Genomic DNA, 72,089 nt, shown 5'->3' with positions numbered 1-72,089 from the left:
TTGTTTCATGTCAATATGGGTAGTATGCTTCCTTTCACTTCTTGAATTACTCTTGAATGTGGCAAATGATACTGATGGAGAATGTGTATTGCCACTCTACAGAAGTTGCATCCATAAACCTGTCTTTTAAAAGCAAGGGCCAGAACTTGCCATCCAGAACTACAGTGTCAAATTGCCATCCAGATATGTGCAAAGCCTACAGTGTCAAAGGACAAAATACATCATAGTCTTTCTTCCACCAGTTGAATGTCTGTGGTGTGCGAGTACTGATTATTCAAAAGAAACACAATAACAATTACTCTTGTCTGTGAGAATGTGGTAGCATTTCTAACCTTCTTCATCATCTTCGTCCTCCTCATCTTCTTCGTCTTCCTCATCGTCTTCGTCTTCCTCACCTTCTTCATCTTCTAAACATATTGGAAGAACATTGTATTTCAAATCTGGACAAGATCCATCCAAAACACCATGCGTTTAAATCAAGGAACTGAATTGGCCTTGGTTATATTTACTAGTATACAGTGTGTTATGACAACAATCTTTATATCTTGTCTTTCACTAGTTGACTTTTTGTGGCATGTGGGAACTGGAGGAAAAGGGAATGAACCAGGTGAATATGGAAGTAGGAAGTAGTTTTGCTAACCGTCTTCATTTTCTTCATCTTCGTCTTCCTCACGTTTTCTGCGTTCTTCATCTTCATCTAAAACAATCATACACAATTGTATTGCATCTCTCAAGAAACTATATTCAAAACATCATACGTTTCCATGAAAAGAGTGAACGGGACTTCATGGCACTGCATGCGTTCAGTCTTGTTTCATGTCAATATGGGTAGTATGCTTCCTTTCACTTCTTGAATTACTCTTGAATGTGGCAAATGATACTGATGGAGAATGTGTATTGCCACTCTACAGAAGTTGCATCCATAAACCTGTCTTTTAAAGCAAGGGCCAGAACTTGCCATCCAGATATGTGCAAGCCTACAGTGTCAAAGGACAAAATACATCATAGTCTTTCTTCCACCAGTTGAATGTCTGTGGTGTGCGAGTACTGATTATTCAAAAGAAACACAATAACAATTACTCTTGTCTGTGAGAATGTGGTAGCATTTCTAACCTTCTTCATCATCTTCGTCCTCCTCATCTTCTTCGTCTTCCTCATCGTCTTCGTCTTCCTCACCTTCTTCATCTTCTAAACATATTGGAAGAACATTGTATTTCAAATCTGGACAAGATCCATCCAAAACACCATGCGTTTAAATCAAGGAACTGAATTGGCCTTGGTTATATTTACTAGTATACAGTGTGTTATGACAACAATCTTTATATCTTGTCTTTCACTAGTTGACTTTTTGTGGCATGTGGGAACTGGAGGAAAAGGGAATGAACCAGGTGAATATGGAAGTAGGAAGTAGTTTTGCTCACCGTCTTCATTTTCTTCATCTTCGTCTTCCTCACGTTTTCTGCGTTCTTCATCTTCATCTAAAACAATCATACACAATTGTATTGCATCTCTCAAGAAACTATATTCAAAACATCATACGTTTCCATGAAAAGAGTGAACGGGACTTCATGGCACTGCATGCGTTCAGTCTTGTTTCATGTCAATATGGGTAGTATGCTTCCTTTCACTTCTTGAATTACTCTTGAATGTGGCAAATGATACTGATGGAGAATGTGTATTGCCACTCTACAGAAGCTGCATCCATAAACCTGTCTTTTAAAGCAAGGGCCAGAACTTGCCATCCAGATATGTGCAAGCCTACAGTGTCAAAGGACAAAATACATCATAGTCTTTCTTCCACCAGTTGAATGTCTGTGGTGTGCGAGTACTGATTATTCAAAAGAAACACAATAACAATTACTCTTGTCTGTGAGAATGTGGTAGCATTTCTAACCTTCTTCATCATCTTCGTCCTCCTCATCTTCTTCGTCTTCCTCATCGTCTTCGTCTTCCTCACCTTCTTCATCTTCTAAACATATTGGAAGAACATTGTATTTCAAATCTGGACAAGATCCATCCAAAACACCATGCGTTTAAATCAAGGAACTGAATTGGCCTTGGTTATATTTACTAGTATACAGTGTGTTATGACAACAATCTTTATATCTTGTCTTTCACTAGTTGACTTTTTGTGGCATGTGGGAACTGGAGGAAAAGGGAATGAACCAGGTGAATATGGAAGTAGGAAGTAGTTTTGCTCACCGTCTTCATTTTCTTCATCTTCGTCTTCCTCACGTTTTCTGCGTTCTTCATCTTCATCTAGAACAATCATACACAATTGTATTGCATCTCTCAAGAAACTATATTCAAAACATCATACGTTTCCATGAAAAGAGTGAACGGGACTTCATGGCACTGCATGCGTTCAGTCTTGTTTCATGTCAATATGGGTAGTATGCTTCCTTTCACTTCTTGAATTACTCTTGAATGTGGCAAATGATACTGATGGAGAATGTGTATTGCCACTCTACAGAAGTTGCATCCATAAACCTGTCTTTTAAAGCAAGGGCCAGAACTTGCCATCCAGATATGTGCAAGCCTACAGAAATTGCCATCCAGATATGTGCAAGCCTACAGTGTCAAAGGACAAAATACATCATAGTCTTTTTTCCACCAGTTGAATGTCTGTGGTGTGAGAGTACTGATTATTCAAAAGAAACACAATAACAATTACTCTTGTCTGTGAGAATGTGGTAGCATTTCTAACCTTCTTCATCATCTTCGTCCTCCTCATCTTCTTCGTCTTCCTCATCGTCTTCGTCTTCCTCACCTTCTTCATCTTCTAAACATATTGGAAGAACATTGTATTTCAAATCTGGACAAGATCCATCCAAAACACCATGCGTTTAAATGAAGGAACTGAATTGGCCTTGGTTATATTTACTAGTATACAGTGTGTTATGACAACAATCTTTATATCTTGTCTTTCACTAGTTGACTTTTTGTGGCATGTGGGAACTGGAGGAAAGGGAATGAACCAGGTGAATATGGAAGTAGGAAGTAGTTTTGCTCACCGTCTTCATTTTCTTCATCTTCGTCTTCCTCACGTTTTCTGCGTTCTTCATCTTCATCTAGAACAATCATACACAATTGTATTGCATCTCTCAAGAAACTATATTCAAAACATCATACGTTTCCATGAAAAGAGTGAACGGGACTTCATGGCACTGCATGCGTTCAGTCTTGTTTCATGTCAATATGGGTAGTATGCTTCCTTTCACTTCTTGAATTACTCTTGAATGTGGCAAATGATACTGATGGAGAATGTGTATTGCCACTCTACAGAAGTTGCATCCATAAACCTGTCTTTTAAAGCAAGGGCCAGAACTTGCCATCCAGATATGTGCAAGCCTACAGTGTCAAAGGACAAAATACATCATAGTCTTTCTTTTTTTCCACCAGTTGAATGTCTGTGGTGTGAGAGTACTGATTATTCAAAAGAAACACAATAACAATTACTCTTGTCTGTGAGAATGTGGTAGCATTTCTAACCTTCTTCATCATCTTCGTCCTCCTCATCTTCTTCGTCTTCCTCATCGTCTTCGTCTTCCTCACCTTCTTCATCTTCTAAACATATTGGAAGAACATTGTATTTCAAATCTGGACAAGATCCATCCAAAACACCATGCGTTTAAATCAAGGAACTGAATTGGCCTTGGTTATATTTACTAGTATACAGTGTGTTATGACAACAATCTTTATATCTTGTCTTTCACTAGTTGACTTTTTGTGGCATGTGGGAACTGGAGGAAAAGGGAATGAACCAGGTGAATATGGAAGTAGGAAGTAGTTTTGCTCACCGTCTTCATTTTCTTCATCTTCGTCTTCCTCACGTTTTCTGCGTTCTTCATCTTCATCTAGAACAATCATACACAATTGTATTGCATCTCTCAAGAAACTATATTCAAAACATCATACGTTTCCATGAAAAGAGTGAACGGGACTTCATGGCACTGCATGCGTTCAGTCTTGTTTCATGTCAATATGGGTAGTATGCTTCCTTTCACTTCTTGAATTACTCTTGAATGTGGCAAATGATACTGATGGAGAATGTGTATTGCCACTCTACAGAAGCTGCATCCATAAACCTGTCTTTTAAAAAGCAAGGGCCAGAACTTGCCATCCAGATATGTGCAAGCCTACAGTGTCAAAGGACAAAATACATCATAGTCTTTCTTCCACCAGTTGAATGTCTGTGGTGTGCGAGTACTGATTATTCAAAAGAAACACAATAACAATTACTCTTGTCTGTGAGAATGTGGTAGCATTTCTAACCTTCTTCATCATCTTCGTCCTCCTCATCTTCTTCGTCTTCCTCATCGTCTTCGTCTTCCTCTTACTTCTTCATCTTCTAAACATATTGGAAGAACATTGTATTTCAAATCTGGACAAGATCCATCCAAAACACCATGCGTTTAAATCAAGGAACTGAATTGGCCTTGGTTATATTTACTAGTATACAGTGTGTTATGACAACAATCTTTATATCTTGTCTTTCACTAGTTGACTTTTTGTGGCATGTGGGAACTGGAGGAAAAGGGAATGAACCAGGTGAATATGGAAGTAGGAAGTAGTTTTGCTCACCGTCTTCATTTTCTTCATCTTCGTCTTCCTCACGTTTTCTGCGTTCTTCATCTTCATCTAGAACAATCATACACAATTGTATTGCATCTCTCAAGAAACTATATTCAAAACATCATACGTTTCCATGAAAAGAGTGAACGGGACTTCATGGCACTGCATGCGTTCAGTCTTGTTTCATGTCAATATGGGTAGTATGCTTCCTTTCACTTCTTGAATTACTCTTGAATGTGGCAAATGATACTGATGGAGAATGTGTATTGCCACTCTACAGAAGTTGCATCCATAAACCTGTCTTTTAAAGCAAGGGCCAGAACTTGCCATCCAGATATGTGCAAGCCTACAGTGTCAAAGGACAAAATACATCATAGTCTTTCTTCCACCAGTTGAATGTCTGTGGTGTGCGAGTACTGATTATTCAAAAGAAACACAATAACAATTACTCTTGTCTGTGAGAATGTGGTAGCATTTCTAACCTTCTTCATCATCTTCGTCCTCCTCATCTTCTTCGTCTTCCTCATCGTCTTCGTCTTCCTCACCTTCTTCATCTTCTAAACATATTGGAAGAACATTGTATTTCAAATCTGGACAAGATCCATCCAAAACACCATGCGTTTAAATCAAGGAACTGAATTGGCCTTGGTTATATTTACTAGTATACAGTGTGTTATGACAACAATCTTTATATCTTGTCTTTCACTAGTTGACTTTTTGTGGCATGTGGGAACTGGAGGAAAAGGGAATGAACCAGGTGAATATGGAAGTAGGAAGTAGTTTTGCTCACCGTCTTCATTTTCTTCATCTTCGTCTTCCTCACGTTTTCTGCGTTCTTCATCTTCATCTAGAACAATCATACACAATTGTATTGCATCTCTCAAGAAACTATATTCAAAACATCATACGTTTCCATGAATAGAGTGAACGGGACTTCATGGCACTGCATGCGTTCAGTCTTGTTTCATGTCAATATGGGTAGTATGCTTCCTTTCACTTCTTGAATTACTCTTGAATGTGGCAAATGATACTGATGGAGAATGTGTATTGCCACTCTACAGAAGCTGCATCCATAAACCTGTCTTTTAAAGCAAGGGCCAGAACTTGCCATCCAGATATGTGCAAGCCTACAGTGTCAAAGGACAAAATACATCATAGTCTTTCTTCCACCAGTTGAATGTCTGTGGTGTGCGAGTACTGATTATTCAAAAGAAACACAATAACAATTACTCTTGTCTGTGAGAATGTGGTAGCATTTCTAACCTTCTTCATCATCTTCGTCCTCCTCATCTTCTTCGTCTTCCTCATCGTCTTCGTCTTCCTCACCTTCTTCATCTTCTAAACATATTGGAAGAACATTGTATTTCAAATCTGGACAAGATCCATCCAAAACACCATGCGTTTAAATCAAGGAACTGAATTGGCCTTGGTTATATTTACTAGTATACAGTGTGTTATGACAACAATCTTTATATCTTGTCTTTCACTAGTTGACTTTTGTGGCATGTGGGAACTGGAGGAAAAGGGAATGAACCAGGTGAATATGGAAGTAGGAAGTAGTTTTGCTAACCGTCTTCATTTTCTTCATCTTCGTCTTCCTCACGTTTTCTGCGTTCTTCATCTTCATCTAGAACAATCATACACAATTGTATTGCATCTCTCAAGAAACTATATTCAAAACATCATACGTTTCCATGAAAAGAGTGAACGGGACTTCATGGCACTGCATGCGTTCAGTCTTGTTTCATGTCAATATGGGTAGTATGCTTCCTTTCACTTCTTGAATTACTCTTGAATGTGGCAAATGATACTGATGGAGAATGTGTATTGCCACTCTACAGAAGTTGCATCCATAAACCTGTCTTTTAAACCAAGGGCCAGAACTTGCCATCCAGATATGTGCAAGCCTACAGTGTCAAAGGACAAAATACATCATAATCTTTCTTCCACCAGTTGATTGTCTGTGGTGTGCGAGTACTGATTATTCAAAGAAACACAATAACAATTACTCTTGTCTGTGAGAATGTGGTAGCATTTCTAACCTTCTTCATCATCTTCGTCCTCCTCATCTTCTTCGTCTTCCTCATCGTCTTCGTCTTCCTCACCTTCTTCATCTTCTAAACATATTGGAAGAACATTGTATTTCAAATCTGGACAAGATCCATCCAAAACACCATGCGTTTAAATGAAGGAACTGAATTGGCCTTGGTTATATTTACTAGTATACAGTGTGTTATGACAACAATCTTTATATCTTGGCTTTCACTAGTTGACTTTTTGTGACATGTGGGAACTGGAGGAAAAGGAATGAACCAGGTGAATATGGAAGTAGGAAGTAGTTTTGCTCACCGTCTTCATTTTCTTCATCTTCGTCTTCCTCACGTTTTCTGCGTTCTTCATCTTCATCTAGAACAATCATACACAATTGTATTGCATCTCTCAAGAAACTATATTCAAAACATCATACGTTTCCATGAAAAGAGTGAACGGGACTTCATGGCACTGCATGCGTTCAGTCTTGTTTCATGTCAATATGGGTAGTATGCTTCCTTTCACTTCTTGAATTACTCTTGAATGTGGCAAATGATACTGATGGAGAATGTGTATTGCCACTCTACAGAAGTTGCATCCATAAACCTGTCTTTTAAAGCAAGGGCCAGAACTTGCCATCCAGATATGTGCAAGCCTACAGTGTCAAAGGACAAAATACATCATAATCTTTCTTCCACCAGTTGATTGTCTGTGGTGTGCGAGTACTGATTATTCAAAAGAAACACAATAACAATTACTCTTGTCTGTGAGAATGTGGTAGCATTTCTAACCTTCTTCATCATCTTCGTCCTCCTCATCTTCTTCGTCTTCCTCATCGTCTTCGTCTTCCTCACCTTCTTCATCTTCTAAACATATTGGAAGAACATTGTATTTCAAATCTGGACAAGATCCATCCAAAACACCATGCGTTTAAATCAAGGAACTGAATTGGCCTTGGTTATATTTACTAGTATACAGTGTGTTATGACAACAATCTTTATATCTTGTCTTTCACTAGTTGACTTTTTGTGACATGTGGGAACTGGAGGAAAAGGGAATGAACCAGGTGAATATGGAAGTAGGAAGTAGTTTTGCTCACCGTCTTCATTTTCTTCATCTTCGTCTTCCTCACGTTTTCTGCGTTCTTCATCTTCATCTAGAACAATCATACACAATTGTATTGCATCTCTCAAGAAACTATATTCAAAACATCATACGTTTCCATGAAAAGAGTGAACGGGACTTCATGGCACTGCATGCGTTCAGTCTTGTTTCATGTCAATATGGGTAGTATGCTTCCTTTCACTTCTTGAATTACTCTTGAATGTGGCAAATGATACTGATGGAGAATGTGTATTGCCACTCTACAGAAGTTGCATCCATAAACCTGTCTTTTAAACCAAGGGCAAGAACTTGCCATCCAGATATGTGCAAGCCTACAGTGTCAAAGGACAAAATACATCATAATCTTTCTTCCACCAGTTGATTGTCTGTGGTGTGCGAGTACTGATTATTCAAAGAAACACAATAACAATTACTCTTGTCTGTGAGAATGTGGTAGCATTTCTAACCTTCTTCATCATCTTCGTCCTCCTCATCTTCTTCGTCTTCCTCATCGTCTTCGTCTTCCTCACCTTCTTCATCTTCTAAACATATTGGAAGAACATTGTATTTCAAATCTGGACAAGATCCATCCAAAACACCATGCGTTTAAATCAAGGAACTGAATTGGCCTTGGTTATATTTACTAGTATACAGTGTGTTATGACAACAATCTTTATATCTTGTCTTTCACTAGTTGACTTTTTGTGACATGTGGGAACTGGAGGAAAAGGGAATGAACCAGGTGAATATGGAAGTAGGAAGTAGTTTTGCTCACCGTCTTCATTTTCTTCATCTTCGTCTTCCTCACGTTTTCTGCGTTCTTCATCTTCATCTAGAACAATCATACACAATTGTATTGCATCTCTCAAGAAACTATATTCAAAACATCATACGTTTCCATGAAAAGAGTGAACGGGACTTCATGGCACTGCATGCGTTCAGTCTTGTTTCATGTCAATATGGGTAGTATGCTTCCTTTCACTTCTTGAATTACTCTTGAATGTGGCAAATGATACTGATGGAGAATGTGTATTGCCACTCTACAGAAGTTGCATCCATAAACCTGTCTTTTAAAACAAGGGCCAGAACTTGCCATCCAGATATGTGCAAGCCTACAGTGTCAAAGGACAAAATACATCATAATCTTTCTTCCACCAGTTGATTGTCTGTGGTGTGCGAGTACTGATTATTCAAAGAAACACAATAACAATTACTCTTGTCTGTGAGAATGTGGTAGCATTTCTAACCTTCTTCATCATCTTCGTCCTCCTCATCTTCTTCGTCTTCCTCATCGTCTTCGTCTTCCTCACCTTCTTCATCTTCTAAACATATTGGAAGAACATTGTATTTCAAATCTGGACAAGATCCATCCAAAACACCATGCGTTTAAATCAAGGAACTGAATTGGCCTTGGTTATATTTACTAGTATACAGTGTGTTATGACAACAATCTTTATATCTTGTCTTTCACTAGTTGACTTTTTGTGGCATGTGGGAACTGGAGGAAAAGGGAATGAACCAGGTGAATATGGAAGTAGGAAGTAGTTTTGCTCACCGTCTTCATTTTCTTCATCTTCGTCTTCCTCACGTTTTCTGCGTTCTTCATCTTCATCTAGAACAATCATACACAATTGTATTGCATCTCTCAAGAAACTATATTCAAAACATCATACGTTTCCATGAAAAGAGTGAACGGGACTTCATGGCACTGCATGCGTTCAGTCTTGTTTCATGTCAATATGGGTAGTATGCTTCCTTTCACTTCTTGAATTACTCTTGAATGTGGCAAATGATACTGATGGAGAATGTGTATTGCCACTCTACAGAAGTTGCATCCATAAACCTGTCTTTTTAAACCAAGGGCCAAGAACTTGCCATCCAGATATGTGCAAGCCTACAGTGTCAAAGGACAAAATACATCATAATCTTTCTTCCACCAGTTGATTGTCTGTGGTGTGCGAGTACTGATTATTCAAAAGAAACACAATAACAATTACTCTTGTCTGTGAGAATGTGGTAGCATTTCTAACCTTCTTCATCATCTTCGTCCTCCTCATCTTCTTCGTCTTCCTCATCGTCTTCGTCTTCCTCACCTTCTTCATCTTCTAAACATATTGGAAGAACATTGTATTTCAAATCTGGACAAGATCCATCCAAAACACCATGCGTTTAAATGAAGGAACTGAATTGGCCTTGGTTATATTTACTAGTATACAGTGTGTTATGACAACAATCTTTATATCTTGTCTTTCACTAGTTGACTTTTTGTGGCATGTGGGAACTGGAGGAAAAGGGAATGAACCAGGTGAATATGGAAGTAGGAAGTAGTTTTGCTCACCGTCTTCATTTTCTTCATCTTCGTCTTCCTCACGTTTTCTGCGTTCTTCATCTTCATCTAGAACAATCATACACAATTGTATTGCATCTCTCAAGAAACTATATTCAAAACATCATACGTTTCCATGAAAAGAGTGAACGGGACTTCATGGCACTGCATGCGTTCAGTCTTGTTTCATGTCAATATGGGTAGTATGCTTCCTTTCACTTCTTGAATTACTCTTGAATGTGGCAAATGATACTGATGGAGAATGTGTATTGCCACTCTACAGAAGTTGCATCCATAAACCTGTCTTTTAAACCAAGGGCCAGAACTTGCCATCCAGATATGTGCAAGCCTACAGTGTCAAAGGACAAAATACATCATAATCTTTCTTCCACCAGTTGATTGTCTGTGGTGTGCGAGTACTGATTATTCAAAAGAAACACAATAACAATTACTCTTGTCTGTGAGAATGTGGTAGCATTTCTAACCTTCTTCATCATCTTCGTCCTCCTCATCTTCTTCGTCTTCCTCATCGTCTTCGTCTTCCTCACCTTCTTCATCTTCTAAACATATTGGAAGAACATTGTATTTCAAATCTGGACAAGATCCATCCAAAACACCATGCGTTTAAATGAAGGAACTGAATTGGCCTTGGTTATATTTACTAGTATACAGTGTGTTATGACAACAATCTTTATATCTTGTCTTTCACTAGTTGACTTTTTGTGGCATGTGGGAACTGGAGGAAAAGGGGAATGAACCAGGTGAATATGGAAGTAGGAAGTAGTTTTGCTCACCGTCTTCATTTTCTTCATCTTCGTCTTCCTCACGTTTTCTGCGTTCTTCATCTTCATCTAGAACAATCATACACAATTGTATTGCATCTCTCAAGAAACTATATTCAAAACATCATACGTTTCCATGAAAAGAGTGAACGGGACTTCATGGCACTGCATGCGTTCAGTCTTGTTTCATGTCAATATGGGTAGTATGCTTCCTTTCACTTCTTGAATTACTCTTGAATGTGGCAAATGATACTGATGGAGAATGTGTATTGCCACTCTACAGAAGTTGCATCCATAAACCTGTCTTTTTAAAGCAAGGGCCAGAACTTGCCATCCAGATATGTGCAAGCCTACAGTGTCAAAGGACAAAATACATCATAATCTTTCTTCCACCAGTTGATTGTCTGTGGTGTGCGAGTACTGATTATTCAAAAGAAACACAATAACAATTACTCTTGTCTGTGAGAATGTGGTAGCATTTCTAACCTTCTTCATCATCTTCGTCCTCCTCATCTTCTTCGTCTTCCTCATCGTCTTCGTCTTCCTCACCTTCTTCATCTTCTAAACATATTGGAAGAACATTGTATTTCAAATCTGGACAAGATCCATCCAAAACACCATGCGTTTAAATCAAGGAACTGAATTGGCCTTGGTTATATTTACTAGTATACAGTGTGTTATGACAACAATCTTTATATCTTGTCTTTCACTAGTTGACTTTTTGTGGCATGTGGGAACTGGAGGAAAAGGGAATGAACCAGGTGAATATGGAAGTAGGAAGTAGTTTTGCTCACCGTCTTCATTTTCTTCATCTTCGTCTTCCTCACGTTTTCTGCGTTCTTCATCTTCATCTAGAACAATCATACACAATTGTATTGCATCTCTCAAGAAACTATATTCAAAACATCATACGTTTCCATGAAAAGAGTGAACGGGACTTCATGGCACTGCATGCGTTCAGTCTTGTTTCATGTCAATATGGGTAGTATGCTTCCTTTCACTTCTTGAATTACTCTTGAATGTGGCAAATGATACTGATGGAGAATGTGTATTGCCACTCTACAGAAGTTGCATCCATAAACCTGTCTTTTAAAGCAAGGGCCAGAACTTGCCATCCAGATATGTGCAAGCCTACAGTGTCAAAGGACAAAATACATCATAATCTTTCTTCCACCAGTTGATTGTCTGTGGTGTGCGAGTACTGATTATTCAAAAGAAACACAATAACAATTACTCTTGTCTGTGAGAATGTGGTAGCATTTCTAACCTTCTTCATCATCTTCGTCCTCCTCATCTTCTTCGTCTTCCTCATCGTCTTCGTCTTCCTCACCTTCTTCATCTTCTAAACATATTGGAAGAACATTGTATTTCAAATCTGGACAAGATCCATCCAAAACACCATGCGTTTAAATGAAGGAACTGAATTGGCCTTGGTTATATTTACTAGTATACAGTGTGTTATGACAACAATCTTTATATCTTGTCTTTCACTAGTTGACTTTTTGTGGCATGTGGGAACTGGAGGAAAAGGGAATGAACCAGGTGAATATGGAAGTAGGAAGTAGTTTTGCTCACCGTCTTCATTTTCTTCATCTTCGTCTTCCTCACGTTTTCTGCGTTCTTCATCTTCATCTAGAACAATCATACACAATTGTATTGCATCTCTCAAGAAACTATATTCAAAACATCATACGTTTCCATGAAAAGAGTGAACGGGACTTCATGGCACTGCATGCGTTCAGTCTTGTTTCATGTCAATATGGGTAGTATGCTTCCTTTCACTTCTTGAATTACTCTTGAATGTGGCAAATGATACTGATGGAGAATGTGTATTGCCACTCTACAGAAGTTGCATCCATAAACCTGTCTTTAAACCAAGGGCCAGAACTTGCCATCCAGATATGTGCAAGCCTACAGTGTCAAAGGACAAAATACATCATAATCTTTCTTCCACCAGTTGATTGTCTGTGGTGTGCGAGTACTGATTATTCAAAAGAAACACAATAACAATTACTCTTGTCTGTGAGAATGTGGTAGCATTTCTAACCTTCTTCATCATCTTCGTCCTCCTCATCTTCTTCGTCTTCCTCATCGTCTTCGTCTTCCTCACCTTCTTCATCTTCTAAACATATTGGAAGAACATTGTATTTCAAATCTGGACAAGATCCATCCAAAACACCATGCGTTTAAATGAAGGAACTGAATTGGCCTTGGTTATATTTACTAGTATACAGTGTGTTATGACAACAATCTTTATATCTTGGCTTTCACTAGTTGACTTTTTGTGACATGTGGGAACTGTAGGAAAAGGGAATGAACCAGGTGAATATGGAAGTAGGAAGTAGTTTTGCTCACCGTCTTCATTTTCTTCATCTTCGTCTTCCTCACGTTTTCTGCGTTCTTCATCTTCATCTAGAACAATCATACACAATTGTATTGCATCTCTCAAGAAACTATATTCAAAACATCATACGTTTCCATGAAAAGAGTGAACGGGACTTCATGGCACTGCATGCGTTCAGTCTTGTTTCATGTCAATATGGGTAGTATGCTTCCTTTCACTTCTTGAATTACTCTTGAATGTGGCAAATGATACTGATGGAGAATGTGTATTGCCACTCTACAGAAGTTGCATCCATAAACCTGTCTTTTAAACCAAGGGCAAGAACTTGCCATCCAGATATGTGCAAGCCTACAGTGTCAAAGGACAAAATACATCATAATCTTTCTTCCACCAGTTGATTGTCTGTGGTGTGCGAGTACTGATTATTCAAAAAGAAACACAATAACAATTACTCTTGTCTGTGAGAATGTGGTAGCATTTCTAACCTTCTTCATCATCTTCGTCCTCCTCATCTTCTTCGTCTTCCTCATCGTCTTCGTCTTCCTCACCTTCTTCATCTTCTAAACATATTGGAAGAACATTGTATTTCAAATCTGGACAAGATCCATCCAAAACACCATGCGTTTAAATGAAGGAACTGAATTGGCCTTGGTTATATTTACTAGTATACAGTGTGTTATGACAACAATCTTTATATCTTGTCTTTCACTAGTTGACTTTTTGTGACATGTGGGAACTGTAGGAAAAGGGAATGAACCAGGTGAATATGGAAGTAGGAAGTAGTTTTGCTCACCGTCTTCATTTTCTTCATCTTCGTCTTCCTCACGTTTTCTGCGTTCTTCATCTTCATCTAGAAACAATCATACACAATTGTATTGCATCTCTCAAGAAACTATATTCAAAACATCATACGTTTCCATGAAAAGAGTGAACGGGACTTCATGGCACTGCATGCGTTCAGTCTTGTTTCATGTCAATATGGGTAGTATGCTTCCTTTCACTTCTTGAATTACTCTTGAATGTGGCAAATGATACTGATGGAGAATGTGTATTGCCACTCTACAGAAGTTGCATCCATAAACCTGTCTTTTAAACCAAGGGCCAGAACTTGCCATCCAGATATGTGCAAGCCTACAGTGTCAAAGGACAAAATACATCATAATCTTTCTTCCACCAGTTGATTGTCTGTGGTGTGCGAGTACTGATTATTCAAAAGAAACACAATAACAATTACTCTTGTCTGTGAGAATGTGGTAGCATTTCTAACCTTCTTCATCATCTTCGTCCTCCTCATCTTCTTCGTCTTCCTCATCGTCTTCGTCTTCCTCACCTTCTTCATCTTCTAAACATATTGGAAGAACATTGTATTTCAAATCTGGACAAGATCCATCCAAAACACCATGCGTTTAAATGAAGGAACTGAATTGGCCTTGGTTATATTTACTAGTATACAGTGTGTTATGACAACAATCTTTATATCTTGTCTTTCACTAGTTGACTTTTGTGGCATGTGGGAACTGGAGGAAAGGGAATGAACCAGGTGAATATGGAAGTAGGAAGTAGTTTTGCTCACCGTCTTCATTTTCTTCATCTTCGTCTTCCTCACGTTTTCTGCGTTCTTCATCTTCATCTAAAACAATCATACACAATTGTATTGCATCTCTCAAGAAACTATATTCAAAACATCATACGTTTCCATGAAAAGAGTGAACGGGACTTCATGGCACTGCATGCGTTCAGTCTTGTTTCATGTCAATATGGGTAGTATGCTTCCTTTCACTTCTTGAATTACTCTTGAATGTGGCAAATGATACTGATGGAGAATGTGTATTGCCACTCTACAGAAGTTGCATCCATAAACCTGTCTTTTAAACCAAGGGCAAGAACTTGCCATCCAGATATGTGCAAGCCTACAGTGTCAAAGGACAAAATACATCATAATCTTTCTTCCACCAGTTGATTGTCTGTGGTGTGCGAGTACTGATTATTCAAAAGAAACACAATAACAATTACTCTTGTCTGTGAGAATGTGGTAGCATTTCTAACCTTCTTCATCATCTTCGTCCTCCTCATCTTCTTCGTCTTCCTCATCGTCTTCGTCTTCCTCACCTTCTTCATCTTCTAAACATATTGGAAGAACATTGTATTTCAAATCTGGACAAGATCCATCCAAAACACCATGCGTTTAAATCAAGGAACTGAATTGGCCTTGGTTATATTTACTAGTATACAGTGTGTTATGACAACAATCTTTATATCTTGTCTTTCACTAGTTGACTTTTTGTGGCATGTGGGAACTGGAGGAAAAACAAATGAACCAGGTTAATATGGAAGTAGGAGGTAGTTTTGCTCACCGTCTTCATTTTCTTCATCTTCGTCTTCCTCACGTTTTCTGCGTTCTTCATCTTCATCTAGAACAATCATACACAATTACATTGCAATTCTGAAGACGTTGTATTCATAACATCATCCGTTTAAATGATGGAAATTGAATTAGGTTATATGGCATCAAAATAGATAATATAGTTTTCTTCACTTATTGAAAAGGGCGTGTTGAATAACATCTAAACAATTTGCATCCATAAGAATGTCTTGCCAGATCCTTCCTACCCTATTTTCGAACCCCCAAAATATGAACAGGTTTTTCAAATTCTGACGTCTCACAAGGAAGTAACTTTTGATCATGCGTTCTTCTGCCATGTATATTCACCATATTGATTTGCTCTTTCTTTGATCATGATTTCTGTTATGGTCATTACATATTACCCATTCTACCATGACTTCAGTAAATACTGGATTGTGATTGGTTAATCAAAGTCATTCAGAGGTATATCATCACGTTATATACTTCTGATTTTCCAACACAGTATGTTCCCTTCTAAATCTCATGGAAATGCAAACAAATGCTTACCAAGCATATTCATACCAAGGATGACCCTGGGATCTAAAAAACAAAACAGCAATATCTAAATTTTACTCGGGTGGAAATATAAAACACAAGGGAATTATGGAGTTTTTTCCATTGCATTTGGTCGTTTTAGTTAAAGGTACAAATAACAGTAACCCCGTGTGTCAGCATTTAGATCCAATATCTGAGCGTATTATTCTGTTGAATGGATCTGCTGCAATGGCAGATCTCAAGAACTTCAGTTTGAAGAGGCCCAATGCACTGGAAAGATTAGTTTAAGATATAAAATAACTGTAACCCATGTACTGAAGCATGGATGTAGCCATCAGCGTAATTGTGGGTGGAAATTATCCGTAGATATTATCAAGGAAAGTAGCTTACCGTCCTCAGATCGTGTTTGTTGCACATGGTCATAACGCAGGGCACTATTTGCAGCTGTATAGCTGCTAGTGGCAAACACTACCAGGAGAATCTGAATCAGCATCGTGTTCGTGTCTGTGTCTGATGGCATAGGTGGATGATGGCAACTTTATATATACCGTGGTGTACACTCCATGGATGACTCCCTTGCAGCAGATGGGTTGTAAAAGCAGCATTATAATTCACGACTGAGTTCGTTAGATTACAAAGATATAAACTAATAAAATTTGAGTTTCTTTTCTAATGCCATTTAAAGTCTTATTGTAGGTATTACTATCAATTCCTCACTTTATCCATAGACGTCATCATGCTATACATTCATAAGAAAACTTGTCTCAATATAATTAACTTCAAACTGACTCAAAACCAGTCGTTGTCAGAGTTTCCTAATCTATATTCAATAGAGGAGTGCACCGATGTGCACTCTCAAATATACATTGCTCTTTCAAGCAGAATATCAAGATTGAAATTATGTACCTGTAATATTAGCTGATATGTTCAAATATGATGACAGTACTATGTTTGCGTAATTTTTAATGCACTAGAATCACATACAACTGATTGGTCATTTGGTGCATACTTAAAGGTAGTTTTCCTTTTAAACATAATATCGTGGCATCCATATTCTAGTCAAAGAAACGAAACAAAAACTTATGAAACTAAAATTTCCAACTGCTCAAATAGTCTATGAGGTGGGATCACCTAATTACCATTACATCTACCCTGTGTCTTACTTGTTTGCTCATTACTTTTCCCCTAAGTTGTAAACTTTGTCCCGGGTTCGAATCCCCACATGGGTACAATGAGTGAAGCCCATTTCTGGTGTCCCCCGCCGTGATATTGCTGGAATATTTGTTAAAAGCGGCGTAAAGCCATACTCAGTCAGTCAGTCAGTGTAAACTTTGTGATTCTTTTCCCTATCGTAATACGGTTTGAATAATGACAAAGCAGTGCATATAGATACGACAGAACATTTTCCATATGTATACGAATCTTTTCCTACAATTTATTCCCTCGAAAGGTAAAAGCACTACAAATGTACATAAGTGCTCCAGTTATCATGTCGGAATAGAATTAATGGGTGAAATATCTATATCTATACTCAGGAAGCTTTCTTATACATGAGTGACATTTGACATCAAAGCGTATTACTTGTCTCCCAAAGGATAAGCACTTGGATATTGTACCATTTTGTATTTTCAATACCTTAGATAAATCTACATCAACACATGACACTCTCTGATATATTTCAGGAAGACGGAGATAGGAATCTACAATGGTTCTAGTAATTAAGTTTATGACATGTTCACTAGATAACATATATGCCTTCTACCCAATTAAATCAGCATTTTTTATACCGGTTTCACAGCTGATGCGTGAATACACAAGACCACCTCTTGCAGCAGTGCCAGACATGTCCAGACCATACACATGGTTTCCTGCATCTATTTGTTCCATCAGACATGAACGCTGAAGAGTACATATGCTGATTCAGCGTCTTCTCTCAGTTCCTGAACCCCAGGCTCAGCAGCCCAGGCACCGAAAAAGATCGAAACATGGCGAGTTGCAGTAAATAAAGCAAAATTGAGAAAAGCAACAACAATATACAAAGTCCAGGATGTTTAAACATTGGTCACCAAAATTATTTGAATGTCCAGGAGAAAGTGGTTAAGGCTATTTCTAGGTAACAGCCAGCTTTTTGTTCATTCCTCTTTAAAATGGGATTTCAAAGCTCGGAAAAGATCCACACAAAGAGATATATATTGCTGAATCTAGGCAATACACCATCTAATCACTGTCTCAAAGAGTGACCATAACCTTTAATGGGTGTGTCTATGCTCTGATATCGTTAACGGGCGTTGGGGTAGCCCAATGGTTAAAGCGTTGGCTCGTCGCGCCGAAGACCCACATGGGTACAATGCATGAAGCCCATTTCTGGTGTCCCCCGCCGTGATGTTGATGGAATATTGCTAAAAGCGGCGTAAAACCAAACTCAGTCAGTCAGTCAGTCAGTCAGTATATCGTTAAACAAACATCAAATTTGTATTAATTGATTTACTGAAATATATGAGACTTGTCGGAACACCTCATCTAGTTTCATATTTTAGTCTTTGACTTAAGATTCAGGGTGACTGAATGAATATTTCAGCAGTTATCTTTCAGCCAAACTACTGCGGCTCCAGTCTGTGGTGTTTGCATTTCACAACTTTTGAGATGTTTGACATTTGCGTTCTACTCAGACTGCAAATTACGTCATTGATTCTTCTTCTGAATCTAGGTTTCAAATATTCAGACTTCAGTAAAACTCAAAATGTTTCATGACACAGTTGTTGAGAACATTTCCAAATTGAACGCATCACTGACAAACATTACATCCGATGCAATTCATGTTTTAACTTGTACCATGTATTCCTGTTCTTTTAGGTGAACATTTGCACCTGATATGATCACTACTGATGGTAAACACATGCTAATATGGTCGGAATCGGACATTGGACATTTTAATAAAAAGCTACGTCCTAATTCTGGATGAGGGTAATGTTGATTACATGAAATGAATCAGAGGATTAGAACTTGGTTGATTTAATTGCAGTACACAGACACAGGCTATCTCATGATATCCATCACTGGTTTACCTGCTTCAGACTTGAACCAGGAACGAATAAGTTCGGTTTCTTTTTTTAACAAATATTAGATGGGTTGAATGCAGTTTCTTTTCAATTGCAGTAATGTTTTCTTTCCATTGTGTAGATGTAGACGGCGATAAAGGAAAATGTTAAGAATGTTTCAAAAGTGAATAGGATTGTATGAAATACAAAGGATCAGATAAAATTGCTCTGTAAAATAAGTGACGAAATATACACTCTTAAAAAAGAAACGCATATGCCATTATTAGAATAATTTATGCGACAAATGTCCAGTCACTTTTGTCCAGAACCCATTTCTATGTGTAGAACAAAGACATTTTGTTCCTGCAATTGTCAGTGGTAGCAAATTAAGACTGAAGCATTAGTAAAATGTAAAGCCTGGTCAGCAACAGCGCGGCGAGATAGATTGTACGTCTTTGTGTAGAAATGAACGTGTTCTTCATTATAGCAGGATCCTTCCGAGATGGTACAGTTTTAGTTTTGAAACTCTTTTTATTTTATTGATGTGTGTCTGCCTGCCCGTCTGTATAACCATTTAAGAGACTCGATACATCAGCAATATTCTACTTATTTTGATGTTAGGACAAAATACAAAGAGGTGTATCACAGCACCAAGGTATAATCACCAGGGCAGTTGTAGCCAACATTGACCAGTAATCAATACGTGCTAATGATCGTGGCGTTTCATGTTTCCCCAGATGTTATCGCTAACCTACATATATAACAGCTCGTGGGTTACAAACAGAAGTTTTATATAATTCCTTCATGGAGAGGGGGGATATGTCATCTTCCTATCACACGGCGGGCGGTTGTATTATGTTCGAAAAGCAAAATTCTTTTGAAAATCTTTGATTCCTAACCCAGGTGACAAGCACACACTCACCCCAAAAAGAAACTTTACATGGAAATGCATTATTAGTTATATCAAACCTAGTGTAACGCAAATACTCATTTTGTTTTGGTACTAAACAATAATACAGGTTTTTTCCACATGAGCACCACGTCTACTGTAAGTAACCGAGTCGCAAAGTCCTACAGGATTTCTAAAACGGAGTGCATGTAACGAAGTATATAAAACTGATGCACATTATAAGTTATTCATCAACATGAAAAAGGTATCTAATATCGTGTGTTATCACCTTTGATCATCCTATATAAGCATTATAGAGGGCTTCTATACTACTTATATACCTCTATACCTATACATTACGGTAAACCTACACGATCCCTTGTATCTATTCATTCTTTTCCTACATTCAGCTGAATGTATAAACCGATCCATCCCATTACCAAAACTGGAGTTCCAGGAGCTCTGCAAAGAAGTCCTGCAAGATTAACATTGGCTGCTTCCCGTCTGGATGACCCAATTCCTCGCTGCCGTTGTTCTGCAATGTGTCAGGCCATTCTATTGGCTGTTTACTGCCGATATGCTTACAGTGATGCAGCTTTGGTTCGTGCAGTGTTCTACATATGCAGTGCTATGTAGCGAAACACGTGATGGTACCAGTGTTTGAACATATGCAGTGCTTGTACGTAGCAAAACACGTGATGGTACCAGTGTTTGAACATATGCAGTGCTTGTACGTAGCAAAACACGTGATGGTACCAGTGTTTGAACATATGCAGTGCTTGTACGTAGTAAAACACGTGATGGTACCAGTGTTTGAAAATATGCAGTGCTTGTACGTTGCAAAACACGTGATGGTACCAGTGTTTGAACATATGCAGTGCTTGTACGTAGCAAAACACGTGATGGTACCAGTGTTTGAACATATGCAGTGCTTGTACGTAGCAAAACACGTGATGGTACCAGTGTTTGAACATATGCAGTGCTATGTAGCGAAACACGTGATGGTACCAGTGTTTGAACATATGCAGTGCTTGTACGTAGCAAAACACGTGATGGTGCCAGTGTTTGAACATATGCAGTGCTTGTACGTAGTAAAACACGTGATGGTACCAGTGTTTGAACATATGCAGTGCTTGCGTAGCAAAACACGTGATGAAACCAGTGTTTGAACATATGCAGTGCTATGTAGCCAACATTGATGGTACCAGTGTTTGAACATATGCAGTGCTTGTACGTAGCAAAACACGTGATGGTACCAGTGTTTGAACATATGCAGTGCTTGTACGTAGCAAAACATGATGGTACCAGTGTTTGAACATATGCAGTGCTTGTACGTAGCAAAACACGTGATGGTACCAGTGTTTGAACATATGCAGTGCTTGTACGTAGCAAAACACGTGATGGTACCAGTGTTTGTGCTTGTACGTAGCAAAACACGTGATGGTACTTAGTGTTTGAACATATGCAGTGCTTGTACGTAGTAAAACACGTGATGGTACCAGTGTTTGAACATATGCAGTGCTATGTAGCAAAACACGTGATGGTGCCAGTGTTTGAACATATGCAGTGCTTGTACGTAGCAAAACACGTGATGGTACCAGTGTTTGAAAATATGCAGTGCTTGTACGTAGCAAAACACGTGATGGTACCAGTGTTTGAACATATGCAGTGCTATGTAGCGAAACATGTGATGGTACCAGTGTTTGAACATATGCAGTGCTTGTACGTAGCAAAACACGTGATGGTACCAGTGTTTGAACATATGCAGTGCTTGTACGTAGCAAAACACGTGATGGTACCAGTGTTTGAACATATGCAGTGCTTGTACGTAGCAAAACACGTGATGGTACCAGTGTTTGAACATATGCAGTGCTTGTACGTAGCAAAACACGTGATGGTACCAGTGTTTGAACATATGCAGTGCTATGTAGCGAAACACGTGATGGTACCAGTGTTTGAACATATGCAGTGCTTGTACGTAGCAAAACACGTGATGGTGCCAGTGTTTGAACATATGCAGTGCTTGTACATAGCAAAACACATGATGGTACCAGTGTTTGAACATATGCAGTGCTTGTACGTAGCAAAACACGTGATATTATCACACTTTGACTGCATTATAGACGTGAAACATTATGCTGTCAATGTGTCTGGAATTAATAAACGAATTTAAAAGGTGAGTTTTCGCTGTCTTGGGTGATCCACGATTTTGGCTTGGAATTGCGGAGGTAGCTGTTTTCGGTGAGTCGTGGCGTATTACATTTGAAATAATGATCCGATTGTGACCATTTATAGCTCATTTTGTAGGGAAATCATCTCGCTTTCGATCCGTAGGCCTCGACGGGGCCTTAAAAATAGTTTACGTGGTTAAATCTAACTTAGATTGAGGAGGGGGTGGTTTCGTCGTTACATCCCTTTCCTTTTATAGTACAAGGGTAGGGTCTATGTACTTATACTTCTTTCTAACGCTGTTTCTAAGCGTGACACGCCCCTGTGGTTTCAATCACAAGCTGTGCGTATGATATTCGTCAAGGGCGCTCCAAGGGACATAACTCCCTGGGGTTCGCTTGAAGCAATGTTCGGCCGGTAGATGTAATGCAATTTAATATTGTAATCTAAATACGTATTTTAAAAAATAAATTATATGGTAGTTTCCATGAGGGATGATGGTATTGCGAGATATGCATTATTTTAGTTTTGAGAAGTGTGGTGTCATATAGTGCCTTTAAGAGCAATTATTTCATGCAATTTCAAAGGTAAAAAGGTGACAATACACACGTCTATAGACAGAGAGTTCATCAACACAACAACAGTCTTTATTGTTGTGTTTCTGTTTACTTGAGTCCACATGATGGCGTCAAAGTCAGTACTTTGTATGGACGCCACTGGCAGCAATTCTCGACACAGACTGGATAAGTCGACGAAGTCGCTCTTGCGGAATTCTTCCCCACTCTTCCTGCAATGCGATGACTAGTTCTGGAAGTGGCCGAGGCGTGTTTGACGTTGTCGAACACGTCGAACGAGTTCATCCCATTGGTGGTCTATCGGGTTTAGATCTGGTGATCGGAAAGGCCATGGCAAGACACTGACGTTAGAATTGGCAAGGTAGCGGACCGTGACGCGTGATATATGTGAAATAGCGTTGTCATCCTGGAACAACTCCCTCTGTCGGTCCATAACCTTAAGCATGTGACGTGCAAGCACTTCGTTTATGTACCGATTTGCTGTCAAATTCCCCTGAACCACACCACCACTAAATCAGATCTTTGTGTGCTGGATATCGCACCACAGATCATGACACACTCTCCACCGAATCTGTCAACCTGTCGAATGCAATAAGGGGCAAAACTTTCATTTCTCCGACGGTAAACACGCTGCCTTCCATCTCGCCGGTGAAGAAGAAATCGTGATTCATCACTGAACCAGACTTGCCTCCAGTTTCTAAGGTTCCAGTTCCGGACTCTAAGACACCATAAAAAGCGATTGCGCCTATGGAGTCTCTGAAAAGAGGGTCGACAACTGGCCTTCTTGGTCAAATCCGCACTTTACGTAATCGATTCCTGACAGTTTGGCCGGAAATTCCTCTCAAACCAGGGATGCGTTATGCAGTCTTCACGTCTTTGGCAAGACGATAACACAAGTGAGGAGCCCGGATGTAGCGGTCCTGGGCTTGGGTGGTAACGCTTGGACGGCTACTTTTCGGGCGATCTTTGGCGGAATTGGTCTGCAGGAAACGATCCCAAAGGCGAGATATGGTGCTCTAATGAACGTTAAAATGTCGGGCAAATGCAGCTTCAAGGCGGCCTATAACGATGCTTCGATTGGCAGCACTTAGTCGTGGCATGATGATTTCCTCTTTTCCAGGCAAAAACGAATGACGATATCAAACACAACGTTTGCCATTTTTTAGTGTTTGATACCGCAGGCTGTTCCGCTTACTTGCACGTGCATGTTGCTTTGCATGTTTTCTTGGTGACGTTTTGGCGAATATTTTTTTTCAAACGCTTCTAAAACGAGGGAAAAACTTAAAATTGCCCCGTTTTGGCGCTGAAACTGTTTACAATCATACAAAGATGGCGTTGTGGAAAGAAACAGTCTATTTGTATTGTTTTTGCTGCAGCTATTGATTCCAATATTCTCAAAATCACCGATGCGTTTCTTTTTTTCGAAGAGTGTATATCCCGTGAGAAATATTCACATGATTTGAATCTTCCACTAGAAGATCTTCTCAAGATGTCGGTAAAGTAAACAATTTTGGTCATGGACTTTTAGATATTTGTAACATTTTATTTTGAATTTATTCATTGTAGTGAGTGAGCGAGTATATATTAGCGTCATATCATATTTCAGCCATATCGTGACGAGAAAAATGTGTATATTAAAATCATTAAATTTAGAACGTAAAAACCTGTTGTCGATGGATTGTCAATAAAAGGGTTGCTAATGATAACCATATTGGTAAGGTGACTTGTAATGACGAAGGTTTAATCGATTATATTATCACTTCAAACAGTTTAAAACGTTTTACCGATTTTCATGTTCAAGACTTTTCTCCCTTGACGTCAGAGGTTCACTGCCCATTATCGTTCACATTGAAAAGCAAGCCTATCCCCGATGTAGTAAAGCAACCTAAACGTATTCACCATGTATAGTTTGGCATGAAATGCATGTGGACCCGGGTTTTTGTAAATATCTCTTCATCCAATGACCCAATCGATCTCAAACTGTGCAAGTGGATGTTTTGTCAGACAACCTAATCACATTGGAAATCACCGATTTTATGCATTTGTATTAAAGAATCTGTCTATGTAACTGTCAACAAAATAAACAGCAGAACGCAGACGGCTTGCAGAGGGAGGGAGCCAATGACCTGTAACAGCGGCAGTGTTGGGTCATAAAGGTCAACGTTCGTCAATGTAGGTCAGCTATGCACGTGACAGGTATGAAGAAATGTCACAGGTCGTGAATAGGGTAAGGTGGGTGCCAACTGTTAACCATCATACGGATTTTGTTTCTCTGAGTTGTTCAACATTAACCACAAAACCCATTAGTGAGAATTATTCTGTAGGTTAAAATCTTTAAATTTGTAATGTTAATGTCATATTTTGTTTAAGCAGTACCTAAGTGGAAATGCATTTAAAGAACACAGAAAGTATATTTACACTAAATCATTAATCGGACCACCTATGGTGAGAACTCAACAACTGTTAAAGCCCCGTTCCCTCGGACACAAGCACACACAATCATGCACACTCATTGAAGAAATGATAGAATGAAGACAAAAGTGTTATGTTTTGATGTCGTTCACATTTCAAATTAAGCAATGCATTTCTTATAGCTTTAAGCACATAGATAGTTAATATTTATATTTTCATGATAATTTTATGTGAAATGAGTGTTTCATGTTACGCTATAAGTCGTTGGAATTAGTCAGTGCTGTCATTGTTAAAAGAAGTTATATTTCTTTGAGCATATCTGGCTGGATACTATTATTATCTGTAAATATAATAACAGAATTAGACTTCATCAAGTTCACTCCATTCTTCCACAGAAGAGTCATCAGTGTCCAGACGAATGACAACTGGATTAACTGTTTGCTCCTTCAAGCCATCTTTGAGCCAGTACTCTTTCTCCACCTTCTTGACATGTTCAACACATGCATGCCAGCGTGCAATGTCAATGTCACATATAGCAGTGTTGACAATGTGCTTGACATCATTCAACTTGAATGATTGATTTTGTCCGGGCCACTGTACATTTAAGGTCTCCCCAGATAAGTTCGATTGGGTTGAGATCACAGTGGTACGGTGGTAATCTCAAGACCTTATGGTCGTGTTGGCGTAGCATGTTGTCAATGTTATATGTGGGTGGAGGTTTGTTAGGTTTAATCAAAGAGTACAACTGTGGTTTAGTGGCCTTAATTGACAATTTTTATTGTTATTTGTTAGCCATTGCTGCATATCTGACTTCTTTGTATTGGAAGTTGGGCACCTATTGTTTGGATCTCGAACACTGTGATAGGGAGCATTGTCCATGACAACAAGACTTTTGTAAGGCAGAGCTGGCAACAATTGTTCCTCAACATACTGTGTGAAAACCGTTGAGTTCATTAATTTTCTGTATGATAGTCCCTACCATCTGTGCTCTTTGACCGAAATACTAGATCACACCCAGGTAGGAATCCACTGTGGGACTGACTGACTGAGTTTAGTTTTACGCCGCTTTTAGCAATATTCCAGCAATATCACGGCGGGGGACACCAGAAATGGGCTTAACACATTGTGCCCATGTGGGGAATCGAACCCGGGTCTTCGGCGTGACGAGCCAACGCTTTAACCACTAGGCTACCCCACCGCCCCTCCACTGTGGGAACCAGCATGAAAAACGATTAAACGCTCACCTTTGCCTGTTGGTATTTTCCTACCATCACTGGGATCAGTGAGTAGCCACTGTCTGGCAGCAGTATGGTTTGCATTGACCAAGGTCTCATCCAGTTATATGGGTTCGAACCCATCTCTCACACATTACAAGTTTCTGGTTTGCTACCTTCTTGAACTTGTATCCAAATTTGAGCAGTAGTTTGCTTAGCATAAACCTAGAAACATTAATGTCGTGATCCTCTGCAAGGATGTGTTTTAACTCTCTTGTGGACAGGTGTTATTTCTAGCAAATAGCCGGCGAATGACATCTCTGATGACACTGATGTCAAAAGAATCTAACTTTGGATGCCTACCATTTTGTACATGGTTTTGTTTATTGGTTGTTGGTTTATTTTTCACAATTTTTAGCACGATGTTCTTTTTCATGCCAAGAGCAAAAGTTGTACGTTTCATGTAATCCGACACCTTATAAATCGGTTTGCTACGTTTACTCTCTTTTTAAAAAAAATTCAACACATTTCTAATTAAACGTTTAGCATCATCTGACTAAGCTTTCATGATGACAGCCAGAAGTAGTCAATGTGAATTATCCAAACGGTCTATCACTGTGCAGTGCACAGGTAACTATCATGAACTGCACGTGCATTTACCTTTATGACCCAACACTGCCGCTGTTACAGGTCATTGGCTCCCTCCCTCTGCGTTCTGTTGTTTATTTTGCTGACAGTTACATAGACAGATTCTTTAATACAAATGCATAAAATCGGTGATTTCCAATGTGATTAGGTTGTCTGACAAAACATCCACTTGCACAGTTTGAGATGATTGGGTCATTGGATGAAGAGATATTTACAAAAAACCGGGTCCACATGCATTTCATGCCAAACTATAGACAATAGCAAAACGGCAAAACCTAAACGTTATAGCCTCGATAAAAAAACCTACTTTTCGCCAAAATGTTGACATAGATAAGGTAAATATATTAACTTACAAATCTTGTCCGTACAGCGGTATCCAACCATGGAGATTAATCGATTATCAACACGCTCTCTGATAGCTTCTCGCACGTGCTGTCACGGGAACACGGAAACATGAAACATTCGGGACACAGAAACACGCGAAATACACACCCCGTTATCGTAAGAACAAGCCATGGCTTAATACTAAATGTAGGAAATTCAGAAAACAATTCATAAAGCAAAAGCTGTTTACAATCACACAAAGGTGTAGTTTTGGAAAGGAACAGTTTATCTGTGTTGTTTTTGATGCAGCTACATGAGTCCTATATTCCCAAATTTACTTATTTCTTTATTTAAAGAATGTGTGTGGTTTTTATTCGCCTGAATAGTTTGTCATGAATAAAGTTCATTTAGTCTTGAGTATTTAGTATTGATACAAACATCATATGTGTCGGTCACTGATTCAACATAATTCTTACCGTGTTTTAACATGTTATGTTGTTCAACTTAAGTGCTTTACATCCATACCCGTGAAGATCCGGGCTAGAACTGATCTTCAGTAACTCATGCTTGTCGTATGAGGCGACTAACGGCATCGGGTGGTCAGGCTCGCCAACTTGGTGGACACCTGTCATCGTGTCCCAATTGCGTAGATCGATGCTCATACTGTTGATCACTGAATTGTCTGGTCCAGACTCGATTATTTACAGACCACCGCCATATAGCTGGAGGAATATTGCTGAGTGCGGCGTAAAAACTAAACTCACTCACTCACCTACATGTGAAGAGTAGTAAACCAAACTGTATATTATAGATATTGCTTTTAAAACAAGAGTACCCTTACGTTAATACAGAAAATAGTGCTTTAAAAACAAAACACCACCAACATTGGCATTTCATAGTGAACCTATCCCTATTCTATTCAATGTCATCATAACCAGGCACAAAAATTAAGTATTTAGAATTACTTGCTTCAGTTTATTCACTTGACTCGAAATATTCGTGTGGGGACGAGCTACTGCATGTACATACACAAGAACCTGTGTGGCGCATGTTAAAGTTAGTTGAGATGTTGTGTCATAGTTGTAATTTCCACCCAGTAACAATACAGCCTCAACTACAAGTCATGAAGTAGTTGGTTGTACTGTATCATACCCTACGTGAATCTACGGTCACAGGCGACGTGATTCGGTTTCACCGTTTAGTTTCACGCCGCTTTTAGCAATATCCCAGCAACATCACGGCGGAGAACATGGGCTTGTGGGGCATGTGGGGAATCGAACCCGAGTCTTCGGCGTGACGAGCAAACGCTTTAACCACTAGGCTACCCCACCTCCCGTTTAACGCTATAAGAGCATAGACACACCCATTAAAGGTTATGGTCACTCTTTGAGACAGTGATTAGATGGTGTATTGTCTAGATTCAGCAATATATATCTCTTTGTGTGGATCTTTTCGGAGCTCCGTGGAACAAACTTGGTGCACAAGGAGGAGGAAGAGCAACAGCGATCGTTTCCTTTGACTGGTCTGTGTTGCTAAATACCCAACACTGGGGTTATAAAACTTCAACGCCCACCAGAACTTTGAAGATGATTTGTTCTGGACCCTGTGGTTAAAAGATGTTTGGGAAAATGTTCGGGAAAACCCACATGGCATGAGTGATGGTTTATATCACTTTTCTGTATTGCTTCCCAGATAATAAGACTCAATTATTCTTGAAGCTGTCTGCCAATTGATGTGGAGGAGCCATTTTGCATGACAGTATTGAAAGAACGTTCCAAGGATACGATAGCTCACGGAGGTGGTAATTTCAACAGCGTCAGGGCGTCGGCCCATTTTCGTAATGAGAGAGAGAGAGAGAGAGAGAGAGAGAGAGAGAGAGAGAGAGAGAGAGAGAGAGAGAGAGAGAGAGAGAGAGAGAGAGAGAGAGAGAGAGAGAGAGAGAGAGAGAGTATATCAAGAGAGAGAGTTGACGAAAAAGTTCGTTGTGAAGTGCAAAGTAATTTCGTAAGATACCATGATAAATTGATTGCATCAGTCGGAAAAAAACAACATGAAACAATTTATTGCGACATTTTTTAATGAACACGCACCTTTATAGGTTTAAAAACAGCACATACTGACCAAAGACAGATTCGCGTCATTTCTATAGTTTGTTCCCAGAAGTACAATGCATTCATACAGTAACCTATTAGCCAAGGCTTACTATCACACATAATTCACAGGTAGTCCACCATTCACCGTTACACGTACGTGGGTTATTCTCCAATACATGAACGGCACCAGACTCGCAGTCAAAGAATTAGTAGAAATAAAAATACACTCGAGAGCAGATCCTCCATCCCCGGTCCGCAATAATTACAGCTGCCTCGTGTCGGGCTTTGCTAACAAACGCGCAGAGTTGACCTACTTATGGCTGTGATAAATGGCTTCACTGGCGTCAGTTCTCATTTGATATATTTACTTACTTCAAATTGTTTGTTACAAAAACCCTGTTTCCGGTTTACAGGACAAATGGTACACTATTACGGAGAGAAGGAAATGGTGCATATCCCACTCACACATTGCCCTTACCTGCTGTTTTCAGGACAAAATCTAATGTTAAGAAAGGCGGTGCCGCAAATGGTACCATGTGGAGGAATCGAACACGTGTGGGTCGAACGCTTCAACAACTGCGCTACTCCATCCCCCACCTGGCCAGTTATGACAAGGGGTTACCCAACAAAACCTTCATACAGTTAGTCACGGTTCAGTGACTGTACGGTCATCTGACCCGTGAAGATCCAGGATATAATTGTTTTTCAGTAACCCATGCTTGTCGTAAGAGACGACTAACGGGATCGGGTGGTTAGGCTTGCTGTCTTGGTTGACTTGACACACGTCATCGTGTCCCAATTGCGTAGATCGATCCTCATGCTGTTGATCACTGAATTGTCTGGTCCAGACTCAATTATTTACAGTCCACCGCCATATAGCTGGAATATTGCTGAGTGCGGCGTAAAACCAAACTTACTCACTGTGCCGCCATCTATCTAGTGGTCGAAATTACTGACGGTTTGTCTGAAGGCCAATTATGTGCTGTCTCTGAAACATGTACACGTGTTCCGGTTCGTCAGCAAGAAACCAGAACGGTGCGGTTGTTCAGCGGTTGAGCTGGTCTGTCGTTCGTGTCGACCGAAATGGGTTCACCGTCACTGACTGGAACAGCCCTCAGCACACGGATCTGGTGAAGTAACAAATCACACATGAGGATCGTCAGAATACAACACAACGTCACAATACAACACGACGTCACAATACAACGTCACAATACAACACGACGTCACAATACAACACGACCGAGGGAACTACCAAGATGCAAACCATAAGTTTCTAGCCATGATGAGAACGTCAACAGCCTTAGATTACGCAATATGCTTGAAACAATATTAACATAGTTATTTATTCTTTGAAACTTCAAAATATTAGTGGATTTCCTCATTTGATACCTCTAAATGTCATTTTAAAATTCTTAATGTCCCGTCAGTTTAGAAAAATATCAAAGTGAAGAGCTTATACATTTCAAATGTAATACCTATTGGTACAAAGTATGCATACGGTACACTGACTTGCAATCCTTTAATTCAACTTTGGCCATGCTCTGACCACAGGCCACTAATGCCAAACTGGAAAGGATTTCGTTCTGGGGCCACTAATACCAAGCAAGCTCTTACCCTCTCCTCTGTGGTCAGAACAGGCAATACCATAAGAACCCATCGGACTGACTCCCGAACAGGGCGGGGTGGTAAGCGACCCCTTGTACGTGTAGTAATCATTGTCTAGCACCAACAGCTCCGTCGGGTCAAGAGTCACTTCCTCAGATTCACCTGAAACAGAATTACATCTCAATACCGACGATGATATCTCTTGTTGAGCTGTCATATAACTTTCACAAAACTGAATAAGATCTGTCTATATCACCTCCATAACTTGTTTTGTGAATACAATAGCATACCATCGCGGTACTGCATAATTACTTTTCAATGATCATCTACAATATGTAGGGAGTGGGATTCATTGTGATAGAGATTGTTACGAATATACATTTGACCCCGGCATCATATTTGCCATGATTATTTAAGAAACTACTCCTTAAGGCGTGCTTGCGCAAATGTCAATTGTTGGACACTGGTGAAATATAAAAAAAGTAATTACTATCTTTGGGTCTCGATTTGATATACAGATACGACGCATCAACATCTCGAGAACTTCATGTTGTATACTTGATTAATACCCGTCTCGATACAATAAAATATTTCACTGTGACTAAATAATGTATATGTGACAAAAATACTGAACGTGATATAACGCCTTTTACGATCTTTCCAATTATACATTAATTCTATGTATGGGCGTCGGATTAGGCCAGTGGGTAAAGAGCCGTAGTCCGAAGAACCGGGTTCGATTTCCCACATGAGTACAATGTGTGAAGCCCATTTCCGGTGTACCCCGCCGTAATATTGCTGGTTGCTAAAGCGGCGTAAAACTAAACTCACTCACTCACGTAAATCTCTGTAAGGATGATGTGTTCACATTCAGATGATACTCAAAAATGTTTACATCCATAACACTGAGCACGTGTAGACGAACCGATTGTGGACCAAGGAAGTATAATACAAGGATAAAAATGCTTAAACAGATCGCCATATGTTCCTCCCAACAACTCATCAAGTACAGCTCAAACCAATGAGTACCTGCTGAAGATTATTAGTGTATATTTCCACCATTGATTGGTGACGTTACCTGGTATAGTGTCAAGTATGTTCTCAGGTGGACATGACAATACACTTACCGACTTTCTAGTCACGATATGGCTGAAATATTGCCGATGTGACTTAAAATCTTAACTCACTTACCGACTTTCAGATGCGCCACTCCATCCACGAATGTGTTGAAGGCGTGGTCCAGCGATTCACTTACAACCTGGAATAAGGTTAAGGAGACCGTTAGTCAACGACGGCGACGCTATTGTTAACATTAACACTGTCACAACCCAGAAGACACTATTGTTAACGTTAACACTGTCACAACCCAGCAGACGCTATGTTAACATTAACACTATCACAACCCAGAAGACACTATTGTTAACATGAACACTATCACAACCCAGAAGACACTATTGTTAACATCAACACTATCACAACCCAGAAGACAGTATTGTTAACATCAACACTGTCACAACCCAGAAGACACTATTGTTAACATTAACCCTGTCACAACCCAGAAGACACTATTGTTAACATCAATACTGTCACAACCCAGAAGACACTATTGTTAATATTAACACTATCACAACCCAGAAGACACTATTGTTAACATTCACACTATCACAACCCAGAAGACACTATTGTTAACATTAACACTATCACAACCCAGAAGACACTATTGTTAACATTAACACTATCACAATCCAGAAGACACTATTGTTAACATTAACACTATCACAACCCAGCTGACACTATTGTTAACATTAACACTATCACAACCCAGAAAACACTATTGTTAACATGAACACTGTCACAACCCAGAGGACACTATTGTTAACATTAACACTATCACAACCCAGCAGACACTATTGTTAACATTAACACTATCACAACCCAGCAGACGCTATTGTTAACATTAACACTATCACAACCCAACATACACTATTGTTAACATGAACACTATCACAACCCAGCAGACGCTATTGTTAACATTAACACTATCACAACCCAGCTGACACTATTGTTAACATTAACACTATCACAACCCAGAAGACACTATTGATAACATTAACACTATCACAACCCAGAAGACACTATTGTTAACATGAACACTATCACAACCCAGAAGACACTATTGTTAACATTAACACTGTCACAACCCAGCTGACACTATTGTAAGCATGAACACTATCACAACCCAGCTGACACTATTGTTAACATGAACACTACCACAACCCAGAAGACACTATTGTTAACATTAACACTACCACAACCAAGCTGACACTATTGTTAACATTAACACTGTCACAACCCAGCTGACACTATTGTTAACATTAACACTGTCACAACCCAGAAGACACTATTGTTAACATGAACACTATCACAACCCAGCTGACACTATTGTTAACATTAACACTATCACAACCCAGCAGACGCTATTGTTAACATTAACACTATCACAACCCAACATACACTATTGTTAACATTAACACTATCACAACCCAGCAGACGCTATTGTTAACATCAACATTGTCACAAACCACAAGACACTATTGTCAACATGAACACTGCCACAACCCAGAAAACACTATTGTTAACATGAACGCTGTCACAACCCAGAAAACACTATTGTTAACATCAACACTGTCACAACCCAGAAGACACTATTGTTAACAATAACACTATCACAACCCAGAAGACACTATTGTTAACATTAACACTATCACAACCCAAAAGACACTTTTGTTAACAATATGACAAAATGACTGAGTCAGTGAAATACTAATATTTACCAAATAAAATTGTAATGAAGTCTTTCTTCAAGCAGTGACTGAACGCCATACATAGCTAGACTTGCTTAAATCATTAAAAAAAAGAAAACAAAACAAACAAAAACCACAAAAAAACCTAACAACTTCATGTAAGGCATCATAGATATTTCACAAACATGGTACAGGACCCTTCCCCTCATTAGCGTATTGCTTCACCACTTGCGAATTAAGCGTTGGCAGATGTAAGGCGTTAGCATTACAGTAAAGGCTGAGCGGAAGGAGAAATAACATGGTTCAGGCACTGTGAGACTATTAAGAAAGGTCACATGCAGTGCAATAATTTTCCAATTATGTACTGCCAAAAAGTATTTTAATTAAAGTAGTGAGCTGAATAGACTTAAGAAATTACGAGTTGGTACGTGTGGCATATTTGGCTGAGCTCTAAGAGAGATAAAGTGCTATTCTATTGGGACAGCTAGGGGCACTTGGGAGGACAAAGAGGCACCTCATCGCCCTTTGTTCACCACTGAACCTTTTAATCCCTCGAAACAAACACTTCACAAGATTTGCCAACACCGCAGACAAGACGTAACTGATCCTGGTAGCAAGAGCGAGTGCAGCTTTTTCCTCTATGCCATTCCTTCTTCATACGTTTCGGAAATATTTACGATGTAATACAATTTTCAACTGCTATAAAAGAATCATTTGCGGTATATATTTACACATTTTCTGGAGTAAACACTAATACTGCTTAACTGCATGACATTACGAAAGTGAATTTTCTGGAGATTAAAGTACTGTGAAAATAAATACTCATTTGAAAGGAACTATGCATATCTAAATTGATATTGCAACCGATACTAGTAAATTAATTCAAAATATTACCATTCATTTTTAAATTCCCAGATACAGCTCCTTTTGGTTCGTACTCGATGCCGCCTAGAGGATAACACACAGCGTCTTCGCTCTGGATGTCAATGGGGGACTGATTAGACCCGTCACAGCAGTGGGTGTCCTTGTCCAGATCGTACCAGTGGAAAGGATCTGGAACACAATATCCGTCATTTCAGTTCAGTTTAAGCGTACTGCAGGAGATTGATTGATTGCTGTTTTACGACAAACATGGTTGCTGAAACCAATTCTAACCCGGTTTTCAAAGGTTACTGTAGGAGAATCTGAGGCGCTACTTGAATGTCTCCGTATTTGTTGAAACCAACGAGCACTGGCAAACCAATCAGGGCGAACTGATTTTCGATGTCAAGATCATTGATTTCAAGGACGCCTAAGAGACGCAGCTGTGTACGGCGTATATATCTGCGTTGTACAACGGCACCCAGGGCCCTTATTCTCGAAACGTTCGTAGCCCTAAAAATTCTTAACTATGATCGAAGCCAGTGTGTTAAGAATGGGCTTAAGAAGATCGTAGGGCTACGAACGTTTCGAGAAGAGCTAGCCAGGTCCTTAAACGTTTTAATCCATTTGAAGAAAGTGATCTTAGCGCTGAGGTAATCGTAACGCCCATACTTTAATACTTGACCTAAGCCAGTTTAAAACCACAATGTGGAAGATTGTGGTCCACCCGTTCCCCCTCAACTCGATAATGCTTTGAAGTTAAGAGATTGGGATCAATGCTTAATTTCAATAATAGGTCTTTGAATGGCATTTAGAAATGGTACACTTAAGGAAGAGAGTTTGTAAGGATGTCCTCTTCTTTACTATGAGGAACACTACGCTTCGGAGTATATTCCTACTCCTTCATCATTCACTCGAGGATTCAAAGCAAAAATATTGTCTGAATAGGTGTGTTTTAAGTTTGTTTCTGGAATGAATCCCTTGATTTTGCAATTTTCAGTTAAGCTGGAAATTCATTCCTCAACACTGGGGCTGACACTGTAAAACAGCTTTCCCCCATTTCAGTGGTGGTTCTGGGGATGGCAAGATCATTCAAAGTACTGCTGGATGGAAGAGTTCTATTTGAAGTTTTATACGAAATTATACTAAGGAGCAGTGGGATCATTCAGGACTGAATATGTAAGAGAAAGCACAGGAAGCTACTGTAGCTCACGCAGGATTGGTGTGATTTCACAGTGCTTCCTGGAACCAGTGATGAGACGAGCAGAGCTGTTCTGTAGACGCTGTAGGAGTTGTTTGAGCTTGATGTTCCATAAAGCAGCGAGTTACAGTAATCTAGGCGTGGTGTGATACATGCTTGCACAAGAGCTTTCAGACAATTCACAGTCAGATATGTATTGATGTTGCTGATATTGTAGAGACAGAAAGAAACAGAACGACAGAGAGTGTGATTTGGATTGTTGTTCAGACAGGAGGAATGCTAATTATATATATATATATATATATCCAACTTCTCTTTGTGTCGACCAATATACCAGCAGCTCCAACTTTTGTTGTCTACATTTCTCAACTTTTGAGGTACAATCCAACATTTTCTTTCTACCAGTATATCATAAAGCGCCGCACGACCCGTACTCAAAAGTTGTTTGATAAGGGTTATTGCTTTAATAAAGCTTGTAAAAAGTTCAATGGTAGATTTGTGAAGGACGTTTCAAAATATGACCTGTCGGTGACAAAAATGAATATCTGGTGCAAATGCCTATTTTCACTAATGAAACATAATCCCGTGTGTTTATTCTTCAGGAAAATACTTGCCTTGTCTTTGCATGTGTTGGGCAGAATATGCTCTCCTTTTGGCGAACACTTATTTTCGTCAATATTTGATAGTGATTCCAGAACGCTTGAAATGGTCGGCGTCGTGAAATGGTAAAAGCGGATATTGCTTACGCTCTTCGACAATTTAAATAGCTTTTACTTGGAGAAAACAGGTACAATGCTTCAATCAACTTACCATCGTCGGAACCGGCGTGGTAACCGAAGTGTATATGGTTTGACGGGATGGGACACAGGGCATCTTTCGCAGTCACGTAGACGTTGGCTGCAACGGCAATGACAGCAATCGGAATCAGCATCTTTACCCGTCAGTGTCTGTGTGAATGAACAACATGGTGCCAGCAGACCTATAAATACAGCGGGGTGTCTGAAACCAACACCGGTCCCGCACCAGGTGGGTCCCAAATAAACTTATCGTGACTGCATACGCGCTGATGAAAAGATACTGTCCTCATAAAATGTTAGTTTAATATCTACAGGAGTTTAAATGTAACATATGTTATAATCTGGAAAATATATGTAACGTATGTTACATCTGACCACTTTCTAAATGGAATTGTGTATTCAAAGCTTTCGGCCTTGGGAGCCGGGCCAGTTTACACTTGTCAGATGGGAACATACATTACATGATCTAGACTACCAGCTGTCCGACTTCCATCTCTGTGGAAGCCGCGAGGCTGAGTGGGTTAGATGGCTGGCTTTATGTGCTGGTGACTTTGAGAGTGTGGGTTCGAATCCTGGATGGGACACAACCCTAAAGGTACTAGAATCTGTACTTTACTGATAAAGTACAGATCGCAAAGATAACATATTTCCTTCGCAATGGCATTGTGTATTTACAGCAGTTTAGATTGTACCTAACGCTTGATTAAAACCTAGTATACAAGTATACGCTCACTAGTTCTACTCAATACATGGCATGATATATATATTATAAGGATATACACTTTTGTGAGTGAGGGGGTGATATATGTTTAATTAAAGCAATGAATATGGAAATGTGAGCATTTTTAAATTGATTACAGTTGATTTCAGATCTTCAAATACCAAACCCAACGTATGCTACGCTTCAGGACTTCATGTTGTTATCTGCCTCCAAGCGGCATGCGACGTGAACTCCTCTGTTATCAAACTTAACATCGCATAGGCAAATTAGTACATACAGGTAGCCTGTTCAGATACTATCAGTTACTCAGATACACCCACACCAGTACAGTTGAAATGCACTTCGTGTTTTAACTGAAATAACGTAAACACACTGACTGACTGAGTTTGGTTTTACGCCGCTTTTAGCAATATTCCAGCAACCCCCCGGCGGGGGACACCAGAAATGGGCTTCACACATTGTACCCATGTGGGGATTCGAACCCGGGTCTTCGGCGTGACGAGCCAACGCTTTAACCACTAGGCTACCCCACCGCCCCAACGTAAACACAAAAAAGGCTTCGAGATATTTAGAATTGAAAGGGAAGGTGGTGGTGAAAATGTATGAATGGATAGCTGAAAGTCAGTTATGCCACGAAGATATTTTCCAACTCGTCTATTGTTATTTGACTGCTATGAACGTTCACTCCTCTGCTTCTTAGCATCTTATGATATGACTGAAAAGTTGAGACTGAGTCTCAGGTGAACCAACGTGGTTATTCCAGATGAGAGGTTCTTACTTAGTCGTCTATGTTGGTCGTATGGGATTGCTTAATGAATCACATTGTTGGGCTGGTTGACAGCATTGGTTGCTTGTCATCGGAAGGAGATGGTTCGTGATAATATTGGTACAGTGGACTCCCCGCTAAACCGACATCCTCGGGACCGGTGAAAAATATCGGTTTAGAGGGATGTCGGATTAGAAGTTTCTTATATGATAGTATACAGGGACAAATTCGGGACCAAATAAATATGTTGATCTACAGGGAATGTCGGATTAGAGGGATGTCGGTTTAGAGGAGTCCACTTTATATGCTATCTACAAAATGAGATGCCTTAGATATCCAGGACAGCTATCCTGAAGGGCTACGTATTATCACTGAAAACACACACGTTGCATTGTTCATAACATGATGTTTTTATTTGAATTGAGCACATGATTTATACATTTAAATAAATGGTCGGGATATGGTTTTAGAATACACAGACGTTGTGTTCATCAGCATGTGCGATAGACGGTGCGGCCGTTGAGCGGTTGAGCTGGTCTGACATTTGTATCAACGTAGAGAGGTTCGCCGTCACTGACTGGAACTACGTAAACACAAAAGGCTTCGAGATATTTAGAATTGAAAGGGAAGGTGGTGGTGATAATGTATGAATGGATAGCTGAAAGTCAGTTATGACACGAAGATATTTTCCAACTCGTCTATTGTTATTTGACTGCTATGAACGTTCACTCCCTGCTTCTTAGCATCTTATGATATGACTGAAAAGTTGAGACTGAGTCTCAGGTGAACCAACGTGGTTATTCCAGATGAGAGGTTCTTACTTAGTCGTCTATGTTGGTCGTATGGGATTGCTTAATGAATCACATTGTTGGGCTGGTTGACAGCATTGGTTGCTTGTCATCGGAAGGAGATGGTTCGTGATAATATTGGTACAGTGGACTCCCGCTAAACCGACATCCTCGGGACCGGTGAAAAATATCGGTTTAGAGGGATGTCGGATTAGAGAGAGTTTCTTATATGATAGTATACAGGGACAAATTCGGGACCAAATAAATATGTTGATCTACAGGGAATGTCGGATTAGAGGGATGTCGGTTTAGAGGGAGTCCACTTTATATGCTATCTACAAAATGAGATACTTAGATATCCAGGACAGCTATCCTGAAGGGCTACGTATTATTACTGAAAACACACACGTTGCATTGTTCATAACATGATGTTTTTATTTGAATTGAGCACATGATTTATACATTTAAATAAATGGTCGGGATATGGTTTTAGAATACACAGACGTTGTGTTCATCAGCATGTGCGATAGACGGTGCGGCCGTTGAGCGGTTGAGCTGGTCTGACATTTGTATCAACGTAGAGAGGTTCGCCGTCACTGACTGGAACATCCTTCAGCACGCGGAGCTGAAAACAAAGCAACAAAAGTGTAACCTTTGACGGTAAAGATAATCATCAACGGAGGATAAAAGGTTTCATGAAATTTCATTTTATTGATTTATTTCAGTGACAAATAGAGTTTGATAGTCTTTTACGTATTCCAATTACATCATGATTACAATGGAACAAGGTTGTAAGCTGGTAATGCTAGGACGCCAATGGTTGATGACATGTTTCAAATCAACATTCCCATGTTTAACTGTGCTACCACTGGGAGTTAGAGTTACAACTGGTCACCAGCAACATATAGTCGACAGAGGCAACTTAATGAGTCGGGTGTCATACTTCGTTGACTGAGTACTAGTATCAGTGCACATCGAAGGCAATGCCCATAACTGCCTTGCCCTCGGTTGATTAAAGGCTGTTCTCTCACAGCTGGGGTATTGCTTGGTAAGGCGTTAAACAACAAACACAATTAAATATATCTTACTCTGTGTCAGGCGTTAAACAACAAACACATTTAGATAAATCTTACTCTGTCTACTGTGGTGAGAATAGGGTCTTCCATAACGACCCATCGGACTGACTCTGAACAGGGCGGGGTGGTAAGCGACCCCTTGTAGGTGTAGTAATCGTCATCACGAAGCAGCAGTTCACGTGGGTTCAGACTCACTTTCTCAGGCTCATCTACACCATGACAACAGAACTACATCTCAATACTGAAGAAGATTCATCAAGGTGATCCGTCATTTCGTTCTCACAATACAGTCTACCCTGGTTATTACGCCAACATTTGTCCGGAATGATTTGGGCATATAACCTGGGTTGCCTTACAAGCAGGAATGCCATACTAGTATGTCAAAATGAAGTCAAACATAAATTTCATGTACATTTAATAAAACCCGAATACTGAAGAAAATTAATCAAGGTGATCAGTCATCTCAATATGTCACGATTCATGGATAGTATGTGAGTGATTTTACCCATTTTAAGACCAGAAATGGGATTCAAACAGCTACTTATCGGGGATAATCGGAGTAATCAGACGTTCGAGCCAATGCTTTAACCATAAGGCCACCCGGGATGTCCAATTCATGTCTGGCTATAGCCTAGTGTTTTTAGACACATGATATGATAAGAAAAAAGTAATGTCTATTGGAAGTGAACTATTGAGGCCTCTTTATGACTTTGTAAATCCAAAATATAAAACCCATTTGAAAACTAATTTACTAATCAAGAATGTAGCCTATACAATAATAGATCTTCCTTATTTTCAGCCAATTCTTGATTTATGTGTATTTCTCCTTATTCTTTTATATATCACATCTGGAATACCACGGTAAAGATACAAACAAATACACAGCATGCAACTTCTCAAAACCAAAAAGAACTGTTTTTTTATTCATACTATTGTCACATTAACATACGCTTGCATATCACAAACCATCGAATACAATCACCATAAACCGTTTACATACCACTAGACTTGTACCTACCGCCTTTCAGTTTGGCTACTCCATCCACAAACCTGTTGAAGGCATTGTCTTCCGACGCCCTTGTTACCTGCACGAAGGATCAGAGTCAGATTGGGTCAAGATGGTCTTCTTCTACGGTTACTGTGACCTAAGTTACATTAATACCTTCGTAAGGGAATTGAGAAATATGTATTCTGCCTTAATATTGTTGCCAGGTTACATTTCAGTGCTCTTATGAGGGCATGCATCGAAGAGAGCAATACTGTCTATATTTTCCATATAAATATATATAAGTAATACAACCCTTAAATATGCGGGGCTGTTAAAGGAATGAAACAGAACCACAATACAAATAAATGGAATTTTGAAACATATGTTCTGCTTGAGTAATAGAGCCAGGCCACATTTCAGTGCTCATCTAGTATCTTTGAAAACGTATCGGACGAGGGCATGCAGCGACGAGACCAATCATGTTTATCTCGCACAAATGTATACTGATGGGCAACAGAAACTTTCTCTTGCAAAATGTTTCATAATATTAACATAAGAAAATATAATCAAATGCAAATTGCCCCATAGTTATTGCCAACAACCAGGGTTCAATTCTGACCAAAACCAGCGCTCAAACGCACCTCTTGACAACTTTGCATCGAAAACAGCAAAATGCACGTGTTTTGCAAGTAAGGGTAAAATGAACGTGCATGCATAGTATAAAACCACCTCACAGCACAGAGCAGATCGTACTTCAGCAGAAAACCACTTTACAATGCCGAGGTTAACTTCAGCAGAGCGAGAGAGGGCCATCGGAATGCTGCAAATGGGCGCTACAACGGGTCACGTTGCAAGACCCTTCAATTGCTCCGTCGTGACCGTCAGGAACCTTCGTCGGCGTTACCAACAGACCGGTCAGACCTCAGACAGGCCCCAGACAGGCAGACCCCGGGTGACAACTGCGCAGGAAGACCGCCACTTGAGGACGTTACACCTTAGAAACCGCTTCCTGACGGTAACGTCATCAGCGTCAACAGCACTTGGTCACTCAGTGAGTCGAAGGATAGTGTCAAGGAGACTACGGGCCTATGGTATCAGGGCCTACCGACCCTACCGAAGAACGCTGCTGACAGACAGACATGGTCGCTCGAGTTGCCCAGACCTTCTTTCACGCCAGCAACGTCAACGTCCTGCCATGGCCTGCACGCTCTCCTGGCATGTTGCCAATCGAGCACGACCACCTTGATAGAGTTATTCAACGGAGACAGAATCCACCAGTTACAGTACAGCAAATGACTCAAGCCCTTGTCGAAGAATGGAGGCGAATCCCAGCTGACGTCATCCGACGCCTCACAACTTCAGTCAGAAGACGGGTGTTTTATCCAGAGGTGGACAAACTCGCTATAAGAGACTTCTGTTCACGCTTTGCTGTGTTTCCCGAATGGACTCACTGATCGTGAATTCTCTAGTTTGATCCCATGTCGACCATAACCTGTTCAATCAGTTATCAGCCTTGTTAAAAATCGAACGTTTGTACTTAGCACGTGCCTATGTCATTGCTTCACAAATTATATATATCAAACTTCGATTTCTTGTTGCTGTTTTTAAGTGAGATCAAATTGAACAAGGAGAAAGTTTCTCTTGCTCGTCAGTATATATACGTAATAGAGCCCGATAGTTTACGTTGAAAAACAGACAAAAGCAAATAGGCCCAAAACATTTCATACAAAACAAGTATGGAGTAATCTGATGACTTTCCTCTACTGCTCCTTAAAAAGTCAGTTACTGCTTTGCTCTCCGTGCAATTTTCATTTAAAGTAGAAGGCTAAGTAAATTAATCAATCAGCTGTCAAGTGAGCATATAAAATGTCAAACTTGCATGAGAGACTAGGAGGAAAGCATGTGAAGTCATGGAATTATTCCGTCCAGTATCTGACAGATGCTTATCTGTAACATCTGTTCGGTTTTCTGTGTAAGCACATGAGCTGACTCCTCTTACCTTCAGGAACACTCCAATAACAGCCAAGCCGTCTTCCTTCCCAACGGCTGCCCCAACACTCCCATACCGTTTCTTGTAGTGAACCAGGTGCAACTACAACAACGACCACGTATGTCAATTACATGGCATCATCGGAAATAAACAGGCAATGATAAGACAAAGGACGAAACGTTTTAACAGAACAGATGATTTTGTTTACTGTCGAGCTAAGTACGAGTTAGAAAGAACAGTGGTATAAAATTAAACGAGCATGAATGTCATTTGGTCGTCGTACAGGTCCCAGCCACCAATACCTTTCGTATGACTCAAATAAAAGGCACCAGAAATAGGTTTCAGGCATTGATGCAGAGAAGCGAACCAAGGCATCAGGGGTGTACCACACGATTTGTAGGGATGTTAAAAACAGTTCCAATGATAAGATTCTTTGAAACATCTGTTGTAATTTAATAGCAAAATGTTAGTTTTCCTATTTTGTAAATGAATAAAATTGCTACATCTTCACCCCTGTAGAGATTGTAAAACGGACAGTTGCTCCTACCTCTCCAGCGTGGTGCTTGCCGTTGACGATATGTTCCGAGGGAGAATGGAAGTGCATTGAGTCCAGGACGTACTCGCCGTCAGTGAAAGGCATGTCCTTCGTCACGAGGCGATCTCGTTTGAAGAAGGCGAGACTTGCACCATGGCCTGCAGTCAGAGGAGCATTAGCCTGAGAGTAAGACTTGTAATAGCTTGGAGAAGGACATCCTTGATTATCCACAGTGTTATATCTTCATCTGGATAAACACCCTGGTCAAATCGCCACGATGTTGCTGTTCTGGTCAATTCCTATCTGACTTTATCGCAGAACAGTAATTTGTTTACAGTTTGAATGGAGATATACTATGCTAGATAATGGGACCATCTTACTTTATCCGATTAACAACATATTGTGACGTCACAGGAGAACTTTAAGAGATAATAATTGCTGGGTAGGGCACGAACTGGAATTCTTACCATTTCTTTTCAGAATGCCTTCTAATTGTCTTCGATGCTTTCGTTCGTACTGGATGGGGCCTAACTTTTTTGCACACTTTGTGTTCCGTGTCTTGATGTTGATGGGAGACTGTTTAGACCCGTCACAGCAGTGGGTGTCCTTGTCTAGCTCGTACCAATGAAATGGATCTGAAATGTACATTTCATGTGGCTTTATTCTATAAACCGGAAACACAAACCGGACACATCAAGTGACTGCTGGACCAGACATGGTAGCAAAATGGATGGTTTTGTAGAAACTAAAAACAATGGTGTCCACTTTGGTGAATACAACGGGTACTAGTATTTCGCAGAGTAAAAACTCACTAAATAATCAAACGGGATACTTCCTGTCTGTTAGACGTTTGCGAGTCTGGGATTCGAACACACGATCAAAGATTTCTGGCACCAATATGATGCTGTAATCGTTCAAACGTCCCTTCTCGTTCAGAACATACTTGGTCAACAATCAGAATGCAGGAGTAAGTCCGTGTGGGATGAGTACGACTTTACAAGACTATTGTTTAATGAAATAAACTCACCATCCTCTGATCCAAAGTGGTAGTTGAAATGCACTTTGTGACTGGGAACAGGGCACAAGGCGCTCTCGGCAGCCACGTAGACGTTGGTTGCAACTACAACGACAGCAATCGGAATCAGCATCTTGACGTGTCAGTGTCTGCTGGAGTAACACCGTGCAGGCAGGACTATATATACAACAGAAAGTCGGGAATAAGAAACTCTTTAATCAAACCGTTTATATTCTTATATCACTTTTCGCAGATACACATTTTGGTTACATATTCAGTTAACGTAAGACTGCACTGGCACCTCACATTATATTTCTATATAATTGTCTGTGGTCAAAATGACCTCATCAAATATACTGCATATTCCCTTATCTGTAGCCAATATGAAAAATTATCAAATCAATTTTATAGCTCCTTGTTCTTAGTTAATATTGCACTGTCAAACATGCTACGTATATGTACATCCTTGTCCCTGCTTTATATGAAATTATCAAATGGACTAATTTGTATCTTGTTAACCCATACTTACCCTCCTCATCCTCATCCTTATCATCATCGTTATGCAACCTGTAAACATATCATTAACCAAGGCGTATGCAAATAAGTAAAATGAAGTAATTATTGGCCATTGTGAAGTGTCCATAATGTCAGATGTTCGCCTGAAATAGGATTTCACAATCCCATTCAATGTTTCTTTTGATTATTTTTTTTCTGAGTAAATTGATTCAGTGGCTTCCTCTTGGACACCCAATTTCCATGTTTCGGCACGAGCATGACTCACAGACAGAACAGCCAAGAGAAGTGTTAGTTATTGGTCAATATGGATCAAGATTGTGGATCGTCCAACTGCTGTTGTGCATAATATCTCAAGTTAGTTATGTTGGTAACACTAGTGGGTTTCGAGGTTTTGGGTGATACTAAAGAATATCGAGCCAAGATGCATGTGATCATTAGTCACCTTATATCCATGTTTTGATGGCACGTCTTCACACAGAAGTAAAACAATACAACGCAGCATGTTCGTCCAATATTTAAGGTAAGCTGATGACTTACATGCTTTATGGTATGTACTTTCCAAAACAGTATGCAGCCTGGAAAAAGGATGCTTACAGAAATACAAAGATGCATCGAGTGATGGTAATTCCCATAAAAAGCTTCCGGTGGGTTGGGGCAGTAGTTGTTTTTTTTAACGAAACGGTTTTACTTCTGACACTCAATTTTCAATGCTGTTTTGTCTTCTGACGACAGATCAGAATCATACATTCTCATGAATTTTCTACTTGTTTTGGAGAGTACGGTTTTGTCCATGAATATGTATCTTCGATATTGATCAGCTTGTAAATGAAACACTCTGGTGGCAGCTTGGGTGTAGTGTTCTCTGTATGTAGTTATCAAGAAATATTTATGTACAGATTGCTTGCAATAGAGTTGTCATATCTTAGATTCGGCCAAACATTTACTTAAATCGTATTTTTTTATACTTATCCTATCTCACGACGTGCACCTCTCTCTCTTGCTTCGACTTTTAGTGGAACAACTGTATACTTGCATCCATCGCGTGAGATAGGATAAGTATATAAATATACAATTTATATTAAAGTCTCACGACTTGCACTTATCCCAAAGTTGGACGACAGGCCGCAGATTACCCTTCTGTCTGGACAGTGCGAACAGCTGGTCTTGGAGCTGTGTGGACTGATGACAACCGTAGATAGTGATGTACAAGGGAGGCCTGTCACGCATGCACGCAACTCCTATGTTGTAGTGGGTTCTCCGGAACCCCTTGGCTTACTAAGCACAACGACTCCCAGGGAAATGGGTGCTCCCGAGCGATGTGATGTTCGGCCGCAACCTTGTACAAGACAAGGGACGCAACTCGGCAAATAGGCCTCGCCTCGCCACGATTTACAAGGTACCCCCGTAATTAAAATCTTGCGACTAGAATCGGGCCAGCCCCTGCTTCAAGAAGGCCCCCCAGACACCGACCGAGGCGGGTGAAAGAGAAACACAACTCGGCATATCCAAGGTTTAACGTTCAGTTCCGGGGAGCATCAAATTGACCCTCACTCCTTTGCCTAAGCTTAGTCAAAGGATGTGCCTGGCAACTTTGGAGGCAGAACGCAACGAAATCCACTGGAATTCGGGAGTGTCACACTTCACTGACGTAATTGCTCAATGGAGTAGAGGTCAGTAAGCGTGAATCGTCATACTGATTGTGCCTCAGGTCCGTAGGGCAACGCTAGGTGGCCGTATTCTGTTGCCTTGGTATGTAGGCCAAGTAAAGTAGTTCTTAAACCCATAAAATGAGAACAAAAAGGTTGAGATCCAGTTCAACATTTATTCAGTATATACAAGGAAGTAGTAACGCGAATGCGGAACTGTCCCTCATCTGCGTTGTTGGGCCGATGTAAGCTGCTGAGCCAGTACAAGAGGTTTGAACTGGTGTAGTCCCTGGACATCCGTGACAGACAGCTCTCGCAGGTAATGTGAAGAGAAGACTGTATCAGAACGCCAGAAGCAACCTTTCATGATAGCGGTCAAGGAGCAGTTGCTATGGAGGGCCATCGTCGAGGCTAGTGCACAAGTCTCATGAGGATTGGAAGCGGCTGGAGGAGGCAACCCAGCAAAGGTGTAGGCTCGCAGGATCACGGCACGCATCCAGAAGGCCAATGTGGTCTGAGAAACCTCAGTTCTTGAAGTGGTCGACAAGGGTATGAAGAGGCGCTTCCGTAGCCATCGACAATCTTTGGAGGCAGCAAGGTAAACGTGTAGAGCCCTAACAGGAGAGAGTGTCAAATCTTCATTATCATCAGGCCCAAGAATGGTTGACAACGGGGGGAATCGTAAACATCCGGTCCAGTTGCCCTAGCAGTTGTTTTTTTCGCAATGAAGTCCCAGCAGAGACACAGGAAAGCCTTGCCATGCTTCTTCCGCTCGAACCGCACCCGATTGACATCAAGCACATGCAGTTCAGATATACGAGCAGCGGTAGCCAAAGCTACCAAGAAGAATGTCTTGAATGTCACTTGTTCGAAGTCCTTGTCTTCTAAAGGTTCATAATCTGTAGAAATCATATGACGAAGGACGACAGACAGATCCCAAGCCGGAGGTCTGAAGTTCCTGGACTGGTCAGAGAGTCTATAGGAGCGTAGTAGACTCTGCAACTCGGGAACAGTGGAAATCTTCGTGCCCATGGTGGTAACCAAAACCGAGTTGATGGCGGTTAAGTAGGTAGCTAACGTAGTACCCTTGAGTTTCTTAGTAGTGCGGAGATGCTGGAGAAACGCAGCAACGACCTGAGCCGAGGTGGAAGTGGGAGATGCAATTCCCCTAACCTTGCAATAGTCTTCAAACTTCTTCCACTTGTTGTCGTACAAGGAACAAGTCGAAGTACGATCCGCTGAAGTGACTTCACATGCTTTCCTCCTTGTCTCTCATGCAAGTTTGACGTTTTATATTGATTAATTCAGCTGATTGAATAATTCACTTGGTCTTCGGCTTTAAGTGAAAATTGCACGGAGAGCAAAGCAGAAACTGACTTATTAAGTAGCAGTAGTGGAAAGCAATCAGATTACTTCATACCTGTTTTGTATGAAATGTTTTGGGCCTATTTGTTTTTGTCTGTTTTTCAACGGAAACTATCGGGTCTTTTGCTTATACATAATTGAGTGAGAAATACATGATTGGTCTCGTCGCTGCATGCCCTCGTCCGATAAGTTTTCAAAGATACTAGATGAGCACTGAAATGTGGCCTGGCTCTATTACTCAAGCAGAACATATGTTTCAAAATTCCATTTATTTGTATTGTGGTACTGTTTCATTCCTTTAACACTCCCGCATATTTTAGGGTTTTATAACTGATTCATATTTATGTGGGAAATATCGATACTATCGCTCTCTTCGATGCATATCCTCATGAGATATGTTTCAAATGGCATCTTTCAGAGCACTGAAATGTAACCCGGCAACAATATTCAGGCAGAATAGATATTCTCAATTCCCTTGAGTAAGGTACTTATCCAAATGGTATTAATGGAACTTGAGGTCACAGTAACCGTAGAAGAAGAGCCATCGTGACCCAGTTGACTCTGATCTTTCCCGCAGGTAACAGGGGAGTCGGAAGACAATGCTTTCAACAGGTTTGTGGATGGAGTGGCAAAACTGAAAGGCGGTAGGTACATGATACAAGATTTTTGTTTGATGAGGCGTTATTCAAATCAAGTGGTATATAAATGGTTTATGGTGAATGCATTCGATGGGTTGTAATATGCAAAAGTATGTTAATGAAACAATGGTACGACAAATTAACGGTATGTAAACATCAATGTAAACAATCGCTCTTTTTGTTCATTTCGAAGTTGCATGCTGTGTATTTGTTTGTATCTTTAGCGTGATATTCTAGATGTAATACATCAAAAGAATAAGGAGAAATACATCATGTATTGGCTGAAAATGAGAACTTTCTTAAAAGATCAATTATTATACAGGCTACATTATTGATTTGTATATAAGTTTTCAAATGGGTTTTATATTTTGGATTTACAAAGTCATAAGGAGGCCTCAAAAGTTTAACATCTAATAGAAATTATTTTTTAAACATATCATCTTTGTAAAAACACCAGGCTATACCGAGGCATAAATTAGAAATCTCGGGTAGTCATATGGTTCAAGCATTGGCTCGCGAGTCTGATTTCCCCGATTATCCTCAATAAGTAACAGTTTGAATCCCATTTCTGGTCTTAAAATGGGTAAAATCACTCACATACTATCCATGAATCGTGACATATTGTGAGATGAGAGATCACCTTGATTAACTTCCCTCAGTATTCTGATTTTTATGAAATGTACATGTAATTCATGCTTGATTTCATTTTGCTGACGAGTATGGCTTCCCTGATTGTAAGGCAACCCAGGTTATATGCCCAAATCATTCCCGACAAATGTTGGCGTAATAACCAGGGTAGACTGTATTGTAAAAAGGAAATGACGGATCACCTCGATTAATCTTCTTCAGTATTGAGATGTAGTTCTGTTTTCATGGTGTAGATGAAACCTGAGAAAGTGAGTCTGAACCCATGTGAACTGCTGCTTCTTGATGACGATTACTACACCTACAAGGGTTCTCTTACCACCCCGCCCTGTTCAGAGTCAGTCCGATGGGTCGTAATGGAAGATCCTATTCTCACCACAGCAGACAGAGTAAGATTTATCTAAATGTGTTTGCTGTTTAATGCCTGACACAGAGAAAGATTTATTTAAATGCGTTTGCTGTTTTACGCCCTACAAAACAGTATTCACACTATGAGTGAACGACCTGTAAGCAATTAAGGCCAAGGCAGGTATGGGCGACGATCCTCGCCTTCAGTGTGCGATGGTATGACCAATCATGTTGATTTGAAACGTGTTAAGCATTGGTGTCCTTGTATTACCAGCTTACAGCCTTCTTCCATAGTAATCATGATGTACTTAGAATACTTACAAGGCGATTAAATTCTATATGTCACTGAAATGAATAAATAAAATCAACTGTCAACTGTTCAGAATCTCCACTTTATGAACTGAACTTTGTTTACTCTATGTACAACATCTCTCGGTAACATTGCCAGATGTCGTGGTGTCAACCAACACCAATATGCGGACAATCAGCTGTTCACCCCTAACAAGTCTCAAGAACATACTTCTAAGATCACAGATTGCTGCACAGACATCAAACATTGGATGAAATCACACATGTTAAAACTCAGTCAGGACAAGACTTAATTTATAATTATTGGCCCGACTCGTCTTATTCAAAATGCCACTGACTTCGCTGAACTCCAAATCGACGATGCCACCATATCATTGCCTCCAAAAATACCACGATAGCCTCTGGATAAACAACTGACGATGAGTGAGTGAGTGAGTTTAGTTTTACACCGCACTCAGCAATATTCCAGCTATATGGCGGTGGTCTGTAAATAATCGAGTCTGAACCAGACAATCCAGTGATCAACAGCATGAGCATCGATCTGCGCAATTGGGAACCGATGACATGTGTCAATCAAGTCAGCGAGCCTGACCATCCGACCCCTTTTGTCGCCTCTTACGACAAGCATGGGCTACTGAAGATCAATATTCTAACCCGGACCTTCACGGGTACTGACGATGAAACATGATGTCACAAAGCACTGACCGACAACAAACTTTAATCTACGGAATATTGAAGAAACCCGACCCTACCTAACAAGATCATCAGCTGAAATTTACTGCTCTCTCCAATCATCTCACGCATTGACTACTGCAACAGTCCTGTAGAGTTCTTGTTCTTGCCTATAGATACTTTACCAACAGTGGCCCTTCATACTTGACAGAAATCATAGCAGCTTACTGCCCACAAAGGACTCTAGGGTCACAAGAAAAATGTTATTTTCAACCCTCAGAGTGAAAACTTCAACTTTTGGCAAAAGAACCTTCTCCTACAAAAGAGCATCAAAATGGAACAATCTCCCAGAATACAATGCCCCTGGTTATAATGCCACCCTGGATATAATGCCATGTTTTTGCCAGAACAGATTTCCTGCCTTTATAACACGGTGGTTATAATGCTGGATATAATGCCATTTGCCAATAGTTTGGGGAGTAAAAGTTTCTTGTCCTGCTTATAATGCCAATTACGCTGGCTGCATGTAGTATACATACCCTAATTGGTTAATTCACATGGCCCAGAGTAATTGACCAAACTCAATAATGCTTTAATCAGTCAACACATGTGACATTACACTTCCTGTCACCTACAATAAGACACCTGCAGCCCCTAGACGCAGGGATTATCCAGTCATTTAAGCTGGCTGGCTGGCTGAGTATGGTTTTATGCCGTTTTTAGCAATATTCAAGCAATATCACGGCGGGGGACACCAGAAATGGGCTTCACAAGTTGTACCCAAGTGGGGAATCGAACCCGGGCCTTCGGCGTTACGAGCGAACGCTTTAACCACTTGGCTACCCCACCGCCCCCAGTCATTTAAGACTCATTACAGGAGCCATGAGGTCGATCACCTTGTTGATTGTATAGACAATGCCGTACCACCAACCATCCTGTTGAGGTCTTACCTGGTTATAATGCCACCCTGGATATAATGCCATATTTTCTCCTGGACAAACGGTGATATTATATCTCAAATCTGCCTCCAGTCTCTCTTCCTTTAAATCTCAACTTAAGACACACTTGTTCAGACACTACTACCTTTAAAATTATATCCCGTTTCTTTTAGCGCAAAGAGCACATTTATGTTGTGAATTTATCATTATCAAATGTACCACTACTTTTAGTTCGTTATAACCGTAGTTCGTTATACGCATGTGACTAAAATACACAGCAAGTGGCCGGAACAAGAACATATGTCAGTTCCTTGTTTGTTGAAAAACTTCATTCCTTGATTCATAGGGCATTTGTAAATATGGTGAACACAGATATACCTACATATCTATCTTCAAATTTATACGTCAATTTTTAAAAAATGAACGCAAATATCATTTGAAATGTACCGAGAAAACAATATGTGATAAAGTGCCACTTGATAACATCATTGTTACATTTGTTGGTCAAACATTTCGACAAAATGTAGGCATCCCCTCCTTGTGGATCTGTTTCTTTATGCATATGAATCTGAATATAGAACAATCTTAATGGATAACAACTTCTTTTTATTCGTGAGTGCGACGTTTCGATACAGATTCTTGTACCGTTGTCAGGCATGGAGACGAGGCAATTCACACCATCAACTCCCTGTCTCGTCTTGAGAAGAAGCACCTCACGAATAAAAGGAAGTAGCTATCCATAAATTTTGTGTCCTAATTTGCTACAGATATGTTCATTGGTCATTTGGAATTGCCAAAAAGAGACTACGTATCATTGGCTGAAAGTTATTTTAAGTAATCCAAGTGTACATAGAAATTGTGTGTATAGAGAGAAATTTCACCTGAGGGAACATTCAGCCTGATTATAAGGTTGGTGGCGCCTCCAACCAATAATCGTCACTGGTGTGTGTACTCCAGACTCGACATTTCACAGACCGGTATGTAGTGAATTGCTGCGCAAAACCAACCAACATGCATTTATTGAAACGTGGTTAGCTGGTTTACGATAGACTGGAGTCAATTTCAATACGCAGAATACATTGAGTAGTTACATAGATTGTGTTATGTCTTGTTGACCAAGAGCAATCAGTGTGATAATTTGTTGTTTTATTTTTGTCACCAAGTGAGTACTGAAGATCATTTGCAATGGATTATAAATACAAAGGATGAGCTGCTACTCCCGAAGAGCCTGTAAAATATACCCTTCGGTAACGCTTTGATCATTTCATTACACTTTCGTCCGAACTCCAGATGATCAAATTGTCTTTCATGGATACTCAACCCCGTTGCGCTTGTTATTTTTTGTTGATGTCGTCACCTCCAAGAAGACCCGCCCCCCTCTGGATGAATGTAATGTGCGAAAAATCACATTAAGGTACTTTGATAAATATAATCACAAGTACTTAAATCGCTTGTGACATGTTGTGATTAATTATCGTAAAAAATGTATATCATCATTTTGACATTATAAAGAACATAGCTATTTTGAACTTTTTAATATGGATAGTACCATGAACCTTGAGTAATACAAACGTGTGTTTGTTTACATAACAGATCTTATATTTCCAATGTGAGTGTTCCGCTAAAGATCTTGCGGGATTTCGAGATTTTACTTGCGCTTTCCGACATTTTAGGTAATGCACTGTAGTAGCTACGAGTTCAAACAAAATATACACTGTACAAAAAAAAGGAACGCAACGCCCAACTGTGATATTTAAAACATGTTTTTTATACAACGTTTCTATGAAATCGATATTAATGTTATGGATAAGTTTACCTGTTGTCTCTACAATGATTTCTAACACCAAAAAAAACCAGTTGCGTATTTTTCGCCAAAATACAGTAACCGAAAAAATAATGTCATGATAGGTGTGGAGACAAATCTGAAAGCATGGTGCACGTGAAAGTGTGGTTGCTTGTGGTTGATTCCTGAATGTCCAAAAAAATTGTACAATTTCAAATCTTTGGCATCGTTACAGACGCTTTAATTCGACAAGAGACCGACCGAGAAGTGGCAGACCAAGGGTGACAACTCCTGCGCAGGGCCGCTTCATCAGGATATCCCATCTGCGGAATCGAACTGTCACTGCAGCGTACACAGCTCACAACATTCCTGGACTCCGTAGAGTGTCGGCAGAGACCGTCAGGAATCGTCTAAGACTCCATGGTATCAGACCGATGAGGCCCTTTACAGGGCCTATTCTACGGCACCACCATCGTCGTGCACGACTGCGATGGAGTCGAAACGTTCGAGCATTGACCTTCGTACACTGGAGGATGATTTGGTTCAGTGACGATTCACGTTTCAAGCTGATTCGTCATGATGGAAGGATACGTATTTATCGGAGGCGAAATGAACGTAACACAGTCGGCCCTGCGTTCTTGAGAGTGACAGATTCGGGGAAGGAGGTGTCATGATGTGGGGAGAAAAATCCGCTAATGGGAGGACTAATCTTGTGAACATACAGGGAAATTTAACTGTTCTTCGTTATCGTGACGAAATTCTTCAACGCCATCTTCCTTCACGTCTGACGTGAAATATTCAAACAGGACAATGCACGACCACACGTCGCTCGTGCTACAATGAATTTTCTTGCAAACCAACAACGTAAACGTGCTCTCATGACCCTCAAAATAACCCGATCTCATTTCTTTGAACACATATGGAACCAGCTCGATAGACGTGTACGAGTACGACGACGACCTCAACCTCAGACACTTCAACAGTTACGCCAAGCATTGGATGAAGAATGGAGAAGGATTCCACAGCATCGAATCAGGACACTGATACAGTCTATGTAGGAGATGCAGAGATGTGATTGCTGCTGGTGGGGGGCATACGAGATACTGACTTTGAGATGATGTTGTAGCGGACGCCAACGTTCAAGAAGCTTGAAATTACTCTGCATGGCTCAGGATACATGTGGTTATATTCTTGTGAAATCATATATTTGTGCATTCAGTATGTATGGAGTAAATCGATTTTGAATTAAACATAAACATACCTTGATTTTACCCTGTTGCGTTTCTTGTTTTGCCCAGTGTACTAATAAATATCTATTCAACTTTAATCTTAAAAAGTGTCCTTGCATTTCATTTCACTGGGGATATTTTAGTCTGGTGTTTCTTGGGATCCTTCATACTTTGTTCAGCGTAATTATTTTAATTTCACCAGGTTTGTGGCGGCATGGCTATATGGGCAAGTTTGGACAACCGGTAGACATCCCGTACACTATATCATGTTTGGACTTTCCATGAATTCTTCTGTTTGAGATCATTATGAACTTATTTTCAGTATCTGTATTGGAACTTGTACCAGCTGAAATATAATGTTATTGTTTGCCTGTTCCTTAAAAAATAATCCTATTTTGCAATTTTGTAACGGTATTTGGAAATGCTAGGTGAACAGCTGGTTATAATGACGTTAAAATGCTTTCAAAAAATCATCACCATCATCACTATAATTGTTTAAAACCTGTTAAAATATGTTTTAAACTTTCGATTGCTTCAGTAATGTTTGTTACAGTTGGAAGTGAACGGCAATAGAGTTGTCATAATTGTGTGAAGTAGTCCTCATATAAAATCCTTCCGGAGAGGCATACCATATGATTAAAACATATTTATTTCCACTGAAAGGAACCGGATTGGTAAACAAGCATATGCTTATATGAATACCGCTCCGGGATACAATGGAAGGAAGAGTAAACATGTCATGATGAATGTACAATGTGAATTATATATAAATTTTGCAAAAACGAGAAATAATACCAATCATTGTTAAACAGTATATGCCATATAAACAAATTATTTTGGATCAAGTCTGCCAGTTAAATTATAAACGAGTGCACTGAAATTAAAAATTCTTTGTTTGCTATTGATGAATATTTTTGGTTTCCAAACAAAACTAATTTTAGGTCAAACCTTTTAGTATAGTAATACATAATTTGACGTATATCGTTGTGAAGAGTTCGTGAAAAAAAAAATGAACATGAGCAAGATCATGTTGGATATATAAACATAGCATATGTTTGAGTTCGTCAAATCTGAAGAACACCTAAAGAATATTAAAGGGCAGGAACACCATAAGTATATGTGGCTTTGAGTACTACACCCATACAGGTGACTTCCTCATTACATGTGTCTCAAGTCACATGTAATTATCACTGGTTACAATCACTGGTCATTGTTTAAAGTCACTCAAGCACATTCTCCAACCACGCAGGATCATTTCAACAGGAGTCTTTCAAGTCGGAATACGATTATAAATGTTGTCATAAGACAAGTAGTAGCAAGCAATCACATGATCAAACATGGCAGCGTAATCACACAGCTCATTTCCATTTATGGCTTAACAAGCTCAATTCCGGTTATTTGGTAAATAACAAGTGGGAAAAGAAAATGAATAACACCAAAGATTCAGGGTGTCACATTTTATCATCAACACAGATTCCTGAGCTCGCATTAATTTCGTGACGCATTTTATCACGAAATTACAGTATTCAGCTATTTACAGTATTCAGCTATAAACAGAAGATTTATTTCATTAGTCTGACCGAAGTTTATCCTCCTTATGGGCATTAGACCTCACCAAAGAACGTATTAGCCTGACCATTAATGAGATGGCCAATATCTCCTTAGCGAGGTAATGTGACTGATCCTCCTTCTTCCATCTTCCCACGTTTCAGATGAATTATGTCACATTGTCGGGCCGATACTCATCTCACTGGAGGACTGGTGAAGAAGAATCTACTTTGCCACTGTGGCAGAGAGTTCAAGGTCATCAATGTACATGAGGTCAGTAAAAGCGGATGTGTACAGAGGATGATGATAACGCTAACATGCTAAGCTAATATAGTAATAAAGTTTTTCATCCAGATAGTGTATGCTGACATACATCTGACTTCTAACTGCTCTTCCAAGAAAATTAATCTGTTTGGTTTTTACTCTTTGAATTAAGAGTGAAACATCCAGTTGCACACAATATGAAACGGCATCTGGAATTAATGCACATAAAATGTGTATATCTATGGATGATCTCTCTCTCTTTCTCTCTCTCTCACACACACACACACACACACACACACGTGTTTATATATAGCCCTTCGTGTTTCTCGGTTTGTGGGTGTATTCTTTTGATGTCTAGGTTTTTTTATGCCGTCTATTGTTAGTGACGGCACATTTCAGTGTTGTATTTTGTCCTGCTGTTTTGGAGACTCTTTCATTGCGTTTTTCAATAACACGTGTAAAAGAAAGTAAAGTTTTTCAAACATCTCTTTATGCTGTTTCTCAAGCGTTAACACCAAAACAGCAATATTCCAGACATTAGAACGGCATTTTATAAACAACTGAATCCAGTTAATGTCATCAAGCAAGCAACCGGCATTTGTGACGTGCAACTAGGCATGTCACCGACCCTGGCCACCGATCCAGTTTTTCGCACAGTGTGTGACAGCATGAGAATTTACGCATGGATATTATATTGCATGCTTCCAGACATGATGTTGGTTCTTGTACATGTATAACAAACAGAATTAAAGAGACACTAAATCTCCTTATAAATGATAATCAAGCTGGGTTCATCTCTGGAAGGTGCATTTCTGAAAATATCAGACTTCCTTACGATATAATGTTTGAAACAAAAAAACAAAACAAAAAAGGTCTTTTCATCTTGATAGAGTTTGAAAAAGCCTTCGATACAGTCTCTAAGAAATTTATTATGATGGTCTTGGATAATTCGATTTTGGTTACAACATACAGAAATGGGTAAATATATTGATTTCCGATGCTTCATCATGTATCATACAGAATGGTAATTTGTCTTCGTTTTTCAATAATGAAAGGGGTTGTAGACAGGGTGATCCAATCTCTCCCTATCTATTTTTATTTGTAGCCGAAATACTAGGTATAATAATAAGAGAAAACAAGAAAATTAAGGGTATATTGTTAAACGAAATTGAACATATCATTGGCCAATATGCTGACTATACTGAACTATTCTTAGACGGTTCGGAAGCCTCTCTTAATGAAGCAATGAAAACACTTATCTCTTTCTACAATATGTCTGGTCTGAAGATAAACATTTTCAAACAAAAGCGGTTTGGATTGGTGCAATGGCTGGTTGCAAAATAACTTTATCCCATGATTTCAAGCTGGACTGGCATTGTCAAAATTTGGATGTTTTGGGAATAAAGCTTAATGCTCATTTAAAAAACTTGTGGGTGATCAATACAAAGAAGAGACTTGAATATATCAAAAAAAATCTTTTGAACTGGAAAAAACCCGAAACTTAACCCTGACTGGAAAAATAACCGTTATTTAAAGTTTAGCTTTATTAACTATAGTTCATGTTCTTACACATCTCTTCCCAATCCTCCGAAAGATGTCATAACAAAATTGAAAAATATTTTTTTTGAATTCATATGGAATGATAAGAAAGACAAGATAAAGCTAATTAAATAATTAATGCGAAAATATGAAGATGGTGGTCTGAGAATGGTTGACATCAAAACGTTTATTGATTCACTAAAAATTGCATGTTTAAAGAGATACGTGTCAAATTCTAAGTGCTATAAGTTAGCTGGTTTCCCTTTAAAAGACATTCTTCTATTAGGCTCAAATATTAGTAAACAATACAAAATCGAAAACCCGTTTTGGAAAGACGCACTCGATGCATGGGGTAGATATATTAAGGGCTATGAATGGAACAAGGATATAAATGAAATTCTTATGAAACCCATTTGGTTGAATCACCTGTGTAACCACCCTAATTTGATTATATTGGACTGGTTCCAAAAGGAATAGTACACATTAAGGATATTTGTAATGACCATGATTTCCTTACATTTTCAGAACTTAAATCAAAATTTGATATTAGGGGTACGATACTTGGCCTAAATCGTGTTCTTCTCAGTATTCCCCAAAAATGGAAACGACAAAACATCCAAATAAATCAAAATTGTTCCCCTTGGAATGATTTGAACAACCCCAGTAAAGGCTCAAGTATAAAAAAAAGTATAACAAGGAGACACGTGTTTATTGTTCATGACATTTTTTTCAAATCGGAACAAGCACATGGTTGTGTATAATTCAGTGCTCGGTATGTTTTGAGGTCGCACACGCAGTCGCCGTATTCATCAGCATACCACGTAAATAGGGCGGCCGTTCACAGGTTGAGCTGGTCTGACGTTTGTATCAACGGAGAGGGGCTCGCCGCCACTGACTGGAACGTTCTTCAGCACGTTGAGCTGTAAGAAGGCAACAGGTTAGAGTTAGTGTCAACTAGAATGATACGCTTCTTAAAATCATGGCAGAGCGTGACACATAGATATAACGGTCCCCGCATCAAGGGACTGTTAGTTGATGGGGTCATCTTGAAATGGAGTTGCGCCCCTTAACAATGACAGCATCCAATAGCAATTAGTTTTTCGTCATTATCAACGTGGTCCATAACGTAAGGCGTCCTAGTCATCTTGGCTGATGAAACGGTTCAAATAAGTTCAAGCGGCCTGCCTTATTCCCTCAATATATATTTTGAACTGTGAGTGAAAGATTTTGAAGAAAACCAGACACTACTATTTTACTTAGCCATCGATATTGTCAGTACGAAAATACCTTCAGTGGAGTTTAAACGATGTTTTCAAAGTTTCTAATTATATTGATTAATTTGGAAAATGACACGCCACAGACCCACTTGCTTCCAATCAACATTTGGATTCTTACTCTGTGCCACTATGGATGAGAGAGTCACTTTTCAGTTTTACGCCGCGTTTAACAATATTCCAGCAATATCACGGCGGTTCACCATGGAGATTCGGTGCAATACTTGATCCCAAGGACCATATTTCGGTCCTAAAGGCGAGTTAATGGTTGTCAGGTTTGGTTGACTGCATCTCCTGCACACTGAAGGCGAGTATCGTCGTCAACATCTAACTGGTTCAGACTGGATTATTTGCAGGTCGCTGTCACATAGTGTGAATAATACTTAGACGTTAAACAACATATGTAAAAACATTCTTACCCTGTCTGCTGTGGTGAGAACAGGCAAATCCATAACAACCCATCGGACTGACTCCGAACAGGGCGGGGTGGTAAGCGACCCCTTGTACGTGTAGTAATCGTTATTCATAAGCAGCAGTTCACGTGGGTCCAGACTCACTTTCTCGGTTCCATCTACACCATGACAACAGAAATACACCTCAATACAGACAAAGATATGTTTCTCGGTTCCATCTACACCTTGACAACAGAAATACACCTCAGTACAGACAAAGATAAGTTTCTCGGTTCCATCTACACCATGGCATACACCTCAGCAACAGAAGTACACCTCAATACAGACAAAGATAAGTTTCTCTGTTCCATGAACACCATGGCAACAGAAAGACATCTCAATACAGACGAAGATAAATCGATGCGATCATTCGTGTCTCTTTCACAACATATTACCATGATCTATGAATAGTTAGTAAGTGTGGTTTTAAGCCATGCTTAACACCATAAATGTCAAAATTTACTCATGTTGGGATCGAACCCGGATCACTGACGACACGAACTGTGCTTTAACTCGTAGGCTACTCGACCACCTTGATTTGGGATGATGGAAAGAGGGATGTCTTTAACAATTTCTGTTTTTCATATAGATGTGAATTTGTCATTGTTCAATCCAAAATGTATATTTTAAGAAATCCATTTCAAGCTTACTAATCAGATAACTTTTTATTATTTTATTACTGCTCTACATGTAACCTAAATGGAATAATACATCATATTTCTTTTAAAAACACACACACACACACACATACATACACACGCACATATGTTCACAACCTGGATATCTGCGTCTCAGTGCAGTACAGGGCAGTGACTATAATTGTAAGCATGGGTACATTGATGGTCGTAAATCTGTCCAAACAGAGGGTTACCAAACGTCCCGCTGAAAACAATTACCGTAACCCGTATAAAATATGTGCCTTGAAAAATGCCGCATTAAATCTCAACTTTAAACGTTTGCCATATACCTACCGCCTTTCAGTTTGGCCACTCCATCCACAAACCTGTTGAAAGCATTGTCTTCCGACTCCCCTGTTACCTGCGGGAAGGATCAGAGTCAGACTGGGTCACGATGACCTCGGGGTATAACGAACTAAATGTAGTGGTCCCTTTGGGCTCGCTATAACCGTTGTTTATCGTATGTAATGATCTGATCAGCTGTCAAATGAAAAGACTGTGAAGTCTGAACGTCAGCTTCTTTTTTATCGGGCTTAGTCATTTTTGGGAAAGTTAGTCCGGGTTCTGAAAACTTCTTACCTCCAGAAACACCCCAACGACAGCCAAGCCGTCTTCCTTGCCAACGGCTGCCCCAACACTCCGATACCGTTTTTTGTAGTGAACCAGATGTAACTACAACAACGAGGACGGACGTCAGTACCATAAATCATATGAAGTAAATGTACATACACCCGAAATGACATCTGACATGACGTGAATTCGCGGTATCAGAGCCCAACAATATGTTACTGGTGACCGTTGCCGGAAGTGTGAGAGAGGAAGAACAGTTGTAGTGTATGTAATGAGGAGGTATATAGAGAATCTCACCCGAGTGTCTTTTGATATGAAATATATTACCACGAGTTGATAAAGTTACAAATATCCGAGGTTTGCTAAGGATAATTTTTCTTTTATCAACGAGTGTTGATGTACTTGATATCAGAAGACACGAGGGTGAGATTCTATTTATCATCAAAAATCACTCATCCTTAGTTTTCAATGAAAAATGTACATCTCTGAACACTGTACTACTATTAGACTTGGAGTGTAGCGATGTCATAGCATTGTGACGTCATCAGGTTTTGACGTCATAGCATTGTGAGTCATGTAATTGATGATGTCTTTTTGATGATGTCACACAAGCAATATCTCCTTTGGAAGACAGTTTTGGGTCATTTTTTATCTCAAGTTGGTGGAGATTATGTGTAAAAATGTAAGTCCCCAACAACATTTGCTTGTCATAAGAGATGGTGAAATCAACCTGATGGTTAGGCTTGGTGAATGCATGTCATCGTATCTGAAGTTCCATGATGTCAGTGACTGGATGGCCTGGTCCAGATTCGATTGTTAACTTATCGACATAAAGTGGGACTAAAACATCTCCAATATCCTTCACTAAAACGGGAAAATGCATTTCCCTAGGTTATGTCAGGTTAGATACAACGTGATTTTTTATGATAGTTCGTTGTTTTGTAACTGTATATTATATTTTTTCTAAAATATATAGTTGACATAATTATTACAAAATGTACAAAATGAAACACATAACAGGCAAATCAAGCCTTAGACAAACTGAAGGTTATTGAAAATGTACCATCTCCGCGCTACCATTGACTGGTGGAATGACTGGTGGAATCAGTAGTGTTTAACAAGCAAAAGGCCAATGAAGCATGATTTTGTTTCAAGGTAATAGCCAGATAGCCAGACCGAGGGAAATGACATCTTGTCACTCTATACATCTGAAAAGTTGCCCTTCGAACAATAAACCAGCCTGGTTGCCCTTACCTCCCCGTCGAAGTGCTTGCCGTTGACGAGATGTTCCGAGGGAGAATGGAAGTGGATGGAGTGCAGAACGTACTGGGCGTCTATGAAGGGCATGTTCTTCGTCACGAGGCGATTATTTTTGAAGAAGGCGAGACTCGCACCATGGCCTGCAGTCAAATGCGTGTTAGGGTAAGTCGTAGGGTTTTGAGAAGGACATACTCGATTATCCAGAGTGTCATCAGGGGCGTAGCTACGATTATAAGGAAAAAGCCCGGGCTTACACATGATTGTTGCTCAAAAGGTTGGGCAAGCACTCAATACTATCAAAAGATAAATTTTTGCAACCTATCGGGCTTACGCGAAACAATTGGCTTGCTACGCGCCTGGTTATATCTCCATCTGGATAAACACCCTGGTCAAATTCGCCACGATATTGCTGTTCTGGACCATTCCTATCTGACTTCATCTGAATAGAGTAATTTGTTTATAGTTTGAGTAGAACTACAATACGCTAGATAATGGAGACCATCTACCAGTGTTATGTATACTGACGGCCAAAAGAAACTTTACCACTTTAAAAATGAAACTACAGAAAGACAAGTTTAAACGAAATCAGCTGAAAACACACCGTCCAAACACAACTATACTCTATACAGAAAGTGATACAGCTCGGGCAGCCAAAACTGCACGTGCAATCAGGGTATAAAGATTATACAAACGGCATGTGAGACACTCACACTTTCGAGAATAACAGTACTGGAATGCCAGAATGGGTTTGGTAATGGGGGAATTTGTGGGCAGGTACAGTTGTTAACGGCATTTTGACAGCTTGGTGTTACATGGATGACATTCTTCGTCCAATGGTCCTACCAAATCTACAAAAGCCACGTGGTGTCCTTTATCAGCACAACAACGCCAGTCCCCAAACAGCCCGAGCGTTTGAAACGTGCTTGCAGCCAACAACGTCAACGTGACCTGCAGCCTCCACAAACATGTCCCCTTTTGAACACCTCTGGGATGTCATGACCCTTCAGCCAACCGACAGGAACTGATTCAGGCCTTCCAAGAAGAATGGTGATGGGTCTCACGTGACGCCATCACATGACTGATTGTTTTCTGTGCGCTGGAGAGCCCTGTAGGAGTGAGCTGTCATACAATCTATTAGGGGCGGCGGGGTAGCCTAGCGGTTCAAGCCTTCGCTCGTCACGCTGAAGACCCGGGTTCGATTCCCCACATGGGTACAATCTGTGAAGCCAATTCTGGTGTCTCCCGCCGTGATATTGCTGGAATATTGCGAAAAGCGGCGTAAAAACTATACTCACGCATTCACCATAATCTATTAGTGTGACATGCCATTGAACCTTAGCGACTTTAGATAAGTGTGCCCATTGTCCTTTAACTTGAAAGCTTGTTTTTGCCACCCAACCACGAGCAACTGTCGTTTATAGCATTTATTTCAGGAGAAATATATATGTTCAGCTTCATGTCCGAATGAATCAGCTCTTAGAGGTAGAGATTCATCGCGATGGACTACAGATACGATAACTTGGCAAATGAGGCCTTATAACATAAAGTGATATCAACATATTGTGACGTCACAAGAGGACTGTAAGAAATAATAATTGCTAGAATGTAAACAAACTGAAATTCTCACCATTTATTTCCAGATTGCCTGATATTTCTTTTCGATGCTTGGGTATGTACTTGATGGGGTCTAGCTTGGCACAAATTGCGTCCTTACTATTGATGTTGATGGGAGACTGGTTAGACCCGTCACAGCAGTGGGTGTCCTTGTCCAGCTCATGCCAGTGAGAAGGATCTGAAAATGTACAGAACATGTGTCAGACGCGAAAGAATGAAAATAGCTTGCAGAAACGGAATAAGTTTCAGTTTATGAAAAGTACTGTTAAACTAAAAAGGACATTCAAAATAGCAGAACCATAATTATCAGTCTCGATTATCCGCCGAAACAGATTCAAATATTGATAAAATTTGTAGGAATGGACCTCTTGACAGTGATAACACCAGGTTTTCGCGAAAAGTGTAAGCTTGACACTGCCCTTCTGGTCACACACACCAAACACACAGTGCATATGGAAACAAGTGTTTGTTTCCTCGCACCGCACAACAATACCCCTTCCATGCGATGACGACGACGGATAAACAAACCAGACAGTTTAGTGATCGTTGTACCAGAAACTCCAGTGACACAAAACGCCTGATGAAAATAGAAACTACACTCTCTCAAAAAAGAAACGCAACCCCTATCTAAATATCTGACATCATTTCTAGAATAAAGATGGTGAATGTAAATTAGAATTTTCTTCAAAATACTGCTAATACGTTCCCATCTGATCAGTATAAGCTCCCAAACGGAACCATTTTCACACATGATGACCTTTGTATCCGTGTTATTTGAGAAAGTGCGAAATTGTCATGTACAAAATGCTAAAAGCCTGTTGCACGTGCAAATCGTTGAAAACACCACAGTTCCATGCAATTGAAGATCGTCCCAGGAGCGGTAGACCTAGGATCACCACACCGGCTCAGGATCGCTTTATTCGACTCAGCCACCTACGTAATCGGCATGCCACACCCACCATCACTGCAACACAGGTGCCAGGTTTGAGGAGAGTATCGGCCCAAACCATCAGGAACCGTTTACATGAGGCAAATTTACGTGCAAGAAGACCAGTTGTTGGGCCCGTCTTGAACGCCAACATCGACGCCAACGTCTCAGGTGGTGTACTAACGTAAGGAGATGGACCCTTAAGAAACTGGAGAAGAGTCTGGTTTAGTGACGAGTCTCTGTTTCTTCTTCAACGACGTGACGGTAGACAACGTGTCTATAGACGAGCAAATGAACGTTTTGCACTGAACTGCGTTCGACAGGTCGACAGATTTGGAGGAGGAAGCATCATGGTATGGGGAGCCATGTCTTACAACCAACGGTCAGACTTGGTCATCATTCGTGGCAATTTGACGGCAATAACGGTACATTGATGACGTCTTACAGCCACATCTTCTGCCGATAATCGCCCAACAGAGGGAGTTGTTTCAACATGACAATGCCCGCCCTCATACAGCTCGCAGCAACAGTGGTATTCCTACAGAATTCAACGTCAACGTGATGCCGTGGCCCTCCAGATCGCCAGACATCAATCCTATCGAACATCTGTGGGACCAGCTGGATCGTCGTGTTCGTGCACGTACACCACAACCGCACACGTTGGTTGAACTGGCCGCAGCACTCCAGGAAGAGTGGAGAGCAATCCCCAGGAAAACATCCGCCGTCTGATTCGTTCTGTTCCGAGGAGGTGCACTGCTGTGATTAGAGCTCGTGGCTCTACAACGAGATACTGAAGACAACGCCCCCTAGCGTAAATTGAGAGTTCGATACTGACCTGCATTAACTGTTACCTTATACCGTGCTGACCTAAGGTTCACCATGTCAAATTTCATGGCATTATCTTTAAAAATACAAATGTAATAACCAGTTAAAATTGATATAAACATTACCAAATAAAACAGGGGTTGCGTTTCTTTTTTGAGAGAGTGTATATATAAAATTTCAATTACATTTTGTTGCGTACATGTACAAGGATCAATTGTATGACTTAGAGATGACACCAGGTGTTCGGGAAAAACGTAAGCGTGGCTTGTTCTATCGGTAACATCCGCCACTCAACGTATTTTTCACAGTGGTTTAGTTGTAGCATAGCTATGGCAGCTTCAGGTGAACGCTAACCGGTACCACTTGGGTTTGTCCCTCAACCACGTACGTGGCGGAATAAACCGGGAATAATCTGGGCCAATCTGACAGAGAAATATTTGCGACAGGCGTAGAACTGTCGATATATTTTTGACATGGTATAACTGTCGATATATTTTTGACATGGTATAACTGTCGATATATTTTTGACATGGTATAACTGTCCATATATTTTTACATGTTATAACTGTCGATATATTTTTTACATGTTATAACTGTCGATATATTTTTGACATGGTATAATTGTCGATATATTGTTGACACGTATATAACTGTCGATATATTTTTGACATGAATATAACTGTCGAGATATTTTTTACATGTATGTAACTGTCGATATATTTTAGACACGTATAAAACTAAAGGCAAGATTTTTATGGATATCAACTTCTTTATTGTGATGGACACGTATATAACTGTCGATATTATTTGACACGTTTAACTGTCGATATGTTTTTACACGTATGGTTTTCGATGTAATCAATAGCAAAAAACAGCTCATCATTAGTACAAAAAGTGGGGCGGTGGGGTAGCCCAGTGGTCAAAGCGTTCGCTCGGCACGCCAAAGACCCGAGTTCGATTCCCCACATGGGTACAATGTCTGAAGCCCATTTCTGGAAAGTGACACCGGGCAGATCAGAGTGCAGGATTCGAGTCCTTGTTGAATAAGTCAAGTTTACTGTAAGATAGGTACATGAAATCAACTCACCATCATCTGATCCGAAGGTGATAGCCGAAATGCACTTTATGATGTGGTGCGGGACACAAGGCGCTCTCGGCAGCCACGTAGACGTTGGTTGCAACTACAACGACAGCTACCGGAATCAGCATCTTGACTCGTCAGTGTCCGCTGGAGTAGCACGGTGCAGACAGAACTATATACACAATAGAAAGTATGGAATATGAATTCTGCAACAGATGGGTTGCATATTTGGCTGACTCAGACTGCGGAAACATACCCTTATATCGTTAATCAAACATTTACATTTTTCTATCACTTTTCACGAAATATGCATCTGTCCGGTAAACAGGTATCGGTGATGCACTGGCGTACAGACCTACTTGCACTTACATACTTTCACGAACATGAACATTCTATTTCAGAAAACACTTGTCCCAATTCAGCTAACGTCAATGGCTGATTCTGGGCTTCACATAAACGAAGCTCCATTTCATCCCAAACATGCTCGATAGGGGACAGGTCCGGAGAAACAGCTGGCCAAGGGAGTACCGGAACGTTTTGCTGTCTCAGGAAATATGTCACAACACGAGCGACTTGTCGACGTTGGACAACGCACGCGTCAGCATACCGTTCACCTCGAGCTGGCTGTCTGTACACCCTTGAAATCTCGACTCGTCAGTACACAAAGCACCATTCCAATCTTGTCTCCTGTACCATAGATGCGGTCTGCACCAGGCAACTATATGTTCAAATAAAGCAAACACAGACTCTTTCTCAAGCTAATATGACGTTAGCAAATATCATTGACAAATAAATTATATATTACCTATCTATGATTAATGTTGCATCGTAAAATAAGCTTCATTGCATGGTCGCTTTTCTCTATTTAGTATGGCATCAACAAATACTTGATAGTTTGGCAGGTTGAAATATAAGCCGCAGTGTCTCGAGTTAGCATATAGTTAGCTCATACTCTGAGCCCTACCTTTTATAACATGTCATCATGGCCTAACATATCATTATCAGATAGGCCACAGTGTCTCGAGTTAACATGTTGTCATACTTTGAGCCCTATCTATCGTGTTTAACATGGCATCATGGGATTGACTTATCAGTCAAGCCGCAGCACCTCCAGCGTTACAGTGTCTCAAGTTAACAAATATGTCTATTTGAATAAACAAATACATTTTAGTAACTGTATCAATGACTGTCAGTTACTTAGATTTGTCTCAAGTAAGATATATCCCATCCAGGGATGTGTTTTATTCAGCATCGGTTGCTACAATGTTTCACCTGTACATAAGGGTAGCCCAGTGGTTAAAGCGTTTGCTCGTCACGCCGAAGACGGGTTCGATTCCCTAAATGGGTACAATGTGTGAAGCCCATTTCTGGTGTCCCCGCCGTAATGTTGCTGGAATATTGCTAAAAGCGGCGTAAAACTTAACTCACTCACTCACCTGTACATGTACGGCAGAGAACATCAGGACTCACAGACAGAAGAGCCCATAACAATCATAATGGATACAATGTGTCCCCATGTGCATTATTAGTTCAAACAATGCTGGCTTCTGTATTGCCATAGCTGTGTCTGATCAATGATTTACCCATACATACTAATATTGTATTGCGCCAATATCCAGCTCAGCTACTCAAAGGCCCCCGATCACTGGATTGCCAATCTCAGCGGCACATCGTATTTTCAATCTCAACTGCCTGGGAACATACAACTCATGCAGCCATTAGGCGCACCATGTCAGTGTGACTTTCCCATTCATACGAGGTACCCATCCACAGCTGGGTGGACTGGGACACATAGTCACAGTACTTTGTCCAAGTTCACTGCACGTTGCTGTATCCGCAGCTGGGTGTTTGCACGTATTCATGTGGCCACTATCTGGTCATCTACCAACGGATTCGTGGGTTCTTTTAAGTGCACAGGGTTGTGTACTGTACACTAGGGTTTGTGACAACATTGAAAGAGTCTGCACACAAAGCTGACTGCAAGATTTTTAACACCCGGTCACAGGTGGGATCGATCACGGCACCTTGAGCTCGCTGGATCACTAACCTTGGGGCTTAGACTGCTCGCCCACCCTCTAAAACAGGGGTATAAAACAAATAACCTCCACCTTTCGGATTACGTTATTAATGGGTTCTACTGCTGTTGCGCAGTAGAAGTGTCCAGTCGTGGGCTTCGTAATGTGGTTCAACTAAGCAGTAAAACAAGAACATTATTGAAACAATATTCATCTCAATTATTTATCAGTGACACATTTACAGTCGCATATCACATGAATTGGAATGAATTGGTAACATACAACATGCTACATACAATGGTATTGTCAAATGAATCATCTTATAGATGGAAGCGATGTAACTTTTACCATGTGCATTAAGCAGTAATACTGATTGAATTACCATGTGCATTAAGCAGTAATACTGATTGAATTACCATGTGCATTAAGCAGTAATACTGATTGAATTACCATGTGCATTAAGCAGTAATACTGAATGAATTACCATGTGCATTAAGCAGTAATACTGATTGAATTACCATGTGCATTAAGCAGTAATACTGATTGAATTACATAATGTTGATAATAGAGCTGTTGTGGTCCAGCGGATATTCAGAGAGCGTCATAGAAAAAAAATGCTGTGTGGGGGTTGGGGTGGGGGGTTGAGTTGGGGGTGCTGCCAAGCAACATATGAAACAAAACCCTTTAAGGTTGTTATCAACTAGCCCCACGGAGAGTTGTTAGAGTCAGCAAGTTTGGTTTTACGCCACTTTTGGCAATATTGCAGCAATGTGACACTAGAAATGGGCTTCACACTGTGTTGTAAGAAATGAGGTCGTGATCTCGGATCCTCATAGGATTTGATTCCGGAGTCCTGGTCCGTTATAACGGAATCTGACGTGATCTTGTGTGCGAACACCTGGTGTTGTCATTATTTGATATAATAATAGTGAGTGAGTGAGTGAGTATGGTTTTACGCCGCTTTTAGCAATATTCCAGCAATATCACGGCGGGGACACCAGAAATGGGCTTCACACATTGTGTGACGAGCGGACGCTTTAACCACTTGGCTACGCCACCGCCCCTTGATATAATAAACTGACAGGCAAAAGAAAGTACACAGGTGTAATTGTAGTTGCAATCCCAAATATGCCTTCTAACTAATAAAATTATTGAATAACATTGATTGTATAGAACGCAACCATCATGTTTCATTTGCCAAAATGCAACCCAAAACATTTGTACATATTTTGCACGAATTTTTGCAAAATTGTGATTATTGTCCCATGCACCAGCACTTTTCTGACAGAGAGTATAAAACCTGTTTGTCGTGAAGACTGAACAATCACTTGACAGAAATCTCACGAGGAAATGCCAAGATTGACGTCGGCGTAACGAGAACGGGCCAAAGGAATGACACAAATGGGTGCTTTCAACAGCGATATTGCAAGGACATTGGGTTGCACAAGACAAACCATAATTCGGCTGTTTAACCGTTTCAGTACGACAGGCCAGACATGTGATCGACCCAGAAGTGGGCGTTCCAGAGTCACAACACCCCAAGAGGATCGCTATCTGCGGGTTATTCACCTACGCAACTGGATGTTGACGGTGACGTCATCAGCAGCCACATCATTGGGTCATCGCGTAAGCCGATTCACAGTGACAAGACGACTTCGTCCTGCTGGCATGTATGGGCCTACCGACCGCTGCGTGGAATGGCCTAGACCGTCCAGCATCGTAGGAACCGTCTGCAGTGGTCATCACTACATCGCTGTTTATTGTTACAATGTCATTTTGCTGATAAAACACGTGTATTGCAGTGTTCTTCAACATACAGTTTCCATTTCATCAAAAGGTTTTATTTTTATCTTATTGGAAGACTGACTGAGTTTTTAGTTTTACGCCGCTTTTAGCAATATTCCAGCAATATCACGGCGGGGGACACCAGAAATGGGCTTAACACATTGTGCCCATGTGGGGAATCGAACCCGGGTCTTCGGCGTGACGAGCCAACGCTTTAACCACTAGGCTACCCCACCGCCCCTTATTGGAAGAAACAGAACCTGTGTACTTTCTTTTGCACATCAGTTTAATAATACTAGTGGGTATTTATAACTGTGGTTTCATTAACACTTGGTGTCATCACTGTTTGACAGTGTTTCATGATCACCTGGTGTCATCACTATTTGACAATGTTTCATGATCACCTGGTGTCATCACTATTCGATAGTGTTTCATGATCACCTGGTGTCATCTCGTTTGACTATTCGATAGTGTGTCATCACTATTCGATCACTCATGATCACCTGGTGTCATCACTGTTTGACAGTGTTTCATGATCACCTGGTGTCATCACTATTCGATAGTGTTTCATGATCACCTGGTGTCATCACTATTCGATAGTGTTTCATGATCACCTGGTGTCATCACTGTTTGATAGTGTTTCATGATCACCTGGTGTCATCACTGTAGTGTTTCATGATCACCTGGTGTCATCACTGTTTGATAGTGTTTCATGATCACCTGGTGTCATCACTGTTTGATAGTGTTTCATGATCACCTGGTGTCATCACTATTTGACAGTGTTTCATGATCACCTAGGTGTCATCACTGTTTGATAGTGTTTCATGATCACCTGGTGTCATCACTGTTTGATAGTGTTTCATGATCACCTGGTGTCATCACTATTTGATAGTGTTTCATGATCACCTGGTGTCATCACTGTTTGATAGTGTTTCATGATCACCTGGTGTCATCACTGGATAGTTTCATGATCACCTGGTGTCATCACTGTTGATCACCTGGTGTCATCACTGTGATAGTGTTTCATGATCACCTGGTGTCATCACTATTTGACAGTGTTTCATGATCACCTGGTGTCATCACTATTTGACAGTGTTTCATGATCACCTGGTGTCATCACTGATAGTGACAGTGTTTCATGATCACCTGGTGTCATCACTGGTTCATCACTGATAGTGTTTCATGATCACCTGGTGTCATCACTATTTGATAGTGTTTCATGATCACCTGGTGTCATCACTGTCATCACTCATTTGACAGTGTTTCATGATCACCTGGTGTCATCACTATTCGATAGTGTTTCATGATCACCTGGTGTCATCACTATTTGACAGTGTTTCATGATCACCTGGTGTCATCACTATTCGATAGTGTTTCATGATCACCTGGTGTCATCACTATTCGATAGTGTTTCATGATCACCTGGTGTCATCACTATTCGATAGTGTTTCATGATCACCTGGTGTCATCACTGTTTGACAGTGTTTCATGATCACCTGGTGTCATCACTGTTTGATAGTGTTTCATGATCACCTGGTGTCATCACTATTTGACAATGTTTCATGATCACCTGGTGTCATCACTGCTTGATAGTG

At 40.2% G+C, this 72,089-nt stretch overlaps 4 protein-coding genes across 24 annotated transcripts in view; all 4 read right to left on the bottom strand.

The window, feature by feature from the left end:
- Positions 1-6,493, bottom strand: part of LOC124288024 (glutamic acid-rich protein-like) — a 9,533-nt gene extending 3,040 nt beyond the window's left edge. For 16 of the 19 annotated variants that reach the window (XM_046724554.1, XM_046724552.1, XM_046724555.1 and 13 more), the window contains exons 1-2: positions 6,434-6,493; positions 1-119 (exon numbers count right to left, since the gene is read on the bottom strand). The exon at positions 1-119 is cut by the window's left edge and continues 169 nt beyond it. Coding sequence is in view for 2 of the 19 variants with exons in the window: in XM_046724558.1 (XP_046580514.1) it covers positions 333-344 (12 nt within the window). In the remaining 17 variants the exon portion in view is untranslated. Of the gene's footprint in view, positions 120-332; positions 365-6,433 lie in introns of those variants that run through there. The other 3 variants (XR_006901361.1, XM_046724558.1, XM_046724553.1) reach the window with 3 other exon arrangements.
- Positions 2,101-16,554, bottom strand: LOC124287969 (trichohyalin-like). The gene is made up of 20 exons (XM_046724473.1): positions 16,452-16,554; positions 15,517-15,573; positions 14,736-14,792; positions 13,956-14,012; positions 13,174-13,230; positions 12,394-12,450; positions 11,613-11,669; positions 10,831-10,887; positions 10,049-10,105; positions 9,266-9,322; positions 8,486-8,542; positions 7,706-7,762; positions 6,925-6,981; positions 6,146-6,202; positions 5,635-5,702; positions 5,366-5,422; positions 4,585-4,641; positions 3,801-3,857; positions 3,015-3,071; positions 2,101-2,259 (listed from the first exon to the last, which is right to left on the bottom strand). Exons 1-20 carry the CDS (start codon positions 16,552-16,554, stop codon positions 2,101-2,103), a joined length of 1,299 nt encoding a protein of 432 aa, XP_046580429.1.
- Positions 16,555-30,244: 13,690 nt separating this feature from the next.
- Positions 30,245-44,717, bottom strand: LOC124288048 (carbonic anhydrase 2-like). Of its 3 annotated transcripts, XM_046724618.1 has the most exons (8): positions 44,586-44,717; positions 44,026-44,193; positions 43,571-43,716; positions 43,033-43,125; positions 41,064-41,130; positions 40,103-40,254; positions 39,537-39,594; positions 38,571-38,725 (listed from the first exon to the last, which is right to left on the bottom strand). In XM_046724618.1, the coding sequence occupies exons 1-8, from the start codon at positions 44,704-44,706 to the stop codon at positions 38,673-38,675; spliced, it is 858 nt and encodes a 285-aa protein (XP_046580574.1). In that variant the 5' UTR covers positions 44,707-44,717; the 3' UTR covers positions 38,571-38,672. The 3 variants fall into 3 exon arrangements, with proteins under 3 accessions (XP_046580575.1, XP_046580574.1, XP_046580573.1); XM_046724619.1 differs by lacking the exons at positions 38,571-38,725; positions 39,537-39,594; positions 40,103-40,254; positions 41,064-41,130 and adding exons at positions 30,245-30,550; positions 31,041-31,193; positions 32,223-32,289; XM_046724617.1 differs by lacking the exon at positions 38,571-38,725 and having other exon boundaries at positions 39,382-39,594.
- Positions 44,718-58,822: 14,105 nt separating this feature from the next.
- On the bottom strand, positions 58,823-64,057 carry LOC124287968 (carbonic anhydrase 7-like). Its single transcript, XM_046724472.1, has 6 exons — positions 63,874-64,057; positions 62,241-62,386; positions 60,996-61,088; positions 60,711-60,777; positions 59,707-59,858; positions 58,823-58,933 (listed from the first exon to the last, which is right to left on the bottom strand). Exons 1-6 carry the CDS (start codon positions 64,055-64,057, stop codon positions 58,823-58,825), a joined length of 753 nt encoding a protein of 250 aa, XP_046580428.1.
- Between the last annotated feature and the right edge of the window lie 8,032 nt (positions 64,058-72,089).

The sequence above is a fragment of the Haliotis rubra genome, unplaced genomic scaffold (assembly GCF_003918875.1).
Source record: "Haliotis rubra isolate DU_JTF1 unplaced genomic scaffold, ASM391887v1 Scf41, whole genome shotgun sequence".
NCBI lineage: Eukaryota > Metazoa > Mollusca > Gastropoda > Lepetellida > Haliotidae > Haliotis > Haliotis rubra.
The sequence above is the reverse complement of the archived record's forward strand: the minus strand, read 5'-3'. Positions and strand labels throughout refer to the sequence as shown.

What these genes read in the sequence shown, in the direction of transcription:
- LOC124287969 (XM_046724473.1), bottom strand. Translation starts at nt 16,554, where the DNA reads ATGCTGATTCAGATTCTCCTGGTAGTGTTTGCCACTAGCAGCTATACA. An exon ending in AGATGAAGAAAATGAAGACG is followed by an intron (nt 9,323 to 10,048) that starts GTGAGCAAAACT and finishes TGATTGTTCTAG; the next exon opens with ATGAAGATGAAGAACGCAGA. An exon ending in AGATGAAGAAAATGAAGACG is followed by an intron (nt 6,982 to 7,705) that starts GTGAGCAAAACT and finishes TGATTGTTCTAG; the next exon opens with ATGAAGATGAAGAACGCAGA.
- LOC124288048 (XM_046724618.1), bottom strand. Translation starts at nt 44,706, where the DNA reads ATGCTGATTCCGATTGCTGTCGTTGTAGTTGCAACCAACGTCTACGTG. An exon ending in GCAAGCACCACGCTGGAGAG is followed by an intron (nt 43,126 to 43,570) that starts GTAGGAGCAACT and finishes TCGTTGTTGTAG; the next exon opens with TTGCACCTGGTTCACTACAA. An exon ending in TTCTCACCACAGTAGACAGA is followed by an intron (nt 39,595 to 40,102) that starts GTAAGATTTATC and finishes CTTTGTTTTCAG; the next exon opens with CTCCGCGTGCTGAAGGATGT.
- LOC124287968 (XM_046724472.1), bottom strand. Translation starts at nt 64,057, where the DNA reads ATGTTCTGTACATTTTCAGATCCTTCTCACTGGCATGAGCTGGACAAG. An exon ending in TCGTTGGGGTGTTTCTGGAG is followed by an intron (nt 60,778 to 60,995) that starts GTAAGAAGTTTT and finishes TCCTTCCCGCAG; the next exon opens with GTAACAGGGGAGTCGGAAGA. An exon ending in AGTGGCCAAACTGAAAGGCG is followed by an intron (nt 59,859 to 60,710) that starts GTAGGTATATGG and finishes GTCATGGTGTAG; the next exon opens with ATGGAACCGAGAAAGTGAGT.